The 60,948-nt window shown below is 38.5% G+C and overlaps 2 protein-coding genes across 2 annotated transcripts; both read left to right on the top strand.

Annotated features, from left to right (window-relative positions):
* The first annotated feature begins 13,776 nt into the window (after nucleotides 1-13,776).
* LOC139976275 (uncharacterized) lies at nucleotides 13,777-33,596 on the top strand. The gene is made up of 4 exons (XM_071984922.1): nucleotides 13,777-13,887; nucleotides 17,827-17,874; nucleotides 19,348-19,503; nucleotides 32,664-33,596. The coding sequence occupies exons 1-4, from the start codon at nucleotides 13,843-13,845 to the stop codon at nucleotides 32,694-32,696; spliced, it is 282 nt and encodes a 93-aa protein (XP_071841023.1). The 5' UTR covers nucleotides 13,777-13,842; the 3' UTR covers nucleotides 32,697-33,596.
* Nucleotides 33,597-36,462: 2,866 nt separating this feature from the next.
* LOC139976267 (ATP synthase subunit delta, mitochondrial-like) lies at nucleotides 36,463-46,137 on the top strand. Its single transcript, XM_071984913.1, has 5 exons — nucleotides 36,463-36,650; nucleotides 38,723-38,876; nucleotides 39,907-39,995; nucleotides 41,235-41,387; nucleotides 45,329-46,137. The coding sequence occupies exons 1-4, from the start codon at nucleotides 36,498-36,500 to the stop codon at nucleotides 41,361-41,363; spliced, it is 525 nt and encodes a 174-aa protein (XP_071841014.1). The 5' UTR covers nucleotides 36,463-36,497; the 3' UTR covers nucleotides 41,364-41,387; nucleotides 45,329-46,137.
* The last annotated feature ends 14,811 nt before the right edge of the window (nucleotides 46,138-60,948 follow it).

The raw sequence follows: 60,948 nt of genomic DNA, 5'->3' as shown, positions 1-60,948 counted from the left end.
GTGTTAAGAAAAGAAACCAAAGAAAATTTCAGCAAAGACCAGACTAAAACGTTGTGAAAGACTCACCTTATCCAAATATAGTCCTGCAAATAAAGTCAAATATCCAACAGCATCGAGATGTTCCAACGCTTAAAAACCGGCAAAATTCAAAACTGACGTTAAATATCACATTGATATACTAAATAGTCTTTAACACGTATAATTAAACAACGAACAAGTCTATATGGTAACATGTTACGCTTCCACCAGTGTTTCACACAGTGCCGCACTCAGTACCAGCAGTTTCAGAATGCCGAAGTAATAGGTCTGACACCGCGTTTAAATTTGTTCAGTCGGGCGGGGATTGCTTCAATGTACTTTACTTGCATTCACTTGAGTTCAATAGAGGCCTGATTCAATAGGCATCAAATAGAGAGAACTACACAGGGCCTACGACAACAGTTGTGGTTTTTCCTTTTATTGTGTGCACCAGGGCGAACTTTGGAGCCCGTGGTATTTGTTATGCAAATAGCGACATTTCCCAAAGTCGTGACAAGGCGAATTTTCCCGCCATTGGAATGGAAACAAAAGCTGATAGGTGAGAGAAGCTGTTTCCAGGAGATCTATTTGGTGAGCTGAATGGAACGTAGAAATTAGTTTGTTATAGTTACGTAATAAGGTATGCCAGGGCTTTTATGATGGGTAGCACTTAACACAGTTCAAATTTTGCAGCTTATTGAATTGATGATTGCACACAGTTTGCCTGAACAATGTCAATGTGTTGTTATTGGTGTATAGGGAATGTATGGCGGTTTCCCGAGGTTACGGTAAGCAGAGCGAAGGAGCTATAAGAATGTATGACTTTTGAGCAAACAATGTCTGAAACAAAATATAACAGCTAATGAGAAACTATTGACTTACGCAAATCTCCGATCAAATAGAGAAATTAGGATCCAACATTGATCGATATTAGCGGAGAAAAATGAGAATGAAATAAAGACCTTGTTTTCCCGGTAGATTCTTTTCCAAAGTGAGATATTATTGCCCCTAACAATTTGTCAAAAATGACCAGATCGTTGAAGCACCACTCCAATTGCTTCATTTTTGTTTGTTTGTTTGTTTCCCTTTTCTTTGTTTCTTCAGCCAGCATTGATGAATTTGTAATATATAAGCATATGTTGTTATCATACTATATTATAGGCCTATATACGTTACGTTTTTGCTTCTACGATGAAGAGATTAGCATTATCTCCTGACATATGCTACACCGGCTAACGTGATACAATGGTAAAGGTCTACCCACTCCTCAATTCCCCCCGCCCCCCCCCGAAATTGATGTTTGAGCCCTACTTGGTAATGTCTACATCTCCTCATCGATAACAAATGTAGTCGAAATCCTTGAGGATAGGAGCATACCTCAGGTATTCCATTAATATATACCGATGAAGCGACGATGTTTTGATAGCGGTTATATATGACAATTGTACATGTGACTTCTCTCGCAGGGTCATAATAGCGTGAGAGCATTTAAAAACTAAACAAAATTGAAATAAAATCAGACGTTATACGGGAATAGAACAGAAGTCAGGACAATTAAACATTAATTTGGTTTCTTTTCATCAGAACAGGTACCCCCATACGAAGGGGCTGATGAAGGGGCTGATGTGAGCGAATATTGTACCATCAACACGAAACGACACGTCGAATCAGTATCCTTAGTTGACCCCTGCCCCCTCCCCCCTCACTCCCACAGAAGGTATTATTTCTATCACCGTATCGACTACCGTATCTGACAAAGTAAATCGATTTGTGATTAAGGTTCATATTGGGTTGTGGAAAAATAACTCTTGCCTTACGATATAAAATGTCTCTGTCGATTTTGCTTTCTTTATTTCTAGCTTTCCTGTTGTTTTGCTATCTAAAACCGCGTCCGTTACCTTTTATTCGAAATGGAAAAGTGTCACAGTTTATATATGTACAGTATTATATGACTATTACAAAGCATTGTGGATACTTCACGGGGGGTTCTCACTCGGTGTGATCCTACAAGGGAAGCTGTAGGCCTATAATAGTTATGTAAATGGTTATAACAACTTGAATCATTTCATAAACGAAACGAAAGTTCGAGTTTAACACTCTTTGACCACATATAAGATATGTATTGATTTCTAAGCAGGCAGTAAGCTACGTATCTACCTCTAAGCAGGCAGTAATTGGTAGTCACGCTACCCCAGGATCAGAACATGAAATAGGCATTGTGAACTAGTTTTTCCTTTCTCAGACTGACAATGGTGCAGCCGCATGGATTTATTTTTGAATACAAGAGGATATAAGATATACATATACATGTATTTATTTATATACATATATATTTGAAAATTTGATGAGTTGGAAAATCCATAACAGTGAAAAGCTTCCAGCCTCTACCGGGATTTCTAACCCGGGTCTAGTTGAATTTTGCAGAAATAATTCGAAAGTTTGAGGAAATAGACAAAAGTTTTAAGTAGAAATGCCGAATGTTCGATTTGAAAATCAGATCGATCTTCTACATCAAAACATCGCGGAGCAAAAAGTAACAAGAAAACTTCAAGATAATTAAAAAATTGGAGACCAAGTAGTTACAATTCTGAGACCAAATAGTCAAAATAAAACATTCATAAGTACTTTCGGTATTATTGATATTATTGAAAGTACAAATGGTGACAAAATAATCGAAAACTTGAGATTTAAAAATGTTGAAATTTTGACTGTCTCATCTGACCATGGTAAGCATATATAGTTAGGTAGAAATATCAGTAAAGATTACTTTTAAGTAATTTGCATAACCATCTCTCTACAATTAATAAGTGAATGTGGGTGACATGTTAATCCATTACATTATGAAATTGTCTCCTCTTCCAGTATATGCAGTTCATTATAGCATTACCTTCTTTCATCAGACACTTCGATCAATGATACAATGAAATGAACGATTTTTGTATGTGAAATATCCTTAGCTTAGGTTTCATCAATTGGTATCAACGACCAAACTAAGTTAAAGTTTGATTAATGTTTGTTTTAAAAACTTTTACTACAAATTAAAATGATTGATTAACATAACTAACTTCTTGTAACTTTACAATTACCACATCTGGCATAAAATACGGACCTGACCAGAAACTCAATTACTAAATATGCACCTTGTATTATTTTCAGTGGTCCGCTTTTGACTTTAAATGTCATAAGAATTGTCCAAATATGCTATAGAAAGGCAAAAAAATGGTCACTCTGTTCCAAAGTTAGCTTGACGCACCAAGTGTTACGTCTTTCATGAACTTCTACAATCGTATTTCGTTTTTCTTCTAAATTTAGTTATGTTCAAAATCAAGGATAAATGAACATACTTGAAACCACACTCGATCCAGGCTAAATACAAGAGAATATTTCTTATTCTTTATCGTGACTCTTAAGGTCCATATACCATATATTGTGACTCTTAAGGTGCATAAGGTCCATATACCTTATACTCTTAAGGTCCATAAACCTGTGTATACCAGAACAAGGATGAACTGTTCAAGAAGGATCAAACAACTATCTTTACATTAAACTTTGACTGTGTAATAAACTAACTTTTGATATTCGTCGCTAATTATTAATGACCTAAAAATAAGATTGCAACTGATTAAACACAGACATCCTCGTGTATGGAAGTGTATATTCAGAATGAAGGTTAATCAGCGACAAATTCATGTATGAATCAAAATTCCATAACCCCTTGAACGTTCCACATTAGTACCAATCACATATTTGAAATCCGATGTTAAATTTTCAAGAGTTTCCACCTTTACTTTAATATAGGCTATTTCAGATCAAATCTGACCAGTCAAGCTAATAGCATCGAAAAGATATATTTATTTATCTCAGAGAGTAAAAATTCTTAAACAGGAAAAGCTCCACGGATAACTGGCAAAAGTGGAAAGAATAATATACTCAGTGAGAATGATGACAGACAAGACGGGAAGATCAGAAGGGGGGGGGGGAGGTGGGGGGATGACAATTGAGGATGTTAACCAATATTATTTAAACCAATAATAGTAAGAGGACAGCTGCGCCATTTCTTATATTTATGGTCAACATTTTTATCCAATGCTCCCCTTGTTTGGAGATTTCAGATAGGGTTAATTTCTCAGTATTACAAGCCCTTCTTAATGTCCCATTAATATGGTTGTCTTTAATATGGAGACATGTAGATCCAAGTTTCGTTTAGTTGAAGGGCTGGTGTTGGGGTGCGGGGGGGGGGGGACTTCAGATCTATGTACAAATCTTTGTCTGTTGACATTCGTCAAGGCTTCTAGAGATTACATTGAGACACAGTTTAAACTAATTAGTTGGATTGGGAGGGTGGATAGATTGATAATTTAGTTTCCAGTCAGAAGGACTCCCTCTTTTCATTCCTGTTCGTCATTGCCATTCTGTTTTCTGTTGTCCTGGTTACTGCATATATATCGTTTTAGCTTACCCTATAATTAGGAATAAATTTAAATAAAAAAAGCAGCAGAACAGTTTTCTGTTCAATTAGTCTTTCAGATGAGTGACGGCTTGAACTCATTTATTAGAAAAATATAACACCATCTCCTTATTACCTTGAAAAGACAACAACTGCATTCCTACCGTATTTCAAATAGAAAATATTCCAGCTTTGTTACAAAAGGTTCCCTGTAAAAACATGGTTATTGCATTTGATGAAGCAGGCTTAAGCTTTCATCCCTCTACAACCCTCCCCGCCCTACCTTCCCCTCCACATGTCCGATCACAGCCCCATCAACATGAGTTACCTAGTCTACCATCAGACCTGACGAGATGGAGAGCATGGACTTCAACCCGGGGTGGGGAGGGAGAGGTGTGTGGCTCAATTAGCTGATGAGGGGAGTGGGGGACCATGGGGTTTGAATGAAGATTTTAGGAGCCCGGCCTGGCCTTCCACGCCCCTCGGGATGTAAGACAGGAGCGAGTGGAGTGTACATGTAGTCATGGCAACCTTCAACAAATTCAGATGATGTCAATGATATGTAAGCGAAGAATGACGTATATGCCATATTTGCTATTGTACGTTTGAGTTTCATCTCCTATAGGACATCTAACAAGCATCGAAGTTTCGGTCATATTTCCGACTTGTAGTTTATTTGTCCGCATTATCATGTATGTCATACGCTTTGCGTTTCACGCTTTAACATGAATTGATACTTTCAGCTTAATATTGACAGTGCTTACTTCCTTCTTCGTCGTTTAGAAGTTACCCGCTTTACTTTAATTGAATTCCCATTGTTTTATCTACTCCCACTCCCACTCCTTCACCTTCCCTCCTCTACCCACCACACTGCATCATGACCACACCCCACGACATTGCAAGATGACCCCACCCCACCACAATGCAAGATAACCCCACCCCACCACATTGCAATATGACCACACAACACTGCAAGATTACCCCACCACACTGCAAGATTACCCCACCACACTGCAAGATGACCCCACCCCACTACATTGCTAGATGGTCCCACCCTGCTACACTGCAAGATTACCCCACCCCACCACACTGCAATATGCTCCACCCCACAACACTGCAGGATGTTCCCACCCCACCACACTGCAGATGACCCCACCCCACCACACTGCAAGATGACCCCATCCCACCACACTGCAAGATGAACCCACCCCACTACATTGCTAGATGACCCCACCCCACCACACTGCAAGATGTTCCACCCCACTACACTGCAAGATGACCCCACCCACCACACTGCAAGATGAACCCTCCCAACTACACTGCAAGATATCCCACCCCACCCCACTGCAAGATGACTCCACCACACTGCAAAATGACCCCACTACACTGCAAAATGACCCCACTACACTGCAAAATGCCCCACCCCACTGCAAGATGACCCCACCACACTGCAAGATGACCCCACCACACTGCAAGATGACCCCACCACACTGCAAGATGACCCCACCACACTGCAAGATGACCCCACCACACTGCAAGATGACCCCACCACACTGCAAGATGACCCCACCCCACTACACTGCAAGATGAACCCACCCCACTACATTGCTAGATGAACCCACCCCACCACACTGCAAGATGTTCCACCCCACTACACTGCAAGATGACCCCACCCCACCACACTGCAAGATGAACCCACCCCACTACACTGCAAGATGAACCCACCCCACCCCACTGCAAGATGACCCCACCACACTGCAAAATGACCCCACCCCACTACTGCAAGATGCCCCACCCCACCCCACTGCAAGATGACCATACTGCAAGATGACCCCACCCCACCACACTGCAAGATGTACCCACCCCACTACACTGCTAGATGACCCCACCACACTGCAAGATGTAGTACCTGTAGGGGTTTAAAGCAAGTCACGCAATTGTGGGTTGACATAACAATGGCCAATTAGCAATAGACAACTTATTGTATTCGATTCTTTTGATTCGCGAGCGTTAAGTTAATAGCTAAGTGATTGGATTGATACGTTGCAGTTCATTCTTATTGTAATCAACACCTTAGCATAGGGACAAAGAAAACCAACTTTAATTATAATCTGGTACGCACTGGCTTTAGCTGTCGACTGCAGAACATTTGATGACCTTCGTCTTTCCCACCCCAGGGCCATCGAGAAGGGGATCAGATGGGACTACAGTTGTCAGCCTGGGGCAATTAGGGGGCCTGGGTAAATATAGGAAATAGAATAAAGCATTCTCATAAGCCAAGCCCATGAATGCACTATGACATTTATTAAGACTTCCAAAGAGCTCGTAATTGTCCCGGGACCCGAACTTGTTCTCGAATAACCCCGTTAACCCCTTCCCTCTCTCCCTTATGTTCTTTTCGATAGCGGTTAACATTCGGTCCGACAAAAAATTATTCAATTTTTTACGTATACCGTACCACTTTTGCAATTGTTGTTGCGTTTCGTATATAGAGTTAAGTAATAAATTGAGTACAACCTTTCCCTTGAACTTAAAACACGTTAATTTTCCTTGCGAATATGGAGGAGGGGGGAGGGGGGGCAGGGCAGATTTTGTGTGTATGTGTGTTTGTATATGGGAGGGTAAGGATAATTCCATTGACGTTTTACTGTTCGTGACAGAGTGACGTTCTTTAAATCTTGCGAACAAGGATATCCTAATATCAAAGGACACTCTAATCAGAATTCCTTCTTTAATTTACTGCGCGACACCGGATAGTTTAAATATAACAAATAATATATACTATTTTGATGGAATTAGATATGGAAGTAGAGATTGAATATTTGAAGTTACCAAACTTTATTCATATGAATAATAAATATTTAAACTTCAAATGTTAATTTTGTGTTCCCGTCGCATGGGCATACATACATATCGCACGATTATAACATAACACTAGCTATAAGCAGGCAGTTCAGGCAATGGCTACCTATGCCGGTATTTGTTCTCTAAATCGATTAACACTACATCTCCAATTTGCCTGCCAAGTGCCCTTAGTTACCCCATGAACGCCACAGTGATACTTACAAATAAAAAAGAAGAACTTGCTAGTCTTGAATAGTACGTTTACAAAATTAAACGACATTATTACCTTATCTATTCTTCTGAACAAAATACAAGCAGATTCAAAAGGTAAATCCATTTTCCTTGAACTTCTTCAGCGTTGTTAAAGGGACGCGGATTAAGTCACAATTATCCTTTGGTGAAAAGAAATAAGAAGAGCTAAGAGGATTATCGTCTGGTGCACACACCCCTTGTACAAGCTGACTGTAATTGGAGGCACCTCAGGCGTTAAGTCTGCTGTCAATCAAGATAACTAGTAATTGGTAAGAGAGGGGTTTAATTCAACTGAAAGTTACTTTAATTAGTTTAAGAAACTTAACTTTTATTCGTCTCATATTGCATTACGAAACCCACAATTCTCTGCCTTTCACTTCCTGTAGACCACTTTTAGTATGATGGGTAAGTATACCCCACCACGCCTTTCCCTCTTCCTCAAGGGCGGCGGAATCTGAGGGCACAGGGGGCACGTGCCCCCCCACTTTTCCTCAGGTTAAAAATGTGCCCTTTTTCTACATAAAAATTGAGGTGTCTCAAGTTAGCAAGAGGCCAGGGAACCAGAATGAACACTCGGGAAGGGCCGTTTCCGGCCATCTGAGGGGTTTGTAAAACCAAAAATTTCCTTGTACGCTCCGCGCCAACTGATGGTGGCGCTCCGCTCAGATAGTCGTGCATACAACTTTGCAAATCCTGGCCACGCCCCTGACTTTTAATGAATTTCTGTGGGTCAAACTCAAAGCTATTTCAAATAGAAAAAAATTGGTTAAGATATTAACAAGAAATAAACTCTAATTCGGAAGATTCCTACATTAGCAACTAGCATGATTTCACCTCATTTTTTCTCAAAAGAAAACTTGTCCCTTGTTTCCCAATTTGCACATTGGATATTGCAGTGCTAGTATGCATATTTTCCTTGGGGGGGGGGGGGGCGGGACGTTGATGGAGTGCTGTGTATACGCAAATAAGTTAATACAATAAGAGTTATCAAGGGTACTAAATATAAGGCTGCATCAGTCCAATCGAATTTCTGTAAAGTGCCCTTTGATGTCGGTGCCCCCCCCCCCCCGATTAAAAGTGCTTCCGCCGCCCTTGCTCTTCCTGCTATTCCCTCCTTTGATGATTGGCTCTTCTAAAAAAGTATCAATAGTTGCAGACTTTTCAGCAGAAAACCCATTGAACATATGTTACCTCCCCCCCCCCCCCCTCCCACCGAACAAAAGCATTCTTTCTAAGCAAAACAGATTGTTCCTTTCCCCGTACAATTTGGGCTTTATTTCCTGAATGATCCTCTTCTAGGGATCCAACAGGATATATATACACATAAAGGCTATATATATATATATATATATATATATATATATATATATATATAAACATATATATATTTAATATATTTATTTATATACATATATATAGCCTTTATGTGTATATCCTGTTGGATCCCTAGAAGAGGATCATTCAGGAAATAACGCCCAAATTGTACGGGGAAAGGAACAATCTGTTTTGCTTAGAAAGAATGCTTAGGAAGGTTATGAAATTTAAATATTAAATTAATAAAAGGTTTCGATGTTTAGATCCTGACGTGAGTACACCAGGAACTAAAACTTTGATAGCCCTACAATAACCCACACTGAAACTCTATGTAGTTTAATTACAGTTTGTTTTGTGTATGTGCTATAAATGATCAGTCACAGAAGTATCGTTACTTTTCCCGCTCAAATTTATATACCTGCTTTGGACTATTGGTCTGAAGCCTCGAAGTAGTTTTCACTTTTTTTTCCACAAATAATTCTTTAAATCTCAATTGCGCATTTACTTTGCGAACGTGTCCCCAGATATTAAGTTTTTGTTTGATTTATTAGGTCAAATTTCTCATTGTTTCGGATCTTCACCCAAATTTGCTGCATTTGTGGAAAATTATTTCACCATTGATATATATAGAGCTGCACATTTGCCCCTCTGTGTAAAATTGTGACGTCACTTTAGAGATTCGCGCATAACTTGGAGAACAGAAGAGTGACCTTTACCAAAAATAGCATGTTTTCAATCCTATTTCCGAATTTGTAATTTTCGATTATTTCTCACAATTCTATCTACTTATTTGAAAAGGAGACATGTTATTTCGCAATTTCAACTAATTATATCAATTCATTCTCGAATTATTGGGGTTTAACATAGAAACTTTGGACTAATTTCAACTTTTTATCTTCAGGTTTCGACTACTTTCTTTATATTTATACTTTGTATCAAATGTCAACATTTTTTTGTCAAATTTGACCATTTGGTTTGAAAATTGCAACCTTCTTCATGTTCTTCAGTGTTTTTTCGACGTGTTTCGATATAAGAAAGTCGAATTAGTATTAACGAATCGAAATTTCGACATTTTATTACGAACTTTCGACTGTTTTTATATAAAAAAAAACGTTGACTATTTTATCTTTAAACTTCGTCTGTAGGGTAGACGACCCTGTAAAAATTTCAGTCCCAGGGTCGATGAGGGTGGGGGGGGGGGGTGGGAGTGGGAGTACTGACCATTTTGACAACTGCATGGACCTTGCTTCATATAGTGTTTAATATTGTCGCAAGCTTGGGTGAATCCTACATTTGCTACACCGTAACTGATCCCTATATACGACATTCCTCAATGGTGGTGGGTGGAGGTGAGTTGGTACATAGCGCATATACAGTGCACGGGCCTTGGTAATGTTTGTTAAAATGTAGGCCTTCTGATTCACATACCAAGGAAGAAATACCCTGATACGTCCATCATGACATAAACAGGGTTATATCATATAGCCATATGTGGTATTACGTATCCTCAATGTAACCTATATATAACGCTGAATTAACGTTGTGTTGTATAGGCCACTGTTATAAACGAAGAGCACACATGCAGCGTGAGTGATCACCTAAAGCGTTATATACGTTGTACGACATACGGCTGTAAATCATATACGGTTAGGTTTGCACGATTTGTGCACTGATGGTCCTATTTTGGTAACTACACACAACTCACACACACACACACACACAATATACTGATTTGGCAAATATGTTTTGGTTAAATAGTCAAAAGAGTAAATATTGATTCTGACAGATCTAATCTGCTGATCAAATTTGTCTGGCATTGAAATAATGAGACTCAAAGAGCGATATCACAAAGATGAGACTATTATATAAGGTTATTGGTTAAAAATATGTAAAAGTAAACACGCACAAACCTCCCCCCCCCCCCCAAAAAAAAACACACACACAAAACCCCCCACAGAATTTCGCATAATTTCAAGTTCAGTAGGTTAGCATGATGCATGGGTTAGGATGTTCGATGTCGATGATATGTGGGTTAGGTCGGGTCACTTATGGCGTGGGCTCCACTTGGGACCATTGAACTAATGCAACAGTTCCATTTCAAGTGCAGTTAACATGACTTATTGATGGCTAGCTGTTACGTTCCATGCGGAAAAGGGGAGGGGTGGGGTGGGTGCATGTATAGGGTATACATATAGAAACATATAAACTAAGATAAGAGAACGTGTAATGTGAACTGATCGACAAGGGAGCATCAACCAGCACATGCGCGTTGAGATCACCAATATTCCATCGCATGTAAGCAGTTCCCCTCGGGTCCGTCATACATTCAGCGGCTTTCAATATATTATATAGAGGAAGGGATATTATCTTCATCGGTTGTAAAATGCTGAAGTTAAGTTATCGTGTATTGCGACCTGTCTTCATGTTAATAGACCTATTTATATAGGTAAGGTGGTTTACCACAACTTGTATGTCTACTGCTTTATAATATGACATATCTATAACTGTTTCAGTATGAGGTTTTATTAGATAACCGGTCACTTTAATCAAGTATAGGTCATTATACTCCAAACTGTTCATTGTAGGTTACATTTGGTCCTTGTTATTATTTCTTCAATTATTGCAGAATGTGTTTTACAATTTCAAATGATTTAAATTTAGATTTTTAGATAGATACCATCTCGTCATGCAGAGAATGTACACTGGTGGTAGTTCGGTACTGTGACGAAATAGTTTGTTTAAAACCATGCTTACCGAACAAAACTTCATAACCATGACTTGTGTAAATACACCATACGGTACATAATAACGAAGTTTAACTAATCAATTTACCACCATTGCTTCCCATGCTAAGAATTCTATCCTAACAAGTAACACACAAATATGTTGTATCAATCTAAATGACTCTGTTCCCTTCTGATAAAATTCAATTCAATTTTTTTAATTTATCATGTCCCTTTATTTATTTACAGATTTCCGCAGAATATCTGCACAAATCCACTATTTTGCGTTTGGTTTACATTTTTCCTCTAAAGATTTGTCCTAACCCTATCATTAATGTCAGATACTCTCATATTAATATTACCAAAATGTTTCTTGTGTTTCAATTTCATATTAGACTGGCCGTCAATATTTTCAGTGAATTCTGGGTCAATTTAGTACGTGGCAACAGAGTCCTGCGTATTCAAGGACAGGAATCGGCGAATAGATGGCAGTAGACATGAATCGCATCAGTGTAAAAGTGAAGATGAGTCCACAATTATATATAGAGCTGGGATAAAGACCGATCGCCACGCAGGAATAACGAAAAGTGGGTACCGACATTTGGCAAACGATTACAGGACGCGAACCTTGAGTGCGCAAAGAGAAAGAGTGGTAAATGCCGGAAAAAGTCTAATTTTTCCATCATTTTCGTTTTCTGAGTAGGCTACGACGTACGTCTATATATATACTTTACAGAACCGAACTTATGTTTAAATGAACCCCTCCAAGACTTGTGAAGGGGAGTTGTGCACCCCTCTCCAGTTCAATCCCCCTCCCAAAATAAAAGTAGATATTAGTATAGAATTACGTGTAGACCTATTATAGATCAACTCTATCATCTATATTGTCTCAGAAGTGCACCCTTTGTCTCAGTTCGTTTATCTGGAGATGGACGAGGACCTCAGACCTCTATATATAGTAGTCGGCTTCAGCGACCTCAGGGCAACACCATTCCTCTTAAAAACCATGGATCCGAGCCTGACTCTGAATTGCATTTTAAACAAGACGTATTTTTATAGGGCAAACATTTTTTAAATTGCGTAAATTTCAGGTGTTGTTTTACTTAGGTATATTATAGATCTGATTCAGATGACTTCCTTAAATATAAACGTACTCGATGATCATATGTGTTGATGATTGTATATGAAATAATGTAAGTATATATGTCACACGCTCGGCCTTTGACCGGCACCCCCTCCTCCCAGCAAAGAATTGGCAACGAACGGATCGCCGTCAACTATAAGTGCAGGCCTTTTTTGTCCGTTGAAAATATGAATGCCGATATGCTTCTGTAAATGGGCGTGCGCATCGTAACCATTTGGCGAATGTATATATCTACCAAAAAGTGCGGTGAGGCGTTTAGGGGGGGGGGGGCCTTCCCAGACGAATATAAACTTTTTAAGATTAAGGTGGCCTCTTGAGGCATTCGTATATTTAATCACTTAACTTTTTTCCCTCGAAATTTAGACTATTATATCTAAACAATATTTCTTTTCCCCCTCTAAATTTCAACTTTCTACCTTCATTTGACTTTCCCTTGATATTTTTTTTTTGTCGATATAAAGAGTTGGTCGAGATTGTTCCTTTGTACTATTCATCCCGAGTTTCGTTTATTTCTCGCAATTGAGAGATTTGTATAAAAAATGTCGACGTTTTTAATTTTTAATCCCTTTATGTTTTTTTCACATCAAAATTTTGACAATATTCTCAAAATCATAACTTTTTTGTATGGACATTTCGACTTGTTCCTAGACATTTTTAACTTTTCATACCAACATGTAGATCCACAATCTCATTTAAAAATACCGACTATGTACTTAAAACTTCTCCCCGCCCCCAATCGACGATCATTCATTGACATTTTTTACTAAGGACGACCGACTTAGAATAAGATATAAGCCTAACGTCATTTTTGTCATACATGAAAATATACTTTGTCTAGACATCTCATATGTCTATTTGTGGAAATTAACAGAGGAAATAATTAAATAATGAGTTACATTATAAACTTCCCAAACTGATGACTAGCACCTGATTTGGGAGCCATACGATTAAGTGTAGGGTCAAAGAGCAATATTACGCTCTCTGTACGTTAAAGGTAATTATATAAATTACGTAACCTACATCATCTTCAGTTCACGTACGATCATTAAAAAAGAGCGCCATCACATTCTGGGGCCTACACGAAGAAATCAGAGATAAATATGACCATCGAAGAAAGAGATCAAATTAACGAAGATCCCCCTGAGGTAATGTCACCACTATTAATTGAAAGAGTTTCACTTAATCCTTATCTTCGTTCAAACAAATAAAAGGAATTATAGTCGTTATGAACGAACGAATGTCTGTAGCCTAATGTCAGGCCGAAAAATAGGCTAGGCTTAGGTTATAATCAGCCTAAGTGTAGGTTAGGCTACGAAACCAGGCCTATATTGTATAACACAAGTTGACCAGGCTCTGAATATGAGAGCTAGCTTATAACTGATAAAGCCCAGAACAAGCCATAACACTAACAGCAGCAATAGGCTATTCTACAAAGTCATAGCTTCATTTTTTTAATTGTAAAGTGTATTTTTTTCAGGGAGTATCACTACCTAACAAGTCCTATAGGGTTTCGTTTATAGTACACTTCCTTTCACAAGTTTTCTTTTTTATCTCCTATGTTGTAATGTCATACTTATGTTGCGGTCACACTAATTAGCGTCAACTCACGACAACTCACGACAACTCAAGACAACTCAAGACAACAGGTTTAAAATAACATCAAATACCATCAAATACAATTGATGTTATCAGAGTATATCTGGAAACACGTTTAAAACTGACTGGAACCAGCGTGCATACAGATCTTTCACGGGAAAAAATGTTTTTGTCGTAAAAATCGCCAACTTTTTCCTAACGTTGAATTAGACGACGTGATGCTATTGCGCTTGCGCAATGCCATCGGACCGAACCATTATAATATGGGTAGGTTTGTGCTAGGTTTGGAAAGTACCTTGTGTACAGTGTCGGTAAGGTGGGTTGTCGTAGTAATAAAGCACCAAAGTATGGTGAATGAACTCCAAATCAAATTATTTAATGTTTTAAAATAATGAATACTTCTTATTATTTTTCCATTGTAATTTACATATGTTATTATTAATTTTACAGAGTCTTGCTTACTATCATTTTGCCCGGTTTTATTATTCTCTTCGTCAAATCATTGAATGTTTTTAAAATAATGAATACTTCTTATTGTTTTTCCATTGTAATTTACATATGTTATTATCAACTTAACAGAGTCTTGCTTACTATCATTTTGCCTGGTTTTATTATTCTCTCCGTCAAATCATTGAATGTTTTTAAAATTATGAATATTTCTTATTGTTTTTCCATTGTAATTTACATATATTATTATTAACTAGAAATGGAGGCTGTAGGCGGTTTTACACTATCTAACTCAACGTAGTGGCCAAGAACCTGATGTATTTTTAAGGGAGGGCCCGAAGAGTGTTCAAGCTTACCTATACACCCCACATCAAAACCACGCATTTGAAAAAAGCACTTTTGAAACATTGGCACTTAATTTCGCAACACGCGGAACTATCCAAACTGTTTCCAAAAGAACCGATTCTTGCCTACAAAAGGGCCCAAAATCTCAAAGATTTACTTGTTAACTCAAGGTTTCGTTCTAACGAAGAATCAGCTGACTCTCAAGGTTCACACGAAGCTCTTTTAGATGCTCTTATAGCTGCACTATGAGCCCATAAAAACTCGTGCACAGAAAATAGATGCATTTTGTGAACGAGACGCTCATGCCGAATATAAAATTCAAAGGCTTACTACTGATGAAGCTCCTCCTATAAAAGTTGAGAGCAGAAACCGGTCTAGTTGGTCATAAGAACCTACGCTAGTCTTTCTTACTATTAAAAGTACACTCAATTCACCTAATAGGTGCAATTATGTTTCACCATGGGGAGCATGCTATAAGTTCATGTTCTTCGGGCCCTCCCTTAAAAATACTTCAGGTTCTTGGCTACTACGTTGCGTTAGATAGTGTAAAACCGCCTACACCCCCATTTCATTTGTTTAGGATTGGTAGTGAGGTAATGCCTACGGTTTTCAAATTTTATGCCTTTAGTGGCTGTGGCAATTTCCTCTTTCTTATAGTTACGGAGTAACAGTTTCTCTGTGAACGCATTCTTTTTCTCTAAGAAGTCAGTCTCGTTGTTACAGAGACGTGCGTATCGTAATATTTCCCCTTTAATGAAGCCTTTAAAAGTGGCAAGTGGGTGTGCAGAGTTTCTGAGACTTCTTGACATATATCTAATGCCTCCTCTTGGGGAGTATTGGTATACATGGCGACGACATCGAGTGTAGCAAGTACTGCCGTTTTGGGTAACGGGTGGCTTCCAAAATTTGCAGAATGTGATTTGTGTCTTTCACATAAGTGCTTTGTTTTATTACAATAGGAAGCAAGAAATAGTCCACAAATTTCGATATTTTTTCGGTCGGTGATCCGTTTTCACTTATTATCGGTCTACCGGCAAATTTTGAGTTAGCCGGGGTGCTTTATGAATTTTTGGTAGCACATATATGACCGGTGTGCGGATTTTGTGGCTATATGGTGACAAGTACTCGAAGGTGCTTTTTATCGATCTCTTTTGCAGAGAACATATCAATTAGTGTTTCCTGGACTAAACTTTTAGTTTGAAACGTCATATCACTTTTTAACTTTTGGTGGTGACTAGCTAATTGCCTTTCAATTTCGGCTTGATAGTCTGAGTGATTCATTATAGCAATGCCGGTACCTTTATCGAAGGGTTTGACAATAATAGAGCGGTCGTTTTTAATTGCATTTAGTGCAAAACGTTCCGCCTTATGCGTGTTGCTATTGGCGTTTCGGATAGTAACACTTGCCATTTCGGTTTGTGTTGCTTCCAGATAGTCCTCTAGATTTTTACTAAAAGTCATTTTAGGTGACCATGTGGAGGGTAGACGGAATTTTGTAATCCCTTTTTGCATTTTATTCTGCATGATGAAGCGGATTCTCATTTTTCTTTTAAGGTCTTTTAATGACATGAGAAAGATCACTTCGTTTAGGTTTTACTGGAGACCCTTTCCCAACGCAATAAACTCTATATTGGACATGTTTCTGTCTGTAAAACAGTCATAAAAAGTAGTTAAGTAAAATTAGATGGCGCTCGTCGCCTTTTGCCAAGTTACCAGTGTGTGGGCACCATTCTCGATTGAAAAATTACTTACCTGTAGTGTAATGGTTCGGTCCAATGTCATTGCGCAAGCGCAATGGCATCACGTCGTCCAATTCAACGTTAGAAAAAAGTTGGCGATTTTTACGACAAAAACATTTTTTCCCGTGAAAGATCTGTATGCACGCTGGTTCCAGTCAGTTTTAAACGTGTTTCCGGATATACTCTGATAACATCAATTGTATTTGATGGTATTTGATGTTATTTTAAACCTGTTGTCTTGAGTTGTCTTGAGTTGTCGTGAGTTGTCGTGAGTTGACGCTAATTAGTGTGACCCCTTATGTTGTGATAAAGCAAGTGTTTATGTTGTTAGGCGACTAGTATTATGGGTCAAGGCCTATAGTTTTACAAACTTGACTGAAACATTAGGCCCCAACTGTTCAATCAGTTGAATTGAAATGGAAGTCCTTGTTACATTTGAAGTTTTAGTTGCTAATTCTTGAGCAGTTATTTAATTCTTTCTGAGAGATGTCACAGTTGGCAGTATTAATATTCCCTCACATGCAAGACAGAATACTTGAGCAGCTAGAAATATGACATTGTTTGTCCATGCACTTGCTCTAATTTTTAATTGTTATCTTTATTTATTAGTTTAGATTGATGTGATGGAGATGGCTTTTGAAAATTAATGCTGAATCTAAAAAATTATTATAAGTTCTTGACTTGACCTTCAACCATCTTGAAAATATGCAAAGGAAAACAAAATGAATGTAACTAACATAGAATTTCACAATTAAGGAAGTAGGTATGGAAATCATTTATGTTCTTTGACTGATGACTGTTAACTGACTTGTCATGTGTTTATGTTATTAGTGTCTACTGGCAGAGAAACATCACTGGCATTTAGCCATGATTGCAAGAGTTAAAAATTATGTCATAACATTTACCCAAACTGAAAAGAAAAGACGGTAACAGTTGATCATGTTTGCCTATCCATAGGAGGAGGAAGAAGAGGAGGAAGATGATGAAGACGAAGAAGACTTAGTGGTAAGAACATCTTCATTAACATTGAACTGCTTCATGCTAGAAAATACACCATTAACCTGGAACTGCTTCATGCTAGAAGATACACCATTCACCTGGAACTGCTTCATGCTAGCTAATACATCATTAACCTGGAACTGCTTCATGCTAGAAAATAAATCATTAACCTAGAACTGCTTCATGCTGGAAGATACATCATGAACCTAGAACTGCTTCATGCTAGAAAATACATCATTAACCTGGAACTGATGCTAGCTAATACATTATACCTGGAACTGATGCTAGCAAATACAACATTAACCTAGAACTGCTTCATGCTAGCTAATACATCATTAACCTGGAACTGCTTCATGCTGGAAGATACATTATGAACCTAGAACTGCTTCGTGCTAGAAGATACATCATGAACCTAGAACTGCTTCATGCTAGAAAATACATCATTAACCTGGAACTGATGCTAGCAAATACAACATTAACCTAGAACTGCTTCATGCTAGCTAATACATCATTAACCTGGAACTGCTTCGTGCTAGAAGATACATCAAGAACCTGGAACTGCTTCATGCTGGAAGATACATCATTAACCTAGAACTGCTTCGTGCTAGAAGATACATCAAGAACCTGGAACTGCTTCATGCTGGAAGATACATCATTAACCTGGAACTGCTTCATGCTAAAAAATATGATATGTTGTACAAAAATTTTGCATCATTCTCATTAGGCCATGTTATGTTATTATCACATAATTGGATTCTCTAAAGCTAAGAAGGAAAATAGAAAAAATAGAAAAAAAAAATGTATGGGATCAGCTATAATCATCAATCTATTTTTAATCCAATTAATCATTAAATCCAAAATAAAGATTAATCTATTCCCAATTCATTCTTCTGTACAATGTGTATGTGGAATTCGGTAACAGATTATGTTTTCCAGTTCAGTGTCCTCACATAGTCGCATAAATGATACAAATAGATATTTGCAATATCTGCTGAAAAAGCAGTATCAACAAGATCAAGAATAGCAACAGTATGGTGATATATTGATAATCGTAATATATTGATGATGGCAATATTACTGATCTCTTTGATTCCTTGCCAAAGCTTAAAGGAATAAACATATGCCATGGTGATGGTGCTTATATTCATAAGTTGTGCAATATGATAACCCCCACCCACCCCCACAAGGACTTCAAGTTTAAGCATGACATTACCCATCCAGTGTTATTTTCATGTCTCAATATCATGATCAATCCTTTAACGGTAACTGAGGGAGTAATATCTCTTTGAATATACAACACTATTCATAGAATAATTTACGTATATTATATACGTGTATATTTGAAATGGTAATGAGTTGGAAAATCCAGAACAGTGAAAAAACTTCCAGCCTCCTTGGGGAATAGAACAATGTCTTCACTTAATCATAGTAAGAGTTTGTAACAGAGCATATTTCTTGTCTGTTCATATCCCATTTTAGGATCCCAGAGATGAGCTTGTGGAGAAATGTGGGGAGCATTGTGAAAAAATCAAGGCGGAGTTAGACGCATGCACAGAGAGAGTTACCAATAAACCAGGCACAGAGGAAATGTGCACTCAGGAGCTCTTTGACTTCCTCCACTGCGTTGATCATTGTGTAAGTCTTAACTCATTGATTGCTTCCCTTTCCTCCTCAAACTCACACAGAGTAGGAAAATCTTACTGAATTTCCCGCAAACATGTTGCTAGTTAGGGCAATTACCCTACTATTATTCACGAAGCAGAGGAATGAGCACTCCTAATAAATAAAAGTACTTTACAATGAAAAGAGCATTGGAACACTTTAGTTGCTATTTTAATTCTTTTAAGTCCTTTCTAATTTGTATTATTATTATTATTTGGGAGGTGATTCTTCTCTATGATTTTGTTGGAATGATTTCCAACCCTGCTCCTTCCCTACACCATACACCCCTCCTACCTTGTAGCCCCTCCCTTACCTCTTCCCCCTTACTTCTTCCCACCACTCATTGGATTCTCCTTCCCGCTGCATCTTACCAACACTGACTTCTTCAATCTAATTGTTATTGAGATGCTTTTGCAATTATGGCTTTAAAGGAAGCTGAAGCTGTTCCAGTTAACACTATTCAGATTCCTAACTTTTGAGCTTACTCCTTTTTGGAAATATGAAATTTACTCAGAAAGAAAGCTCTAAACTTTATTGCTGATCCATACAGTATTAAATTTTTAAATGATTGAAATTCATTTGACTTTTCAAATTGATATAATCCGGAAACTTTTAAAAGTAGTTTGTGATTATAAGTACTGCATAGTCATGACCAGCTCATCAGAGTTCCATTCCTAGTCTTACTTGTTGGCATCCAAGTTACAGTCAGTTTTCCCTCAAGTACCAAGCTAACAGATAACATGTTTTTGTATACCTGTACTCAACGTTAACAAATTAAAACATAACCTGGGTTCAAGTCATGGCTGGGTCATACCAAAGATTCAAGGAAATGGGTCCTATTAACAAAGCCATTGCAAGACATGAAAAAATGTGATTGAGCGATGTCGGATTGGGTGTTTGTTGCATGCTTTGCTTGTAAAGTCCTTGAAGCCTTGATAGAGATATAACTAAATGAATCAGGAATGATTTGCATAAATTTGCAGAAGTTTACTATTTAAAAGATATCAAAATCTATAAAAAGAGCCAGAATGACCATATTACCACTGTCAGGGTGATGTTGCAATACTAAGTTATTATAATGTTATGAAATAGTAATACCATCTCTTTGATGTTACCGAAACACTCCATCGAGACACCTTACGCAGGTGCGTATCCAGGGGGGGGGCGTTGGGGGCGCGCGCCCCCCGGGTAAGGAAAAGAGGAGAGAAAAAAAAGAGAAGAAAAAAGGGAAAAGGAGGGGAAAAAAGAAAAGGAGGAGAGGAAGGAAGGGAAAAGAAAAAGAAAAAAGAGAGAAAAAGGAGAAAAGGAGGGAGTAGAAGATAGCCAAGACCTCGGGAAGAGAAAGATCCCTATAATATACACAGGGTAGCCAGTGACAGATCAAGGATTACGGAGGGGGTGTGCGCCTCACCCTACCCCTTACCCCGACAACTCCATTTTTGACGTTTCCGTTTTTCCTCTCTCACTAATGTACTTGAACTCGACCGAGTCGTCGGGGAACATAACGCATTTCGGGAAGGGGGCGACCGCCGCCCCCCCCCCGAGCAAATTTTCTTTATGACATCGCTAGTAATTTCAAAATAGACAATGCTTGGATGCAACTTACAAGGCCTGGGAAGTGTCATTTCCAGCAATCTGGGAGGCATTTTCGGCCAAAATTTTTCTTGTACGCTTCGCGCCAACTCATGGTGGCGCTTCGCTTAGATGGTTTGCCTACAGGCTTTGCCCTCCCTTGGCAATTACTCGCTACACGCCTGTTCGAATTTGTAAAGCAAAGAGCAGATATAACATCATATCAATGAGCATTGAAATGCATGTTCCACGATGTACAGCCTCAAAAACTGTCAATGTGTGTAGTCAAAGGCGTAGGAGCCAGATTGGATTTGGGGGCTGTAATGACTTGCCCGAAAAAGAAGCCAAAATTTTTCGCGCGCAAAGAGCGCATTCAACATGTCGATGCCAATATCATATAGGCAAGATCGGTCATTACATTGTATGGCATCGTCTACCGCACGGTCCGTCAAAGTTGCACAGTATACCGCCGGATGCTAATGTAAACAACCAAATGTCTTATGTAGATGGAGAAAAACCATACAGATCCATTTATGTCAAAACTCTCTTTTACAGTAGTAATGTCGGCCAAGCTTACAACTTTATTTAAATTACCAAGGAGATCATTTTAAGCTATTCATTGCTATTTATTTTTCTTTCAGTAGGTGCCCAAAAAAAATGGGAAAACAATTGGGGGGGGGGGGCTGCAGCCCCCGCCTCCTACGGGACCTACGCCTATGAGTGAAGTGTTCGGTTTCGATATCGGAAATATCTGCTATTTTTCTGTTCCTTCAACCAAGTTTTGTAAAAGCCATTATAAGAGGTTGCAATATTTCTACACCAATAAATTAACTGTGTCTGAATTTTCCAAAATTTCATCACCAACATTCTTCATCATACTTTCCTCTACTCGTTCAATTTTGACCTGTCTGTTAGGGGTTCAAGGAGGTTTTTCTATATTGGTTGTCTATAGATTGAATTTTCTGCAACATTATGGGTATGTTTTCAAGTGATTTTATTCACGAGAAAAGTGAATTTTCAAATTCTCAACAAGTAATGGGCTTAAAACCTTCAAAAGTGGGGCTTTCGGATATTGTGGGCCGTGACGTAGAATAACCTACAAAAGCAATGATCCATAGGACATGCAATCAGGTCGAACATGATGTGTGACTGGTGACAATCTTCAAAAAGGATATGGATGGAAAAAAATTTTGGGAAATACTTGGTTCTCAGGCAAAAGTCTACATCTGGTTGCTCATTTTCAAGCCCGAGAAGTGCCATTTCCGGTGATCTGGGGGGTATCAAAACCAGAAATTTTCTTGTACGCTCCGCGCCAACCGATGGTGGCGCTCCGCTTAGATAGTAATTCGCGCCCCCCGGGTTAGAAAATCCTGGATACGCGCCTGTTACGGGCCTCTTATGTATTTATCTAGGTCATGGATTCAGTTTTCCCACGAGAAGTTTTTAACTATCTTATTGAATCTTGGTACAGGGCCTTTTCCCAAAATAGATTCCATTATGTCTGTGGAACATTCGAGAAGGTTCTCTCACGTGGTATGGAAGTTTCCATAGAAAGGGGATGGACTTCCAAACTCCCAACCAATCAGGGCAGATCAGTGCCAGCGCACTTATTTTTATATTGTTAAGTTAATACAGGATGGTCAGTTTATTGGCTGCCTACTGATTGTGCGCAGAGAGATTTTATGGAAGTAAGGTTTAAAAGAAAAAGGAGGCCGAAAGTTTTATCACTTGATCAGCAAATTTATCACGCCGCCGAAAGTTCATCACTCCTAATTGTTTAATTGACGGAGTCAAGTCAAGTCAAATCAAATCATTGTAATTTAGTTTTATTTGTAAAGAGAATCGACAGAGAAGAAATTATACCGAATCACTAATCAAATCCGATCTTGTCAAATTGTTTTTCTGTGAACTCATTGTTTTCGCCCGTTCGAGACATCTCCTGAAGAAGCATAAAAACGGCATCAAGATATCCCAGTACCTTTCTATCGCGAGTCCCGATGTAGTATTACCATCGGAGGAGCCGGGCTCGTCACAATATTACATGGTGGAGATCGGTTGCTTTCTTCAGGAACAAAACGGTAACGGAACTTTTCACAACTTTCGTTCGTTACGTTCAATAACGAACAGGAGGATTTTTTTGGCCCGAAGACGTAACGAGGAACACAACGCATGTTCACGAAGTTGCCTAACATACACACTCTACGAGGGAAGTCAGCCTATACTAGCCTAAGTCTGTACACCGGAACCACTGATCTGTACACTAACGTTAATCAACCCAGCATGCAGTTCGCGTTTGAACATTCGCGCAACTAGTAGTTAGTCATACTACAGCTCTAAACATCAGAACTGAACATTTTCGCGATCTAAGCCTAGACTCTACCCGATGTCAACGGCGAACGAATCTGCAGTTATACGAGATGTAGGCCTACCTGCTACTACCTGCCGCTGCTACTGTACTACTACTACTGCTAACCGAGGGACTTCAATCATCGTTTCCAGTACCAGTTCTTAGATAAACTTAAGGGTGAGTGAAATCATGCCAATTTGTATCCCAACCCCTATTTGAGATCAGAGTGTACTGATAAGTTATTTTAATCGTGTCCATGTATTGCATATTTGCTTATTTGTATTGCGGTCGATAGTGTGTTCAATTAAGTATAGGCTCATGTTGTATACTCATAACTAGCCTAATTGTATGCGGCATAATGTCCGTCAGTGAACAGGAAACTTCGACCTCTGTTAATGTTATGCAGAAACATAGGCCCACTGATTTTTTGCCATCACGATTTCAGGGCGATGTAATTGATGCAGATTTAGCCGAAGCTCATTATTTGGGATTTGAAGATTATTTAGAGGTGCATAAATTGCCGTCCCAAACCACCCCTGAGGCTGTAGCGGAAGAATTTAATGAAATATGTCGCATATTTAAGCGAACACTAAAAGGCCAAGCCAGACTCTGGATTGAAAACAAAAATTTTTCAACTATTACTGATCTGCGCAAGCAATTCCTTGCTCGTTTCAGTCCAGGAACTTCTTCCTATGCAAAATCACAGGCATTTCACGCATTAAGCTATACGCCAGGTGATACAGCTCAAGCACATTTGGCCAAAATTTCCAAAGCTGCAGCACAATTAAATTATGGCGAGGACCAAATTAGAGATAAATTGATCTCGACCCTGCCTTTGCAATGCCGCTCAGCAGTGTTAATGTCTGCATCACCACAAGCAACAATTGCAGATTTGGTCATGAAAGTGCAATGTTATTTTGACTTACAAATCCAAAGTCAACCCACAGCTTCTTCCGAACAATTTATGGCAATGCACGACAAAGCGTCTTCTGTTCAGACTCCTACTATTTCTGCATCTTCTGAGATACACGAGTTGTGTACCAAAATTCAGGAATTAGAAACCAAGTTTGATCAGTCACGTAGGTCAGAATCGCAAGACAATCCAAAAGATATGAGGCAAAGATATAGTTCTCGTGATTCTCGTGGTCCTAGGACAGGTCAGAATAATAACAGGAGAAGGTTACCATGTTTTAATCCTTCAATCACATGTTACTACTGCCAAAATAGAGGTCATTTTGCACAATATTGCCAAATTCGCCTAAGCCATGAATTGGAGGCTAAGGTAAACAGAGTACCAACACAGAATTTTCAGTAGGGAGCACTTATGATTGCACTCATCATACAGTGACTCCAGACAAAGTACCAAGTAAAGGAAGATTGAAACGTAAAGCAAATAATATTTGGAAGAATAGTAATATTCCTAGTTCTAAATATACAGGTAACGACCGTAGTGTGGATATTCAACTGGACACACGTAATTTTGTAAGAGGTACTTTACATGATGGTAAAGGAATTTCATTGTTGTTTGATAGTGGAGCGACACGCTCTATCATTTCTTCTTCTACAGTGCAAAATTCAAAGTATTTATCCTCTATACAACCAGTCTCAGTTGATGTAGTAAACCTAAAGTTGGGTAATGGTCAGTTTATTCATGCGTATAGCACGATAACATTTCAGGTCAAAATTCAGGGTCATGAATTTCAGCTTTCTGCTTTAATTGCTGCAAACCTGACAGGTATTGACTTAATATTAGGTAGTCAAACTCTGAAGGAATTGAATGGATCATTGGACTTTACCACAAACTGTTTTAGAATTAAACAAGCCAAAGTCTTCCTTAGGCCAGTGCAGAGATTTGTTATTTACCCAGGTCAGCAAAGATACATTACTGTACAGGGACGTCTTCCACTATATGCACGAAATGCAGATGTGGTTATTAAACCGTTTCCTCTAATATCTCGTATGTGTCCTTCACGAATGTTAGTGAAAATGCATAAAGGTAGAACAAAGATTCTACTAAGGAACATGGGTAACCAGAAATTTTGTCTGAATCCTTCTCGCACAGTGGCTCATTTAGATTTAGCAGATATCATTACGGTCACAGAAGACATACCTACTGATTCTCTAGATTTTCTCAATGTCATGAGAGACATCGAAAAACCATCTCTTTTTCGAACCAATTCAAACTCTAAAGAGAATCGTGATGAAATTACACGATATAATTTACATCGATATCCACATTTGACAGCCGATGATCCCCTGGTTTCCAAATCCGAACAGGAAATCATGAGAGAAAACATTAATTTGGAACAAAGTATTCTGAATGCGTCAGAAACAGAAAGCATTTATGAATTTCTAGACTCACATAGAGATGCATTTTCTCTTTATGGTGAATTATCTCACTGTCCAAATTATGAGGCTGATATTACTCTTACTAATGATGAGCCATTTTACATACGTCCCTATAGACTTTCAGATGAGGACAAAGTCATTGTCGCCAGTGAGCTAGACAAATTAGTGCGATTAGGAATCTTAGCGGTAGGACATCAGTCTTATACCTCACCGGTTTTCCTCATTCCAAAGAAGGGAACAAAAGACAAAAGGGTTGTCACAGATTTTCGCTACTTGAATAGTAGGATAAAACGTCTCAATCACCCATTTCCATTACTGAATGAGACTATCCGTACCATAGGGTACTCTGGAGCCAAAATTTTGGGTGTTCTTGATTTAAAGTCTGCATTCTTCTGTCTGCCACTTAGTGTTCATGCACAACAATATACAGGTATTGCTTCATTTCATGGAGGAAAGCATTATTATTATAAACGCTTACCACAGGGATTGAATTTATCTCCAGCGATCTTTCAGTCGAAAATTAATGATATTTTGGCAACGATCCCAAATTCAAATAAGTGCTGTATTGCTCATCATGACGATATTATTGTGTACAGTGCAGACAAACAATCTCACAAACAACACCTACAGGCAATTTTTAAGGTTTTAATGGACAACGGATTGAAAATCTCTCCGAAAAAGTGTAGCATTTTCCAAAATTCAGTCCGATATATGGGACATTTGCTCTCAATAACCCCAGAAGGTGAGGCTTGTATCCAACCTTTGCATGACAGATGTGCAGCAATCAGGAACACACCGAAACCACACAATGTTAAGTCAGTAAGACGATTTGTAGGTGCAGTTAATTATGTGGCTTCATTTTTTCCAAATATTCAAGCACTATTGCAACCATTACATCATTTGAGTCGTAAGAGAAAGGTATTTAAATGGACAGAGGAACATCAGTGTGCATTTCAAAGTATTAAAGAGTTGTTGTGTAATCCACCTATATTGCATATGCCACAGAAATATGGTCGTTTTGTATTATATAGCGACACATCACGAGTAGCAACAGGATCATACCTGACACAAAGAGTTAATGGCAAAGAGAATATTATTGCATATTACTCTAAGGTATTACCACCAGCATGTCAGAGGTATAGTGTAACTGAATTAGAAATGATGGGTCTACTTATTAATGTGACAGCATTCAAACATTTATTGCAAAATGTAGAATTTGAGGCATATGTTGATCACTCAGCCATTGTTGAATTGTTTAAGTCAAAACAAGAACCAGCAACTTCACGCTTACGTAAGCTTCTGTTCAAATTGTCAGAATTTACGTTTCAGGTTGGTTACAAGAAAGGCTCAGAATTGGTTTTGGCAGATTATTTGTCTAGAGCACCACAGGAATTTCACTCTGAAATAGATCAGGTTGCTCAAGAGGTCACTTCTTATGAGGATTTTTCAACTCCACCTAAGGAGACATTTAATCCAATCATGACAAGGTCAATGGCAAGGTCAATGGGAGTCAAAGTTCCAGATTTATTTCCGAATAAAGTCACAAAGGAGTCCAAGCAGGATTCCCCAGCCAAAGTATCAACAAATAGAGTTAATAGGACATCCGGTCCTAAGGCAACACATTCTAGTGATCATGTTACACAGAGACCACAATCTGAGTCACAAAAGACGACTACACCAGTAATTTCTACTGATAAGAGAGATACATGTATTCAAAGGCCTATTATTACTATGCCGAGTGAAAATCGACATACATTTAGCCCAGATGTATTAGTTGTGCCAAATTTTACAAGTGTTTCTCAACCTACAGAGCCAAGATTAGTAGATCAGAGTAGACATAGAGTGCAAGAGGTAATCAGAGAACCACCTCCAGAATTATTTGTTCAGCCGAAGCCAGTCATAACAAACATTGATCATTTGGTTACAGGACACATTCCAAAACAAAAGGAATTGAATAAAGTCATGAAGGCAATTCAAGGAAAGCTGATCAAAAACTATGATCTGCCATTTGATGTAAAAGAGTTGCAAATTCAACAACAAACTTGTCCTTACTACAAACCAATTTATGATTTTCTTGCACATGACATTATTCCAAGTAATGTTAAGCATGCTAGAACTGTTCGTTCTCAAGCAGAGGATTATTTGTTATGTAATAGTTTGTTATTCAGGATATTTTTGCATGAGACTAATGATGCTAAGATGACTCTTCAGTTAGTCGTACCTGAGACTATGGTAGAACAGATAATATCTCGATATCACGATGACTTGTTAAGTAATCATCAGGGTGTAATGCGTACATATTTGACCATTAGACAGCATTTCTATCTGCGCAATATGTTTCAACGCATCAGTAATTATATTCAGGCATGTCTTCGTTGTCAAGAATTCCGTAAGAAACCGGACAAATTGAGACAATATCATGCTCGCATTCCTGATTCTTATCGTCCTTTTGACAGACTTAGTCTGGATTTCAAGACTATGCCCACAACGGCTACAGGATTTAAACATTTGATGGTTGTTTGTGATGAGATCACTAGATTTGTTGTATGTGTTTCTCTTAAGACTCTTGATGCTGAGACAATATGTGAAGCATTATTGCAGAGGGTAGTCACAACCTTTGGTCCACCGTCTTGTATCATAAGTGATGCGGCAGCTTCTCTTACAGGAAAATTAGTGGAGCTCTTAAGTTAAAGCTTTAGGCATTGAACAAAAGTTCATCAGTGTAAGCAATCATGGAAGCTTACAGGTTGAAAGACACATTCAGACTCTTTCAAATTTCCTCAAAGTGAACTTAAATCAGTTTGGTACGGATTGGGTACGATTTGTCCCAACATCAGCCTATGCATATAACACATTTTCCTCTCCTCAGTTAGGTAGCTATAGCCCATTTGAACTTGCATTTGGACGTAAGCCACCAAATCTTACAAATTTATCGTTCAATCCAATGGCAGGATTATCACAATCTCATGGAGAATATGCTGCATTGTTAAAGAAACGATTTGATCATTTGTCAAGGGTAATGTTAGTCTTACAAAAGAAGCAACAAGATGCTCAAAATGTTAAGATAAGTGCAAAACTAGACAAAGGTGCAATTTATTCAACGGGTCAATTAGTGTATCTATATAAGCCAACGTCTTCCTCCTTGACTGCGAACTCTCGCAAAATTGCTGCAGAATGGTGTGGACCACTAGTAATCCATCAAGTTTTGGATAGGACTCATTATTTGTTGGCCACTCTCAAAGGAGAAATTCTTAGTGATGTATTCAATTATAACAGGCTTAAACCATGTTTTGTAAGAGCATCTTCTGAAACTAAGAATATCACCAACATTCAGAAATTGCGTCAGGTCTTGAAGACAAAGGGTTCATCAAGTGAAAAGCTTGCACGAATGCGAAATGTTTTGAGTAGTAACACTTCTAATGCAGAAAATGTTAATGTCATGCAAGATGCACATATTGAGTTTCATGATGAGTTTGGTAACATTTTGCCAGGGGTAACTTCAGATCACATCATGTGTCTTATGACCACTAAGCCAATGAATGTTGCATCCTTTTTAGAGAATAGAGCACATAATGAAGGATTAGCAATTCCATATCCTTCCATTAAAGATAGCATATTAAGGCAAAAGAAAGTTTTTGCAAATGCTCCACAAGGAGACATGAAAGTCCAACGTGCTCGATACAAATTGGGTGAATTACAGGTTCTGGTCACCTATCAGACACCATGTTTTCCTTCAGGCTTTAAGAGTCATGATTTTTGGTGGAATGTAGGAAAATATTCCAACACAGAGGAAATAATGAATTTTCTCCATGAAAAGGGATTGAACATTACAGGCAATCCAGGCAGGATGTTGCAAACATTATATGGTTAATATGTATAACTGCATATTGCTTTAAGTTCAGATGAACAGGTGTTTTACCCACAATTGTATGAATGGAATGCGTCATGGCATTTACCTGCATACCTATTAAGTGGAAGTCATTGTACTGTATGGTGTAACAATATAAGCTTTATTGTTAAAACCACCACCAAGTGACCTAGTTTCATCTTTTATAGCAAATGTGTAATGAGTATACCTTATTTCTCCTTATGAATTCGTTCAAACGTTTACCCGGCAATTAGAACATATCCGGAATATTAGCAACATGGGTTTTCATATATCGAGAAATATTTTAAGGATATTTACATTGCATCATTTATGTTATATACTGAAGGCTATTCAGAGACAGCATTGAAGATGTGCAACTTTTGCTTACAGCAACAGTTATCGAAGCAAATGAAAGTATAGATCTTTTGAGGAACTTGTGTATATATTTTCTTTTCCTCAATTATTCATGCAAAAGTAAATTTCGTCATGAAGTTGAAAAGACAAGATGTTAAGTATTATGTAAATTTGAAGAAAGATTTGTTGATGTCATAGTCTATGGAGTCTCTTTTATGGTATCGAATATCTAGTACTTTGGTACTTTACTAGATCATTTCGGAGTGCATACCTAGGGTCACCATGCTATCGAGTCACATTTTGTTGATTTTCTTGAAGTGGATGTATATGATTCACACGGTTTCAAAGCAGTTTTGAAACTATGCCTTCATTAAAGAGGAGGTTTTGTAAATGAGTTTGTAATATTTTAAGGTTCTTTTTTTGTGTACGAATTTTTTATGGAACGCCAAGGTGTTCTGTTCAGTTAAAAGATAACTAAGTCAAGTATTCTCTGATCTCTCCCCAATTCACGGCATGATTTCACTTTTGATATAAATGTATTATTGATGTATGAAATGCATAAATGTATTTTGTTAGAGATACTGCATATTTTGCTGTCATGTAACTTTAAGATACCTTAATGATATTTTTTTTTAGATTACACCATATGATGTCATCAATGTTGAAGAGGTACACAATATTTTCATGGAGAATAGTGTCAATGTATATACCATATGATCATTTTAATAATTCGTAACCAAGATGTTAACCTTTGAGATATATGAAGACCATTTATTGAAGTCAATGAATATTAGTGAATGAGCTTACAGTACTCTACCTTCTTGGGATAATGATAAGTTCAAGCAGTATGATGTTAAAATTTTGGAGTATCCAAAAATTTTAAAAGATTGAGGGGGATGTTATGAAATAGTAATACCATCTCTTTGATGTTACCGAAACACTCCATCGAGACACCTTACGGGCCTCTTATGTATTTATCTAGGTCATGGATTCAGTTTTCCCACGAGAAGTTTTTAACTATCTTATTGAATCTTGGTACAGGGCCTTTTCCCAAAATAGATTCCATTATGTCTGTGGAACATTCGAGAAGGTTCTCTCACGTGGTATGGAAGTTTCCATAGAAAGGGGATGGACTTCCAAACTCCCAACCAATCAGGGCAGATCAGTGCCAGCGCACTTATTTTTATATTGTTAAGTTAATACAGGATGGTCAGTTTATTGGCTGCCTACTGATTGTGCGCAGAGAGATTTTATGGAAGTAAGGTTTAAAAGAAAAAGGAGGCCGAAAGTTTTATCACTTGATCAGCAAATTTATCACGCCGCCGAAAGTTCATCACTCCTAATTGTTTAATTGACGGAGTCAAGTCAAGTCAAATCAAATCATTGTAATTTAGTTTTATTTGTAAAGAGAATCGACAGAGAAGAAATTATACCGAATCACTAATCAAATCCGATCTTGTCAAATTGTTTTTCTGTGAACTCATTGTTTTCGCCCGTTCGAGACATCTCCTGAAGAAGCATAAAAACGGCATCAAGATATCCCAGTACCTTTCTATCGCGAGTCCCGATGTAGTATTACCATCGGAGGAGCCGGGCTCGTCACAATATTACAATAATTATGCAGTAAGAAGATGATATAATGTGATGATAGCAACACTGCTGTGTGCAGGTGGCATTATAATCAGCAAGGAAGGGGAAAACCCCGTTTGAATGTGGGGGGGGGGCAGGAGTGTCTTTGTACCCATCTGTCTCCCACATTTCTAAGTGGTAATGTATTCTATGGTATTGCTGGATCAATCAACTGGATCAGTTGCCTTATCGAAACAGTGGCATGCAATTAAATGATCAAACTTTTACTTTCACTAGCTTTATACTCTTTTAAATATGTCACTGAATATGCCAGCTGCATCATCTGTATAGATGTAACCGCAAATAAGTAGTTTGCAATATCTTTGAAATGAATGGGCTTCAACTAACATGGGAAACAATATAACTGGGCAACCTGATCAAACTTCCAATTAGAGGACATTTCACGCTAAAGTTGTTAGGTGTCAGAGAAATGTCAGAGTCCTTGACGACCAGGTCCGAGTATTGGTTCTGCACAGCCAAGGCCAAGTCTTAGTGCTTGAAAATTGGACTTGAGTCCAAGTTTGGACTTGAGTAAGTACTGCAACACTGGTGGTTTGTTACGGCGGTCAGGTATGATGAGCTGATTTAACAGTGATTGTTATTGTTAATGAGCATAATAATCCCCTTTGCCACTCCTGTTCCTAAACTTTGAGTTGTATATGACAAAGGAAACTCACTGCTGTCGAGAATAGACAGAAATGCAAGACAAAACAAATTCTCAGAGTTTTGCCATTTCCTGCTGAGATTGCGAAGTTGGATCCTTTGTACTACCTTGTTTAAGTAATGGAATTTTTTTATTGAAGATCTCATTTTCTGCAAGTTTTGAAAAAGCTATAACTTAACTAAGTCATTGATGGTGACCATGATGCAAAGTGGTTATTCAAAATATTGAAATGAAAAGTATCAAAGTTATGTATCTAACAGGTTCACCAGAGTTCTTAGAACTCCAACAAATTCAAGGTACACGTAATTACTGTGTGTTTATGTACAATATTCTTCCTTTCTCTTGCACAGACTGGCCCTAAAACATTGGCTCTCTACAAATGACCCTATGGAATGGAACTAAGAACCTTTATATGAACTGTTACAATGAAAAGCTGATGATTTGCAAATGTTTTGAACTCTTGTGAATGGCACTTCAAGGTAGACGGATCAAATAGCAGTGAAGACACAGCATTGAATAGAGAGGCCGAGAGGAACCCACTACATACAGAGAGAGTGAGAGAGAGATCACACAACATCTGCATACGATTACTTTATACAGTTAAACCCTTATACAGTTAAACCCTTATACAGTTAAACCCTTATACAGTTAAACCCTTGGTCATAAATGAGAGGTTGACTTACAAGCACTGTTGATAACAATGAGTAAATAAGGTATGAACAAAAATTGTGATGCATTACTTGAAGACGTCAAAATCCTGTTGATTGTTCAATTCATCCATATATTTATGTTAAGTAAATGACTTGTCAGCTAGGTGGGGGGGGTGGGATCAGCTAGGTGGGGGGTGGGGTGGGGGCATGGTGTATGGATGGTAGGCTACGGTCTACCTAATATATTAAATCAGTTGAATGAGAGCTCCTGCAACAGTGTTTCTTTAATACGTATGGAGATAATAGCGTGAGACAGATTTGTAACAGGTTACTTTATTTTGAGGTGGATTTATCTACCTGTTATTTCCCTGATTTAAGTTCATGTAATAATCTCTTGGGGAAACATTGCAAATTGTTTCAGGTCTTTTCACATTGGAAAATAAGTGACTCAAGTCATGACTGTTTATAATTATAATTCTTATTCTGGTATTGTAGCTTGTTGAAGGGTTCGCATCTCTTGTTTTCGATGTTTAATATCTCTCTTTTAATAGGAGTATATATATTGTGTGATGCTGGATACTCACAGTGTTAAGATAGAATGGAGTCAATATATTGAGAAGTTGCCTATTGTGATGAATGCCTTTGTCTTTTTATATTTGTGGAGATCTGGAAAGGGGATAATTCTAATATTTTTGGGGGGCTGGTGATGGGGCATGGTGGGCTTCTGAGAATCAACCTTAAAATACATTAATTTCAGATAACATTCTTCCCCTCCCTGTCTCTCCACCCAGAACTAAGTTTGCTACTCCTATGTCATATGTGCTTTGGTATATGATTATCCTTCTACAACATAACTCTGTAGTAACAACAGTTTGAAGGACAAGTATTACTCTGAATAGTATTAGAATAAACAGCCTGTAAATGTTACTGGCTATTGAAATAACTGGAATGGGTATATAGCTGCTCTCTATGGAACCCGTGAAGTTTAGACTTACACCGGTAGAGGCCACAAAGACCGGTGTGAGCCATAACTTGATTACGATGAAGCTGGTATGGGGTTAGTCAATGGCGAGTATCCAGTGATTTAAAGACGGTAAAGGGGGAGGGGTACAGAAACCCCGCAAAACCTTATGGAATCCAGGGGTGTAGCCAGCATCTACCAGTTTCTAGTGCCAACGCATATTCGTATTTATTGTTGACACTGTTGAATAAACTGCTAATATTTCCTGAAACAACGTAACACTCTATTTGCAGAGGGTTCTCAATATGTATGATTTTATGGTAGATCTGGTTCCTCTTGTCACCTCACAGAGAGTGGCAAGGAAGAGAACGGAACCTAAACTCTGTCTGGGGTGTATATTCATTTGTTAACTATAATGCAAGTTGTGTTACGATGTTTTGTGGCATATTTATAGTTCTCAATCTGCGGAGAATTATCACTTGGATAGAATATTCACATCAATGAGAATAAGAAAGTGATTTCAGGGGATGTGTTTCCATATAATACTAGAGCTAGGCCTACTCGTATCGTTATTGTTTGTTCATACCCCCTATGAAGCCCCTGGGATGTAAAGTTCCCTCACCTCTAAGGGCCCCAAACGATAGATTCTCTGTAAGCTAATGCGTAGTTTGTCAAGGATAGTCTAGCCTCGCTCACCAGGAGATTTATAATGACAAAGAACACTGATAATCTACAAGTACAACTTTGTGTGTTTGGTTAGGTCATCTTAAATACACATATCTGCATGCCTACTGTCTCTTGAAAGTAAACAATTTGGTTAGGAACAATGAATAACTTCCTTCTTGCGATATCGTGTTTACATGGTTTACTCAATTTGACCCATGGTGACCCCAAATGACCTTTGATCTCCACAAAAAAGTATAGGCTTTTGCTCCTAGATGTGGTTATCCTACTCACGGAATATGAGATTGGTCCAAGCTTACCTCCGTGAGACATCGTGTTTACAAGGTTTTCACCATTTGGCCCCTGGTGACTCCAAATGACCTTTGACCTCCCCACAAAACAATAGGGTTCTTTATTCAATGTGGTACTCATATACACCAAATATTAGATTGGTCCAAGCTTTCATTCTTGAGATATCGTGTTTACAAGCGAGGCGTCATACACACAGGCGCACACAAACACTCACACACATACGCACGCACAACCACTCCGCCTGACTGCATAGGTTACGATATTCATCGAAACCAAAAATTATCGTATGGGGGGGGGGGGGGTTGTTAACACCATACCCCTAGAAAACAAGGGAATAAGCCTGGTGAAGGGCGTTGTGATTTTTGCAACACCCTCTAAACGTTGATGAATTTGGGAGCGACAGGGCGTCGCTTTTTTTACCGTGGAGGGCGGGGCTCTGTCAACCTCTCAGTGATCAAGGACTGCCATACTAATACACAGATTTCGGACTTAAGCGCTATGCCCCCTCTCTCGCAATTACACTTCACGAGAAGAAGGAATGATGTAGTGAAACGGTCCCTTTAGTGCAGGGTTGTCCAACCTACGGCCCGTGGGCCACAGTCCGGCCCGCCGCAGGGTTGCGTCCGGCCCGCCAGAGATGCTGTACGGTGCGAAATTTTAGTGAGCAGATTTATTGATAACAATTTGAAGCTATATAATCAATCATTCGAACCTTCTGGGTCCAAAAAACTGCATCCAGGTCAGTTTGTGTGACACTCTCAGCGGAGGGGAGGGGGGGGGGGGCGGCTGGACTTAAGTCATCTGTTTTATCAGGGGGGAAAATAAATTAGTGCGCTCCGCGCGCAGTGCTCACATTTTGTTGCCTTGGGCTCCGGGCAAAAAATCGAGCGTAGGGTTCATGCGGCCCCCCCCCCTCCTTCATCAAAATCATGCCATGTGGCCCTCCTCTGCAAGAGGTTGGACAACCCTGCTTTAGTGTAACAAGCAATACTTGAAAGTCAATGCAGTATTGCTGAAAATACCATACTGTTTCATGATCTAATTCTGACAGCGCTACACTAATACAAGTAAAAATGGAAATGTGTCTTCTCGTATTATGGAAGCTTTGCTAGGCTGTGAAGGCCTGATGGCATTTCTACTGAATAACTAGGCCTAAGCACAGCTAAAAGTTCATGAGACGAAAGTTTGACGGCGCTGTCTTTGCGATATATGTAATAAATAAAGATTTGCTAATTATATTTCTCGAGAAGAAAATTAAATCAGATTTCAATCGTTTTTTATGGCATTAACCTACGATCTTTTGTAGTGGTGTTAGGCTTGTGCAACTATTGGTAACGACTCCAAAAGTATTCCGTAATAGCGACCTCAGTTATGCTATTATTCATCTAATTTAATTGAAATTTTGAGAAATCGTCTCAAATCTAGACTAAATTTTAGCATCCTTCAGAATTCTTAACAACTTTACAATTTTAAATAATTACCCATATAATAAGCTTACATAAATGTTATTTAATCATTAAGCGTCCTACAGTAACAGTTTGCAACTTGTTCAAAGTAAAAGGGTTCCGATGTAACCAGTCTGCGGCAAGAAATCAACGATGGCTCTCGTGAGAAACTTGACCAAATTTTCATCTACGTTGAGAGGGTTCCGAGGTGCCACTGGAACCTGCCAGCATGTCAGATATTATGCTGAAGAGGCAGCTGCCACTTCGCCTAATCAAATGTCTTTTAGTTTCGGCATACCTGGTCAAGTTAGTATATATACCATCTTTGATTTAATTGTGGGCCAACTGTAGCCTAACACTATACACTGTAATACTAAAATAGGCTAGGCCCTGCTAGTACCAGTTGTAAGTTAGAGTACTTAGCGTAGAGTAACTTTCTGTAGTGTAGGCCTAGATTGAAGCGTATGTGGCCAAGCCTACCATCTGTCCTAACTGTGGGGGACCTAGGCTTATTTGCACATAATCCATAGTGGCACAACTTTTTATTTCCTTGTTGGAGGCAGAAGGAATCTATACAAATCATGCAGGTGCTCGGATAATAGGTCAACACGCAAAAGATTTTGGATAGAACTTCCCAAGATGTATTTCTCTTTATACTTACTGACTATTTGCAATGGACGTACAGATAGTTTCAGATCTATAGTCCAAGTGGAAACTGGTATACATGTAAGGGAAACCAAACACTAAGGGTTCTTGTTAGTTCTTTCTAACCTTTGGTCTTTGGAAATCCTAATGCTCAGGAAGTATGAGGACTCCTGAGCATTAGTTTAGAGACACATATACAAAGTAAATAAGAAACTGGACAACAGAGTGCAGGGGACTTAGGTCGAAAAATATAATTTATGATAATATATTGCAATATTAACATAATATTAATATATAATAACAGATAAGAAAATTAGGAAAATAATAGCCTTACCGGTAGGGCGCCTCCAACGAAAAACTTAAAAACATAAATAAACAGTTCTGTGTAAAAGATGTTGTCGGTGGTTCCAAGTTCTGTTCCTTTCTGGTGGCAATTGACAGAGTTTCGCTGGGGTATCAGTAGTAATATACAGTAATTATGTATAAAAATGTTCCAATCCGATGTAAAGTAATAATTATAGCTTGGAAACAGTTCCTGTAAGTGAAGTGGCAAGTAAAATGCTTCATCCAAATATGGTAAGGTAAGGCACAAGGGAGTGATACACACGAGCTGGAAATCTCTGATCTTTTCTGGCTCTCACTTAATTCTAGTTCTACATTAGCTAGATAGTTATGTGGAATTTTTGAGCAACTTGTATGGCAATGAATCAATGGAACACTATACTGCCTGTATGATGGTATAGGGTATGTTTGCAATAGTTATGGCATTAATGCAGGGAACAGTTGCAAAGATGCATCTCAGTGTTTGCACATGTATAGGAACCATAGTACTTTATAATCTGAGACAAAGTTCAGAGCCTTCATAACTGCCAAATAAAGGTTGTCAAACACTAAATTCAGCACTGTAATGTTCTCTTAAATGGTAGCAGTGATGATGATGATTATGTTGCAGACTTTACTGAGTGGCTTAGTTCTATCCTTCAGCTATGTGATTTTATCGATGGTTTGATTCCACAAGAAATAAAAAGGACAACACCTTTAAATGTTGGGAGTCAAACTGCTCAAAGAAAGGGAAATTTCCCCAAACTTTGACAATGCGTTGAAGTTTAATTTACATACAATTCTGCTTAATGGGTGGAATTATCCACCAAAGTATCTCGAAATACAAAAGAGATGTTTCATTGTTTCAATGTGGCAAGTTTGTATGTTTCTGTTGAGGCTTCGTAGATTAAACTTGCAATTGAAAATGGGGTTACAGTTTGACTTAAAAACACAGCAAGTATATTGTCTATCAGTGCAGCCTTCATATGTATAACACAGTACGCAAATTCAAGGGACACTCATACTGTACACCACAACATTGGCTAGAGGCCTAACCCAACCACAATGCGCAAATGCATAGCCTATTAGTTTGATGGCAGACTAGGTGTAATAAGTTAGGGAAATGATTTGGAATAAAGATGAGGTGGCCATAGCTTTGCAAATTTACATCATCTTTTGACATCACTTCTTGAAATACACATTCAGAAACTTGCTAGCAAACGTCAAGTGGAGCCTATTTTCCGTTGCTATGTTAAAATAATGAAATTTGACCAGCAGGTTACCTTTGTATTACATCTATCACTTTGCTAAATGCATCAGGTCTTCATTGTTGTATTTTATGAATAGATTCATATGATAACTACGTGGTTGAGTATCCAATGATTGTGATTGATTAATATTTTCATATCTAGATGTATTACAACCAAGCCAGTGTAAAGCAGGTGGATGTACCATCAACCTCAGGGACATTTGGTATCTTGGCTCAACATGTACCACTCCTTGCTGCCCTCAAACCAGGTGTTATCACAGTCACAGAAGATGATGGAACAATCAATAAATATTTTGGTATGATTTATCTCTTGGTTCTGGCATTATGTTTGTACCTACAGTATCTATTTACAGGCAACATTACAGTTTGTGCCCAAATAATCATGACACTTCTTAGGTCTTGATGGTATTGTTGTATTTGTCAGAGTTCACAGTGTATTGACCTATATGAAATAATGGTCAACATATATAAAGGGTGAAAACTTGTAAATCCAATAGATCCAAAAGTACAGCTAGGTTGATCTGCATACTTGGTGAATTTTAAGAATCATTTGAAATTAGTGAAGGTCAAAAGTTGTTTGATAACTACATAGGTCATTAGACACTGAACACCTTGTACACATTATAGCTGCAAACAGCTTGAATCAACTTCAGACTTGGAATGTAGATCAATGTTAGTGAGTACAAGAACCCTATTTTTACGTAAAAGGTCAATTCAGGACAGTAGAGATCAAAGGTTTGTAAACCATGATAATTCCAAAGGTAAGGCTGAACACAACAGAGAGTGCAAAAAATTGCCTTTCGTGTAATGTCAAAGTCATGTGACGTCAGCAGGTATCTGTTAACATTGCACCCATTTTAATTCCAAAGGTAAAGCTGAACTTTTATTGAAAATTTATTAGGTAAATCCTACAATAGAAGAGTGCAAGAACCTTTATGCTTTCTGTGTAAAGGCAAAGGTCATCTGAGATCAGCAGAAGTCTGAAAACCAAGTTATAAAACAATGAAAAAGTAAAACTACTGTAACTTGGGCTTAAGATCCATCTTAGTGAGTACATCTACATTGTTTTTGTGAAAGTCAAAACTCTAACAAAAAATCTTGTGTCCAGTCTCATTGTTGAATGTTCTCATATGAAATGTGGCAAGGAATGACTAAGCCCTTTCTGGTAAAACTACATTCAGAAATTGTTTTGGTAATTAAGCTGTTCTGAGCACCCTTCACCAATCAGCAGGGTCTCTAGTAACCTTGATATTTCTTGAATGTAATTCTTACCTAGGATGTTTTCAAGCAGTTACTGATATACCCTTCCTTTCTTCTTCTTTGCAGCATCTAGTGGTACTGTTACAGTCAATGCAGATTCATCAGTCCAAGTTTTATCAGAAATTGCTGTACCTCTTGATTATCTAGACCCAGATGTAAGTAACTGGATTGCTTAACATTGAGTCCTAGCACTGCTAGTAGTTTACAGTTACTTGTATTGTTAGTCACATGTTTGCTACTCAGAAGAATCTGTAGTTAACATTAAAATGGAGTAAAATATGACAAAACTTTCAATTTAGGATGCAACCTTGTTTTTCTCTAGCATTATTAAACAGATGTTTGCTTCAATGGCTCGTTCACTCAATGTTTTGTAAATGTCATACCAGTTAAATAACCATGATATATGATGTATTTTATCAAACACAATGAGTAGGCAACTCAAGACTATGGAAGAGCGTTGGAACACAAACACACACAAAAACAGTGTTAAAAATATCTCCATGGTGAATCACTTCACAGAGTTCAGACGCAATGACTGTGTTGGAATAGGGAAGATGCCACACAGTTTCACATTTTACACCACAGTGAATCAATTCAAAGACAACAAATGTGGAAGTGAGGTATCTCACGTCAAATGCTGCATGGACTTAATTGTAAATAGGAGTTCAGAATTATGTTAGATCACCTACCCACTAAAACAGGGGTGGGCAACCTTTTTGAATGAATGGGCCAGATATAAGGGGTGATAAATTGACTGGGCTGCATCTAACCAACGACCTGCTGTTGATTTCAAACCTTTGATTCCGAGGACTTTCAAGCAATATGTGTGTACTTAATCTGTATTCACAAAAACATAATGTCAATACAGTACTGTTGATAATTATTGGGGATAATAGCTGACAGCATCATTAGTGCTGATTAACTCTAAGCAGGTAGCTCGTTTTTTGTGATGATGTAAAAATAGATTGATTTTTTTTCTTTTTATTGAGAAATCTCACGGGCAGCAAAAAAGTCACTGGTGGGCCGCATGCGGGCCGTAGGTTGCCCACCCCTGCACTACAAGGATCTGAGAGACACATCGTTTGGTTGCACTTTCACTACATATTTCAATAACAAGTCTAGTAAGCCTAGTTGCTGCCAAAGGGCTAACATAGCCATAGAGTGAAGCTATGCAGATACCAGGTGAAATAAATTTACTGTGAATTTATACTCACTACCTACTTTGCATAGCATTTCCAGCTTGTTAAAGCTGCTAACGATGGACTAGTTTACATCTGTGTATTTATGAATGAATAAGCTCAAGTCAGTATTAACAACTGCACTGCAATCATGAGTTAAATGTTTCCAAATTTGATGAAACACTAATGTATAGTAACCATTTGGTGCACTTGCAGGCAATTAAACGTGGTTTAAGTCAGGCCCAACAAGAACTCCAAGCAGCATCCACAGACGAAGCAAGGGCGGAGGCACAAATAGCTGTAGAGGTCCACGAAGCAATGGATGCTGCAGTCACTGGCAAATAGGTCATCTATACTAATTAATAGATGGTAAGTCAACTACGAATAGTCAGAGATGTGTTAGGTCATCTATACTAATTAATAGATGGTAAGTCAACTATGAATAGTCAGGGATGTATTAGGTCATCTATACTAATTAATAGATGGTAAGTCAACTATGAATAGTCAGGGATGTGTTATGTCATCTATACTAATTAATAGATGGTAAGTCAAGTATGAATAGTCAGGGATGCGTTAGGTCATCTATACTAATTAATAGATGGTAAGTCAACTATGAATAGTCAGGGATGTGTTAGGTCATCTATACTAATTAATACATGGTAAGTCAACTATGAATAGTCAGGGATGTGTTAGGTCATCTATACTAATTAATACATGGTAAGTCAACTATGAATAGTCAGGGATGTGTGAGGTCATCTATACTAATTAATACATGGTAAGTCAACTATGAATAGTCAGGGATGTGTTAGGTCATCTATACTAATTAATAGATGGTAAGTCAACTATGAATAGTCAGGGATGTGTTAGGTCATCTATACTAATTAATAGATGGTAAGTCAACTATGAATAGTCAGGGATGTGTTAGGTCATCTATACAAATTAATAGATGGTAAGTCAACTATGAATAGTCAGGGATGTGTTAGGTCATCTATACAAATTAATAGATGGTAAGTCAACTACAAATAGTCAGGGATGTGTTAGGTCATCTATACTAATTAATAGATGGTAAGTCAACTATGAATAGTCAGGGTGTGTTAGGTCATCTATACTAATTAATAGATGGTAAGTCAACTATGAATAGTCAGGGTGTGTTAGGTCATCTATACTAATTAAGAGATGGTAAGTCAACTATGAATAGTCAGGGATGTGATAGGTCATCTATACTAATTAATAGATGGTAAGTCAACTATAAATAGTCAGGGATGTGTTAGGTCATCTATACTAATTAATAGATGGTAAGTCAACTACAAATAGTCAGGGATGTGTTAGGTCATCTATACTAATTAATAGATGGTAAGTCAACTATGAATAGTCAGGGATGTGTTAGGTCATCTATACTAATTAATAGATGGTAAGTCAACTATGAATAGTCAGGGATGTGTTAGGTCATCTATACTAATTAATAGATGGTAAGTCAACTATGAATAGTCAGGGATGTGTTAGGTCATCTATACTAATTAATAGATGGTAAGTCAACTATGAATAGTCAGGGATGTGTTAGGTCATCTATACTAATTAATAGATGGTAAGTCAACTATGAATAGTCAGGGATGTGTTAGGTCATCTATACTAATTAATACATGGTAAGTCAACTATGAATAGTCAGGGATGTGTTAGGTCATCTATACTAATTAATACATGGTAAGTCAACTATGAATAGTCAGGGATGTGTTAGGTCATCTATACTAATTAATACATGGTAAGTCAACTATGAATAGTCAGGGATGTGTTAGGTCATCTATACTAATTAATACATGGTAAGTCAACTATGAATAGTCAGGGATGTGTTAGGTCATCTATACTAATTAATACATGGTAAGTCAACTATGAATAGTCAGGGATGTGTTAGGTCATCTATACTAATTAATAGATGGTAAGTCAACTATGAATAGTCAGGGATGTGTTAGGTCATCTATACTAATTAATAGATGGTAAGTCAACTATGAATAGTCAGGGATGTGTTAGGTCATCTATACTAATTAATAGATGGTAAGTCAACTATGAATAGTCAGGGATGTGTTAGGTCATCTTTACTAATTAATAGATGGTAAGTCAACTATGAATAGTCAGGGATGTGTTAGGTCATCTATACTAATTAATAGATGGTAAGTCAACTACGAATAGTCAGGGATGTGTTAGGTCATCTATACTAATTAATAGATGGTAAGTCAACTATGAATAGTCAGGGATGTGTTAGGTCATCTATACTAATTAATACATGGTAAGTCAACTATGAATAGTCAGGGATGTGTTAGGTCATCTATACTAATTAATACATGGTAAGTCAACTATGAATAGTCAGGGATGTGTTAGGTCATCTATACTAATTAATACATGGTAAGTCAACTATGAATAGTCAGGGATGTGTTAGGTCATCTATACTAATTAATACATGGTAAGTCAACTATGAATAGTCAGGGATGTGTTAGGTCATCTATACTAATTAAGAGATGGTAAGTCAACTATGAATAGTCAGGGATGTGTTAGGTCATCTATACTAATTAATAGATGGTAAGTCAACTATGAATAGTCAGGGATGTGTTAGGTCATCTATACTAATTAATAGATGGTAAGTCAACTATGAATAGTCAGGGATGTGTTAGGTCATCTTTACTAATTAATAGATGGTAAGTCAACTATGAATAGTCAGGGATGTGTTAGGTCATCTTTACTAATTAATAGATGGTAAGTCAACTATGAATAGTCAGGGATGTGTTAGGTCATCTATACTAATTAATAGATGGTAAGTCAACTATGAATAGTCAGGGATGTGTTAGGTCATCTTTACTAATTAATAGATGGTAAGTCAACTATGAATAGTCAGGGATGTGTTAGGTCATCTATACTAATTAATAGATGGTAAGTCAACTACGAATAGTCAGAGATGTGTTAGGTCATCTATACTAATTAATAGATGGTAAGTCAACTATGAATAGTCAGGGATGTGTTAGGTCATCAATACTAATTAATAGATGGTAAGTCAACTGTGATAGTCAGGGATGTGTTAGGTCATCTATACCAATTAATAGATGGTAAGTCAACTATGAATAGTCAGGGATGTGTAAGGTCATCTATACTAATTAATAGATGGTATGTCAACTATGAATAGTCAGGGATGTGTAAGGTCATCTATACTAATTAATAGATGGTATGTCAACTATGAATAGTCAGGGATGTGTTAGGTCATCTATACTAATTAATAGATGGTAAGTCAACTATGAATAGTCAGGGATGTGTTAGGTCATCTATACTAATTAATAGATGGTAAGTCAACTACGAATAGTCAGGGATGTGTTAGGTCATCTATACTAATTAATAGATGGTATGTCAACTATGAATAGTCAGGGATGTGTTAGGTCATCTATACTAATTAATAGATGGTAAGTCAACTATGAATAGTCAGGGATGTGTTAGGTCATCTATACTAATTAATAGATGGTAAGTCAACTACGAATAGTTAGGGATGTGTTAGGTCATCTATACTAATTAATAGATGGTATGTCAACTATGAATAGTCAGGGATGTGTTATGTCATCTATACTAATTAATAGATGGTAAGTCAACTATGAATAGTCAGGGATGTGTTATGTCATCTATACTAATTAATAGATGGTATGTCAACTATGAATAGTCAGGGATGTGTTAGGTCATCTATACTAATTAATACATGGTAAGTCAACTATGAATAGTCAGGGATGTGTTAGGTCATCAATACTAATTAATAGATGGTAAGTCAACTATGAATAGTCAGGGATGTGTTAGGTCATCTATACTAATTAATACATGGTAAGTCAACTATGAATAGTCAGGGATGTGTTAGGTCATCTATACTAATTAATAGATGGTAAGTCAACTATGAATAGTCAGGGATGTGTTAGGTCATCTATACTAATTAATAGATGGTAAGTCAACTACGAATAGTCAGGGATGTGTTAGGTCATCTATACTAATTAATAGATGGTACAGATAATATTAAGTGTTGATGTCTTGCCAACTGCCACCTGGTTTGATTCATTGTTGGCACATGATGCCTTGTAGGTTGCAGATAAATGGAGATGAGGAACATTTTTTATCGTCATTCGACTGCACTAGACCAAATTTCCCCTCATAAAATGTGAGATTCTGAAAGCATTCAGAATATAAAGTCAATGGACCAACAGTACAGTTTTGATACTTGTCTGTTTAATTAGTTAATGTTTTAGGAACTCAAATATGTGACTCAATTAATTCTTTGCTGCTTTCCTCTTTAGGATATTTGACTGGCAACAAGAAATACTTATCTGCGCTCATCTGTCTTATGTCATACAGAGAATCAACGTAGAATGGTCAACTGTCTCATGAAATTGATTGTGAAGACTGTCCTTACTTCTGATGTTACAAACTGCTGCAGTTTGTTAAAAAATAATTTCTTATTAAATAAAGAATGCTGTTTGAATGATTGTGTTGAAGTATGAAAATTCTGCAGAATACCTAATTGAGGGAGGTCATGAGTGAACAGAGGAACAACAACAACCCTACTTGAATGAATTGGGAGTGGTGAATAAGCAGTCGTTTATGAACTAGAGAGATGCATAGGAAATAACTTCAGAGATATGTCTACTACTACTATACAGTGGCCATAGCTACATTACTTGCCTACTTCTTTTGCATGATTTTTATTGCAGTGTTTAGAACAAGCAAAAGGTGGATCAATTCCAACACAGAAAGTTTGAAAGTTTGGGAAGGGAAAAGAAATGATATGTAAGAACCTACTTAGTTAATAATTAATGTTATCAGTGGAACATCAAGTTAAACATCTTGAGATCATTCAGTCTTTACCCTATCAGTCTTGTTTTTACATGTACATTCCCTCACTGCTCTGCTAATGGCCATTCATGGGTGAGGGTTGGCATAGTTAAGATAACATGCACAGACTAGTTTTAACCTCTCTCTTGGTACTTTGTTAATGCTACTTTGATTTGTTTGTTGTTGCCAGTCTAGTTTGCAAAACTGCTTGCTACCTGATATGTATTTTCAGAATTTATTAACAAATATACTGCGAGGAAACGAACAAGTAGAATCCTGTCTTGTATTCGTTTGTTTTTGTTTCTGCTAGGTGATATACTTGTTGTTATCGTAGAGTAAATCCACCTGTTTGTTGTCCAATGTGAACAACAAGCTAGTGTTCATGTATGTAAGTGACAAGTAATAAGAATTGTATGATGCTACACATAGTAACATTGTTTGCTCCCTAAAAGTTTTCATAAGCAAATATTTCTCTTATGGAAGAAATTACACATAATCATCAAAATTTGAAAGATTGCATTTATGAGTTTATCACTTCGGTACACTGCCTGGAATATTCAGCTTGGAGATAAATAACCTTATTGAGAAAATGAGAAGCACACAAGAAAGCAACATCAAAGCAAACTGGTCATATGTCTACTCAAATGTAGTTCATCTGGGCCTGGCTCAGATGTACACCATGTGACATTTAGGTCCGCGGTCCGCACACATTAGGTTCACAACCCGCAATCATCCCTTTATAGATGTAATAGAGGGTAACCTTTCCTTTTGGTCGCTTTAATATTTTATAAACTGCATCCCCACACAAACGAGAGTGCCAGGTAATGCCTCAAAATCCAATGCCAGTTATTGTTACTTTTTCTCTGGAAAAAAAAAATCAGTTATGAAAAGTTAATGAATTAAAGGAATAGTCCGTGTCAAAATTTCTCTTTAATATGTTAGAAAAACAGTACATAGCAGGGGCGGATCCAGGATTTTGAGAAAGGGGGGGCCGACATCCCGATGGTAGTACTTTAGTAATCTGCGTCCTGGGGGAGGGTCTAGGGGGAGGGGCCCCCTCCCCCTTGGAAATTTTTGATTAATTGTGAGTGCTTAGATGCAAAATGGTGAAACATTTCGCCAAAAACTAGAAAAACCAGAAACGTTGCAGACATGCTTTTTTGTGCACACATTTTTGCTCGATAGACACATATTTTAGAACGCTCAACAGTGCATGTACAATGGATACACTATTATTGCGTCGATTCGTTTTTTCTTTTGCGCGAAAATTATGACGCCAGATTCACCCCAAGAAAAAACATAAAACAAGATATGTTCAATGAGATAATTATGATATACTTATTAATGAAATGGGGGTGTAGGCGGTTTTACACTATCTAACGCAACGTAGTCGCCAAGAACCTGAAGTATTTTTAAGGGAGGGCCTGATAATAAGCGGAAACGGATCACCGACCAAAAATATATCGGAATTTGTGATTATTTCTTGCTTCCTATTCAGGGGCGTAGCGAAGGTTTTTTGTTGGGGGGGGGGGGGGGTGTGGAGAATTTGATTTGCCGACGGATCTGGAAGTGGTGACTGAAATGGGGGAGGGGTCTAAGGGGAGGGGGTGTCCCCCTCCCCTTTTAGGGGGACACCCCTTTGGAAAATTTTTAGTTTTGAAACGTCATTTGATGCAATCTGGTGCATATTTTAAGTCAAATTTGATTTGCCGACTGATCTGGAAGTGGTGACTGAAATGGGGGAGGGGTCTAAGGGGAGGGGGTGTCCCCTCCCCTTTGGAAAATTTTTAGTTTTGAAACGTCCTTAGATGCAATCTGGTGTATATTTTATGTCAAATTTGATTTGCCGACGGATCTGGAAGTGGTGACTGAAATGGGGAGGGGTCTAAGGGGAGGGGGTGTCCCCCTCCCCTTTGGAAAATTTTTAGTTTGAAACGTCATTTGATGCAATCTGGTGCATATTTTAAGTCAAGTTTGATTTGCCGACTGATCTGGAAGTGGTGACTGAAATGGGGAGGGGTCTAAGGGGAGGGGGTGTCCCCTCCCCTTTGGAAAATTTTTAGTTTTGAAACGTCCTTAGATGCAATCTGGTGTATATTTTAAGTCAAATTTGGCACCGTAGAATTTCCATTTCGATATTATTTTTATGGCAGTCGGCAGAAGAAGAATTAATTGGGACCAATTATCGAACTGTGTTTTCTCTTTCACCGATCGTTGAAATAGTGAAACTTCGTGATGAAAATGTTCAGAAAACTTTCCGGTAATGAGAAATAACAACATTCATTGATATACAAGCGAGAAACGTTAAAAATTGTGTACAATTCGTGAGCCGTGTCCTTAAGTTTTCCACGGAGAACGAATGACATCTGCGATGACGTCATTCTGAACAGAGGATAATAACAACACGTTGTCACACGATAGCACGACTCATGGGCTACGGCCTATACGGAAGCCTTTAATTCCATTTCTTTCACTGAGTTGCCGGCGATTCTGGCACTCGTCTAGCTGAGCCTGGCTACAGTAGCTATACTGACGACCGTGACATTATCAGTTATTTGCCGAGAGGTTTTTAACTTGCAGGCATCGGGTGATTGGATTGGTGAATGAGTTTATCAGATGCAGAACTGGAAAATCGAAATAACCGACAAAGAAGCTCCCGTTCTCCTTTTCTCTATTCAGCTTTCCTTCTTTCTTCCCCTTCCGCTCTCTTCACCTTTTCTCCTTTTGCCGACAGACCCAAAATTTGCCGACAGCGACCAAATCAGTGGCGGATCCAGGATTTCGCCGAAGGGGGGGGGGGGCCCGGATGGGAAATGCCTAATCGTCGTCCTGGGGAGGGGTCTAAGGGGAGTGCGTGCCCCCTCCCATTTGGAAAATTTCACAAAATATGGAGGTCCTCGATGCAATCTGGTGCTACTTTTCGTGAAAGTTTGGAGTAAAATTTATTTCCAATAAATCATGTATTCATGGTTTGCCGGGCATATATTTGCAATTTCGAGCAATGAGCTGGGATTTACGTCTTTGGGGAGTAGGTGGTGATGCAAACTACTTTTTACCAGGCTACTCCAGGCCATTTCATCTTGGATGCCCCCTTCCAGATGGAGACTATTGATGCAGTCAGAGTGCCCCTCTCACCTTCACTTTAACAGAATGATGGTGTACTCTTTTTGCAAATTTATTTTACAAAAAATTACATGCACAGTGGCGTAGCTAGTTTTTTTTGAGTGGGGGGCCATGAGGGGCTGTTCTTTCTTGTGGGGGGGGCAGAGGTTACTATCTAAGCGGAGCGCCACCTTGGTTGGCGCGGAGCGTACAGAGAAAATTTGAGATTTCAGCACCCCCCAGATCGCAGGAGATGGCACCTGTGAGGCAAATTAGCAACCAAAAAGATGTGCAACTTTGGTGACACAAATGCAAAAAAAGTTTTTTCTCTTTCATGCTGACTGGCCTTGCCAACTCAGCCAGACTTTTAACTTGAGGGCAGTTGGCATCATTTGTCGTTTCAAGCTGTCAAGGCCTTTCTCCCAACTCAAACCCCTGTAGGCTATACCGGTAGATTTGCAGGATATGCCCACATGTGGACTTAAATAGCATTAGAGGAAGGGGATGGAAGACTAACACGCATCGATGTTTCGGTAATGGTCCACATTGGTGGCTCGGTGCTAATTCGGCCATTTATTGGGGCAGCTGTCATCAGAATCTGGCTTTTTGTGCCAATCGATGACCGATAACATGTATTGGTATGTAAATTTCTTCTTCATATATCTAGCAACACTCTAAAAACAAATGAGTGGATTTCATTCCATTGGAGTGATCACTCGGCGCACTTCAAATTAAGAGTGAAATTTAACTCTATTGGAGTTAACCCTCACTCCTAATATGAGTGAATATAACTCTATTAGGAGTTAAGATTTACTCCAATGGAGTGGAAATTCACCTATGTTTTTATCAGTACAGTACAGTGCATATCATCATAGACGTACGTACGTACGTTCGTATATCAGACGCACTCGATACCCACGATACGTATACGATACGGTCCTGGAGAAACTATTTCCACTAATCATTTTTTAAGGCGATACAGTAGTGAGTATTGAACAGGCACAGCCGCATGTTTGCAGGAAATTCAGAATTTCCAATATTTTATATCTCTACCAGTAGTGAAAATCATGTTTCGACAGATTCGTGGGCATAAAAAAAGTTGTTTTGTGGAATATTCAATGACATATCAGGGGCGGATGCAGGATTTGTGACAGGGGGGGGGTCTGACTGGTCCAGCCGCACCTGAACGTAAGACTATCTAAGCGGAGCGCCATCATCGGTTGGCGCGGAGCTTTACAAACCCCCCAGATGGCCGGAAACGGCACTTCCCGAGTATTCTAAGCAGCATGTACCTAGCCTGAAAATATGGATCTCATGTCTGCAATTTCTCAATTGATGAGAAAAAAACAATCTATGAAATATGATATTACATATCAGATGAGTTGAGATGATACAAAAATCATAATGCCTTTAGCCCCCAATCCCCTCCCGTTCCGTCACCACTGTTTGATGCAGGGCCGGATCCAGGATTCTGGAAGGGTGAGGGGTTTGCTCATGAAAAATTCGTTAGCGCATCCTAGCAGCCTACCGCTCTGTAACCTCACCGCCCAAAAAAATTCGAACACCACCTCAAGTTTGAAACTTTTCGGTCTGAAAATTGAGATCGTTAGGCATTTTTGGCACGTGTAGCACGCGTGCACACTGTAGTTCATTTGACGGAAAAGACACACCTGGATGACTTGTGAGGATAACCGCTTTTCTGCCGTCCTACATGTTTAAATTTGGCGTTTAATTTAATTATTTTTTCTCTCTTTTTTTTCTCTCTTTTTTTTTCTCTCTTTTTTTTTGGCCAAGAGCAGGGGGTCCGGACCCCCTGAACCCCCCTGGATCCGCGCCTGCATATATTCATTTGACTCGAGGCAATATATGAAAACCTGATACCTCGGCTCAGTACAAACGGAACCAATCTTTTGATAGATTGTTGCGCTAGGTGGAAGCACTGAACATATTTTCAGCAGATATCGATATCGCGCAGCACAACAAGGTTCGTGGTATATGGTCGCAATCGTCGCATCGACCATTGCCATGCCATGCTGTGTGACCATTTTCATGATTACTACAGATATTGTATTTTCTTATTCTGCCAGATGCAGACGAGATAATTGTGTTACTCTATTTCCCAAATTATTGAACAAAAAATATAAGTGAATCGCACTTATATTTATTTTTATTTTACAACATTTTTTTTTACCCCATTCCCAGTGGGGGGCCAGCCTATTTCATGGGGGCCTCGGCCCCCAGGCCCCCCGTAGCTACGCCACTGATCACGCATGGGGCCCTTTCCCTCGAACGCGGTAAAAAAAAATCAGGATTTTCAAAAAGGGGGGCCCGGGCCCCCCGGGCCCCCCCTGGATCCGCCCCTGCAAATTATTATATATAATATAATAGATCAAAAAATAAAACCAAAATCTCAAAGGTTTACTTGTTAACTCAAGGTTTCATACTAACGAAGAATCAGCTGACTCTCAAGGTTCACACGAAGCTCTTTTAGATGCTCTTATAGCTGCATTATGAGCCCATAAAAACTCGTGCACAGAAAATAGATGAATTTTGAGAACGAGACACCCAGGCCGAATATAAAATATTCAAAGGCTACTACTGATGAAGCTCCTATAAAGTTTGAGAGCAGAAACCGGTCTAGTTGGTCATAAGAACCTACACTAGTCTCTCCTACTATTAACAGTACACTCAATTCACCTAATAGGTGCAATTATGTTTCACCACGAGGAGCATGCTATAAGTTCATGTTCCTTGGGCCCTCCCTTAAAAATACTTCAGGTTCTTGGCGACTACGTTGCGTTAGATAGTGTAAAACCGCCTACACCCCGTTTCATTCAGATAATTATGATATACTTGCTAACTGTGCATTGATTTTCCCTGACAGTAATAGTCAGCACTATAGTACTGAGCCGTATCTAATTAATACGTGATGTCGCGTAGGCCTGGTAATTGCCTTAGTTTCAAATTTGGAATAAAAACGATCGCGTTTCAGGGAAGAGCAGCTGGATATATATTAGGCTTTTCTTTCACCAAGTTATGCCTATTAGGAATTTAAAGTACTCCCACATTAAAAACGCAACTGATTTCCAAAAAGGGGGGCCGGGGCCGGGTCGGCCCCCCCCTGGATCCGCCCCTGCATAGGAATTGAATGCAAATTTCACTAGAATACTTAGATTATGATCTTCAGTAACATATCGAAAAGAATTTTTTACCTGGACTTCTTTTAACGAAAGGTCGACAGTCTATGTGGAAACTTCTTTATAATATGTCACCGTATTTTCGATAGGGTGCTTAAATAATAGTCAAAATTTCAAGACAGAAAGTTAAATTTCTAGAAGAAAGATTTTTAAGAATAGTCAGTAGATATAGATACTATTTTATAACATTGAGGGGGAGGGGGTGTTGGGAGTGCGAAGAATCATCATTGAGGCAATCGTGATTGGGGAAATGTCTCCCCTTGGCGCCGCCACTGACTGTGGACTTATTGCTAAAACCGCAAGTTCTGAAAACTAGATAATTTTCCAACGTCTGGAGACCGTGTAACTGAATCGTTTAAAATACGATGGTCGTTACAAACTGCAATGGTCACGAGTCATGTTACGATGCCGAAGCCCCAGTAACCTTTACGAACGTGCTGGCCTTTGACCTCAACATAAAACGGTTTTCATCGGAGCGACACACTGAAGCCTATATAGATATGTTCGAGTTGTCAGTTTTGAGAGTTTTCGATTCCACGGATGACCACAAGCTAAGTTTAGTTTAGTTTAGTTTAGTAGAAAAAAGGATCAGGAGGGACACTTAAGTCCCCATCAAGGACCTTATAGAGAGAGGAAAAAAAACTGAAGACACAAACACTCAGACCCGATTACAATGCTTAAAGTGCTTGTCCAAAGCATTCTTAAACCCATTGACACTACTTGCAAGTACAACTTTCTCAGGCAAACCATTCCACTCATTCACAACCCCATTAGAAAAAAAGTTATGCCGAATATTAATCCTACTATGCGACTTTTGGAGTTTAAGACAATGACCTCTAGTACAACTACTGTTAGCAAACATGAAAAAGTCGGTAAAGAATAAGTTGTCGAAACCATACACAATCTTGAAAACCTGGATCAAGTCCCCACGTAACCTCCTAAGCTCCAGTGTGGTGAGATTCAACAGTTGTAACCGCCTATAATAAGGAACCCCCTTTAAGGAACTAATCATCCTAGTAGCCCTCCTCTGGACTTTTTCAAGTACTTCCTTATCCTTAGCAAAGTAAGGGTTCCAAGCCTGCACAGCATACTCCAGATGAGGCCTAACCAACTGCTTATAAAGCCTAACTACGATGTCCTCTTTCAGAAAACTGAAGTTCCTCTTTATCATACCTAAAACCCTATTACCTCTTTTAGCACCTTCAAGACAATGTTTAGGTTGCAGAGATGAGTCAATGTAGATACCTAGGTCTCTTTCAACAGAGACCTCCTGTAACTCCACACCATTAAGATTGTATGAAAACTTTTGGTTACTACTACCATTGTGCATTACCTTACATTTATCAATATTAAAAAGCATTTGCCACCTCTGAGACCAGGAAAAAATCTTATCTAAATCCGCTTGAAATTTCTCAGAATCGCTTTTGGAAGATACCTCAGAATACAATTTGGTGTCATCAGCAAACTTCTTAGCTGTACACAAAATATCTCCCACAATATCTCTCACAATTTGGCCCCAAGTGACGCCAAATGAACTTTGACCTCCACATTAAACAATAAGCTTTTTTCCCTAAATGTGGTTCTCTAACATACGAAACACGAGATTGATCCGAGCTTCCCTTCTTGAGATATCGTTTTTACAAGGTTTTCACAATTTGTCCCCTGGTTACCCCAAATTATTTTTGACCTCATCAGGAAACTATAGGCTACTTCTACTTAATGTGGTACACCTACTCACTAAATATGAGTTTGGTCCAAGCTTCCCTTTTTGAGATATCGTGTTTACAAACAGGAGTCAAACACACGCACACACATACATACATACTCTTTCGCCTGCATGACTTCATAGGTTACGATTATCTTCGAAACCAAAAATCACTGACTGGATCAATACCTGGTACAGTCAATGGAGAGTTTAAATCAGCCCAGATAAATCTAAATTTGTAATCTAAATTTAAATTTACCTTACTCTTAAGACTTGACTGCAACATGTAACTGTCTAACGTTACCCCAGTAACGGGGGCGGGGGGGGGGCAGCGGCAGAGGAAGGCCCTTGGTTTACGAACCCGGTAGCTAGAGGACATGTGAGTAAAACACCTGAAGTATAGCCAGTTCTGACTTAGCCTCCCAGTCAGCTTGTCCTTCCTCTTAATTTTGACTTATTATATCATCGTTCTCATAGGGAGGATGATAGACTATAGTTCCTTTCTCAATTAGGCCATACACGGCTATGTCAGTTGCCGCGGTACACCAGGGTGGCCGGAAGATGACTGAGGGAGGGGTCAAAACGTGCGTAGCGCGCGTGTGGGTGGCTGTGACGGCTAGCTTAAATGTACACACGATATCCCAACATCCACAAGTTGAATCATTGTCATAATTGGTAGATAGATGCCCTATGATGAGTTGATGTACCCTAATGTGATTGGTTCTCATGCCATGAATATTAATGAGTGAGCGGGGCTTAACGTAATATTTGGTTCATCTGGTATGGTGATGCTGGTACATAATAAACGCATTTTCATGACGTCTCAAACTTTATGTCATTAATATTCATCAAATTGCAATAAAATGGCTTTTAAACACAAGACAAGAACCACATGTTTCATGGGTTTCCTCTTTTGGATAATTGGTTTATCACACTACATTCATACAATCCTGGCAACCGTGTCATTTTGTGTGCATATCATGAATATCAATCAGTGAACATAAATTTTTTAATTAGATATATCTGAAGTAATATTTCTAATAAATGTTATACATGTACTTGGATAATGCAACGTAAGAATATTGATACATGCTTATGCGATCATAAAATTGACCTCGTTAATATTCCTGAATGTATCTGTTTTTATACGACTTTGTTTACATGATACCTGATTCCTGGAACCTTCCTTTATATGTTGTCACATATAGTCAATAGATAATCCCTCTTCATTTTAGTGTGCACAAGTTCATGAACATGGCTTACCACACTATGAAAATGTTTAGGCATCGGAACCACTAAACATGTGGTTATCTCATGTTGGGGAAACCTTGCAATTCAACCAGATTGTACCTCAATGTGTGAGGAGGAGCTCGGGCAATTCTTCATCGTAGTGAGAATTTCATCTCAACTTTCCAGCTCATCAAACGACATGTTATCTATCTATTTATTATTCATTGAGGTAAAGAAAATTGGCAGCAATATGTTAAAAACTATTCCAGTTTGCCACCAAACAATCACTTTAAAGCCGTTACAGGATCCATGTTAATCACTTCATGAATACAAAATGGTCAGTTTGCTTTTTAAATGTAAATAAGTAATGTCACACATGGTACTGAATATCGATACAGTAACTTTTCAGAAGCTGGGATCGAATTCCCAAAGACAAAAATAAATGATTAGGTGTCGATGTCATTCTATATTGACACATTTGTGCCTACATGCATTACGCATATGTGCAGGAAGTCTGGTATGCTGCCCACAATAACCAAAAGGCCTCAGTGCATATATGTCGTTGTTATTCTTGCAATTATACTTTCATACATAATTCACTTCAGCTATTGTGGTTCCTATATTTCTCTATTTAACCTAAAAAGGTATCATTTTCTTTGCATTAAATGTTTTTTCATTACCCCTCGTTTGGCAGTGTTCAGTGTGACGCGAAATATTGATTGAAACCAGGAGTGGTTCGTGACAACTCATAATCATAACTAACCGCAAAGTCGATTGTAATGTAAGGTCCATCTATAATTCGTAAACTAAAGGTGGCTAGGGCATTAAGGGTGAGTGAGACTTGTTCTTTGTTTTTTGTTATCGAGTATTACAAATTTAATGAGCACTTTTGGAAACACGTGCTATCTATCTCAATATATTATTCATTAGTGGCAGAACAATTTGAGACTTGCAGGAAGGAACACAATACTCCAAAATGCTCGGTGGGATCTTGTATCTTGCTCATATTAACGCTAGATAGATAACTTACAGACACATACACGTTCGGCTCAATTTATTTGCTAAGATGATATATCAGTCAGTCTCCTGTTACAAGATAAATGATCTGCGCTATGAAATCAGGACGTAGTTCTTATCCAGGGTCGCAAAAACAGAAAAGAAAGAGATAAAAACTCACGTATTTGAGACAGCTAACTTTGAACATCGGAGTATTTTTTTATGTAATAGTTAGAATTTTTCTGTAAATATGCAATTTTACAACGTCTTTAACAGCTGATTAATTCTGATTCTCCTTCATATAGATTGACCAAGTTGAAATCGATTCTCGCTGCTTACCTCCACAGAATAAGATGGGCAAAAAATAAGTAAGAAATAGCTTGGTCTTGACCCATATCCCCTCCTATATGCGTATTGACCATATCCCCTAGCTCCTATATGCGTCTGAACCAACTCAGATCAAAAACAGTGGCTGCATTTCTAGAGTGGGTGAGCGAATGGTGGAAGTTGATTGCAAGAAAACTTTTTTCGGTGGAGGGGGGAGGGGGTGTGGACAGGGACGTCGGAGCGGTACGGCAGGTCCGGCGAACGCCGGACCAATATTCACGGCGCCAAAAAACAAAAAAGTAGGACTAAGCCCAAAAAATGGCAAAAAATAAAGAACCAAAATGAAACAAGCAAGTAGGCTAAATGTGACTACTCTGACATGGCAGGGGTCTTGTTTTCAAGCTCGGGAAGTGCCATTTCCTGCAATCTGGGAGGCATTTTTTTCCAAATTTTCTCCATTACGCTACGCGCCAACCATGGTGGCGCGTAGCGTATAGTTTGACCTACCAAACGTCCCCGATAATTATGATAGGTCATGGGCCACACTCTGATCTGCCGTACCAATCCCAAATAGCCTCCGACGCCCCTGGTGGAGGGGGGGGGGTGCACCCGTATGAAGTGTGCACATCAAGGCAAAGCTTTTCAGTTTTGTTTAAACCGGAGCCGACTGGGGGAGTAGCAATTACGGGATTGCATCAAGAATGGGGAGGGAGAAATTTCCCCACACTCCAGGTTACCTACCCCTGGTGCCGCCCCAAACGTTCGTAGCTTGCTTTATATATGGGAATGGGTGGCTTCTTTGATATTCATCAAGACCAGTTAAGAGGTCGTAAGTCGTTTACGAAAGTGAAATCGACTGCGCATTTCAGCATTAGTATAACTGAACAAGTTCAGGGACGACAACTTGTTTTTTGTTGTCTATCGAGACTTGTTCCTGGTACCTCCGAAGCTGAACCTTGCCCCCATCAATACGCTGCTTCTTGGCACTGTAAAGTTTCATTTCTATCCCTCTGTCTCTCTCAGTCAGTTTCTCTAATTAGTATATTAACATCCTAATGAGCCTGGTAGTTCTCTATTGTATGCGAAACGTGGATGAGCGATCACTCATCAAATGCGACAACGTTCCGATTAATTTATAATGAAAGTTCTCCTTTATTCCACTATCCGGCCGGTGGGAGTTAACTTCTTCGCAATTTTACTAGTGGGCTATGAACATTGATATACAAGGCCACAAAATTGCGATATCGTGTGAAGTCGATAAATCAAGTCATGTGTGTACACTGACGTCACCATTCTCACTAAATTATACATTGGGACAAAAAGGTGTCTAGTTCAAGCTAGCTAAGCGTATAGCTAAGGGACTAGGGAGGGATACATCATGTAATTCACAGATTATGACTATGATATAATCAAGATCATCTAATTTTGTGAAATAATGTCTCGCTCTATATGAATTACATGGCCACAGAAATAACACATGGTTCGCATGGGTGACATTACTTCAATGGTGAAGTCAACGAAACACGGACAATCGTATCATGTTGTATTATTATCTATGTAACTGTACAACTCTATTGATATCACTGTAGCCTATTGGTGTACATTGGAGATCAGTATACTAAACGAAAATTAAGAGGCCTTACGATCTCCTTCCAAGCGCTCTGTTGGTGTCTGTGTTGTATAAGTACATGGTAGTCAAAATCAATCGAGCACAGCTTTACAAAACGAGAAATCTGAAGTAAGGCTTACTAATTTATGTTATCACTCCTTTATAGATCTTTGTAGCCGAGAAAGTTTAAGCAGTTATCAGGGATTGAGATTCCGCAATTCTGTTGTATTGTTTTAAACTATGTACAATTCATTGACAATGCAGACGAGGAAGGTATATTGTACAGGCAATAGTATTGACGTCAGCATTAGTAGGAAAATCAGAGCAGGTCACAAACATAATAAACCCCAACCATATGAAATGGAGACATCACTTCACTTACTGGACCGCTGTGCCAGAGTTAATGCCACTATAATGAAAGATACAGTAACAAACTTGTACTTTTAAAATCATGTTGGTATAGCCCGACACCTCACATTCTCTTGACGTGTATGTGTGTGTGAATTTGTGTGGAATTAACGGCGGGGAGCGGTGCAGAATTGCTTTATCTCCATCAAGTAAACCTTAGCGTCATGCTAATAACTAATGCACGAACGAATGCCCATAAATTAGGGAACCTATAGTCTTCAAATTGTAAACTCAGTAAGTAAAATCTCGCAGTCATTAGCATCTCCCTTCATCTATCACACAGACTATCTCTGTCTGTCTTGGAACAAGCAGGGAAGCATATAGCGTATGAATAGTGGACATGACAAGTATAGGATGTCAGCTGTCAGCAGTGTATATCAAACTTCACGGGCCTCTTGAACAAGCATCATAAGGTGTTAAAACGTGTCGATAACACAACATGTTTCGTTTTCCCTTTCCAGCAATCCAAGCTCTAGGTTTTTAGTTTGAATACGGGTTGTTTAATATTATCGTCTATTACCGATCCGGTAAATACTGAAGCTAAAGATAGCGCTAAGGTGAATGTTTTTGAAATGGTAAATATACATTAAACATTCTTCAAAGATGTAGGCCCCTAACACCTGCCTTACTATGCAAGAACTCCAAAATACCATGTTGTCATATCACAAAGGAGACTGTTAGTTATCTGAAACATCGGCCTATTGTCAAAATGATTGACGATGAGTATGTTTTCACTGATGAGCTTGTAATTCTTCAGTTGGTCCTAAGTTAAATGCTCTGTGGTACCGTGAAGTTTGGCTGCGTGGATTAAGACAACTATGATTTACAAGGTATGTTGTTAATGAGTGGGTCCTGCTCTTTGGCTAAATGATCTTCACATGTCTTCAGCAGTGTCAACATGATAACAACGCATTATTTTAGCATATAAGATATAAAGAAAAACGTATCGTCCACCAGTTTATGACTTGTTCTTGACGATTTCGCTTTAAACGTGAAACTGCTCATGTATAACGGTAAATGTATACGTTTTAACTAGTTTTACGTTCCATATACATATACCTGAACCAATTCACAAGAAGAAAATTTACAGCAAAATTTACAGCAATCCGATTTTCCGTACGAAACATAAAAGGAAATTATACTTAAATATGGTTTGATTGACGATAGGCCTACTATACGTTGTAAGAAAACTATAACGCCATAGTAACGTTCCTGACGTTCCTCATAGTGAAATAATTATGTTGCTTATCTTTTTGTAAAGGATGTACACTTTAGTCCTACATGAACTTTCAAGAGTTTACTCCGTCATAAATTTCACCAGAGAATCACAATAAACTATTATATTTTAACAAAATCCTTGTTTAAACGAAAGCGAAGTGAGGTATAATCGAGACTACTGGTACACTATAATTTGCATTCGACATATAGCACTACCATGCACTACCATGCACTACCATGCACTACCATGCACTACCATGCATTGTTACGCTGCATCGAAGAAGCAGCAGAAATGAAGATTATGTTCCAACACAAAAATATAAATGAGAAAAAAGGTATTAATATAAGAAGAGACATGCGCTCTTGTTCTTTTCCTTATCAATTACTTTCTCTCGTCCTTTGTTCGATTTCCTCAACCTTCTTCATTATCTCCCATCGCATCCCATATCCCACCCCATCCCACACACATCCAACATCCCATACATATCCCATCCCATACATATCCAGCATCCCATCCCATATCATACATCCCATCCCATACACATCCAATATCCCATACATATCCAACATCCATCCCATACATATCCAACATCCCATCCAATACATATTCAACATCCCATCCGATACCCCATCCCATACCCCATCCCGGCCCATACATATCCAACATCCCATCCCATACCCATCCAACATCCCATCCCAAACATATTCAACATCCCAAACCCATCCCGGCCCATACATATCCAACATCCCATCCCATACCCATACATGTCCAACATCCAACCCATATACCCATACATATCCAACATCCCACCCCATACATATCCAACATCCCATCCCATGCATAATCGACATCCCATCCGATACCCCATCCCATACCCCACATATCCAATATCCCATCCCATACCCATACATATCCAACATCCATACCATACCCATACATATCCAACATCCCATCCCATACATATCTAACATCCCATCCGATATTCCAGCCAATAACTCCTCGTGGAATCGGTCCATGCATGTACAGACCATATGCTGATTCAGTAGTATCAATTTACTGCAATGTATGAATTACTAGATAACAATCATATACTACCTTCACTTGTTAGGTTGATCTGCATACTTATTTTACTATGGTCTCCTACTATGCATATTTTCCCGGGAACAAACATATGTCTGTGCAATCTAGACATTACCGTTTGATTGGATATTGTTTGCATCATATACCGATGCTGTTGCCGAGTGGATAAAGGCGGTGGCATTTGAAGCTATGGGGCTTAGCAATCGGAAGGT

Source organism: Apostichopus japonicus, chromosome 2 (genome assembly GCF_037975245.1).
Source record: "Apostichopus japonicus isolate 1M-3 chromosome 2, ASM3797524v1, whole genome shotgun sequence".
NCBI classification, from domain to species: Eukaryota; Metazoa; Echinodermata; class Holothuroidea; order Aspidochirotida; family Stichopodidae; genus Apostichopus; species Apostichopus japonicus.
This window is presented reverse-complemented; position numbering and strand designations above follow the sequence as displayed.

Excerpts from the sequence above, each read along its gene's own strand:
- LOC139976275 (XM_071984922.1), top strand. The coding sequence starts at position 13,843 with ATGACCATCGAAGAAAGAGATCAAATTAACGAAGATCCCCCTGAG. Across the intron at positions 13,888-17,826 it reads TTAACGAAGATCCCCCTGAG|GAGGAGGAAGAAGAGGAGGA; the intron begins GTAATGTCACCA and ends GCCTATCCATAG. Across the intron at positions 19,504-32,663 it reads TCCACTGCGTTGATCATTGT|ACTGGCCCTAAAACATTGGC; the intron begins GTAAGTCTTAAC and ends TCTCTTGCACAG.
- LOC139976267 (XM_071984913.1), top strand. The coding sequence starts at position 36,498 with ATGGCTCTCGTGAGAAACTTGACCAAATTTTCATCTACGTTGAGAGGG. Across the intron at positions 38,877-39,906 it reads AACAATCAATAAATATTTTG|CATCTAGTGGTACTGTTACA; the intron begins GTATGATTTATC and ends TCTTCTTTGCAG. Across the intron at positions 39,996-41,234 it reads TTGATTATCTAGACCCAGAT|GCAATTAAACGTGGTTTAAG; the intron begins GTAAGTAACTGG and ends GTGCACTTGCAG.